The sequence below is a fragment of the Mirounga angustirostris genome, unplaced genomic scaffold (genome assembly GCF_029215605.1).
Source record: "Mirounga angustirostris isolate CCGP_5_RB_7025 unplaced genomic scaffold, mMirAng1.0.hap1 SCAF_6, whole genome shotgun sequence".
NCBI lineage: Eukaryota > Metazoa > Chordata > Mammalia > Carnivora > Phocidae > Mirounga > Mirounga angustirostris.
In genome coordinates this window covers 71,607,376-71,679,464 of record NW_026991714.1, presented here as the reverse complement: position 1 = coordinate 71,679,464, position 72,089 = coordinate 71,607,376, and positions in this window count along the sequence as shown.

Below are 72,089 nucleotides of genomic sequence, written 5' to 3'. Positions count from 1 at the left end.
TAAATTAAGTCCTTCAAAGCCAAGTCTCTCAGGGCATTCATGCATAAGCACTAGCTAGACAAGGAAATGAAGAGCGGGGTCAAGACTGAGGGAGCAGACGCCAACTATGTTTTGACATAATTGTATAAACCCTAGATGTGGCCTACCTCCCAGTGTTTCCAGCTGAATTTACTGAATGCATCTTGATCCCTGAAGACTACTAAGAAGCCATATTTAATTTACTGGAAAATTAAATTTGTGATTGCAGGTATAAGCTAAAAATAATTTGTTTTGTTTTGTTTTGCATTGCATGCCATTCTTGACCCTCTGTCTTTGCCTATTTTCCCTTTTGAGAGCTCATTCATTTAAATGACTGCTCACCTCTTTGCTGGTGATCTGAAATATTCTTTGTGTTGCTCTAACAGAGTTTGTCAGAACATTTTTCTGGGAAGCAGATTTTTTTTCATTTTTTGGGGGTGTGGGGGAACACAAGTAGAATTTCACATAGAAGTCAATATACATTCCTCAGTTTTACACCCAATTTCTTGCTCTTCCTTCATTAAAATTTTTTTTTTAATATTTATACAGGGTTTATATCTTGGAGTCATCTGTACTTTTTTTTTTTTTTTTTTTAATAGATGAGCTGCCAGATTCTATCTGGAAGCATTAATCTGTTTTCCAACTATCACTCTGTTTACTCAACAATCCCCCAAGGGTATCTTCTGCTTACAAGAAAACAAAACAAAAAAAAAACAAAACAAAACAAGAAGCCTCTTGCCTGAGTGCCTGGTCTAAGAATATCTGGATAGTTGCATACAGAGCTAGTTGCTTTGCAACCAAAGAATCAATAGCACTGTGGCGGGGTGGGGTGGTGGTGGTGAGGGGAGGTTAGACAGAAAAAACAGGTGGTAAAAGCTGGTATTGGAATGAGTTAGAAAGATACACATCAAAGAATGAAGGGTAAGGAAGAGCATCTTATGTGAAGAGCAGAGACAAGAGTGAAAGAAACACAAGAGTGTAGAACTTCCAATACCTAAGCCCTGTGGACCACACACTGTCCACCAGCCATGATACTCAAAGTCCCCAGAATAGTGTGGGGACTGAACACTGTGCCCCACGTGGGGATGAACACATGAAAGAGAATCCTGCCCCATAAGCCCGTTGGTAATGTCCAGAAGGATTTGACAGTCTCCCAAGAGCAACTGGGGAATACCACCACCGTTGAATATCAGGTTACCAGAAACACTGTGTTCTTCTTTCTGATGTCTGCAGTTTTGAACCTAACTAGTCTTTAACTTTTCTCGTCTGAAATTAGTGCATATTCTAATTGTTATGTTTCTTTGGACATTTTGCAATGATCTCCTATTATTAGATAGAAAACATACATACTGACGTTTGAGATCTTCCAAATTGCAACTCCACTTATTTTCTAGTATTTCTCAAAATTAGCTCATTTATTTAAATTTAGTAATTAGCTCAAAAACGTACTTACCTCCAACTTATTTTTTCCTATTATGTCAATTCATAGGAGTGTCTGCCTCCATTTTCTCTAGACTCTGTGCCACTCTAAAGGCTCCATTCCCATGACACCTGCACTCGAAGACCCCCTTCCCGATGTTGCACTGTTTGCTGTGGAACAGAATTCAGCACGGTGTAGTGCTCACTGTTCTTCACATACATAACTCTATGCTTAGATCCTTCCAACCAGAATTTTTGAATTGCTACTATAAATCTCCCTACATTTTATCCATTTCCTCACTGCAGAAATATTCCTTGAGGGCTTGCCAGGTGTCAAGGATTTTGGAGTGGTCTAGAAATACAAGGAATGGGGTGGTCATGGCGCCTTCCCTCCCTGGGCTCATCCTCCAGTGATAACCTTGGGTAGCTATTGCTCCTTCCTTCTCATTGGCATCAAGCTGCTGAACATGGCTAGAAAATCCACAAAATGATGAATTTTTCTCTTAGGAGATTCGCCTGCCCCATGTTACTTACAGATACTCATTCTTTAAACATATCTTTAGTGACACATTGTTACAAGATCTGTTCGGTAATCTCTCTGTTAGACACAATGCCGCTCAACTCCACAGCTGCATTCAACTCTGTCTTACCAAACTCTGATAAAATGGTTATTTTTATATATAGTTATTCCCCTCTCCATCTGGACTGTATTTCAAAGGCAGGGGCGGTGCCCTACTAATCCTCACATTTCCTCTGCAGCCAGCCTCATGTCCTACAGAACTTACGTAACTCAATACTATTTCACCACTGACCGTGCCCTTCATATATCCATTCCATTCAACAAGTATCTTTGTACATGTGAGTGTCAGGTGTTGAAAAATCTATCCTTCCTTGCTGTCTATATTCATATCATCTATAATAATAAATCCAATAATTTAATGTCCCCGGTACTATAATAAAGCCACAGAAATAATGTAAGAAGGAAGAGAAACCTTTAATTTGTTTAGAAGTCCATCAGATTCATCATCTTCTTGTGGGTAGGCATTTATAACCTATCCTTTTATTTCATTCCAAGAAATTCCTTGGGAGAATAAAACTGTGCCAACGTGGTTCATACAAATGAATGAGCACCAAAATTAATGTGTGTTAATATAAAAACAGTTCTCAGTTAATATAAAAGCGTTTTCAAACTTCAGGAAAAAGACCCATTAACTTCAGGGAACCACTGGCCATCATTCCCTTCTATCAGCCTTGAGCATACTGTCACTCACCATAAAATTAATGTGTTGGTTTTTTTTTCCTTTTTCTCAGAAAAAGTAGAAATACATGAGATTGCTGTAAAATATTGCACTCTGGGTAAGACTCATCAAAATATGTGTGCCACTTTCCCAGACAGGTGACTTTTGTATTGTTGCATCCAATGGTATCTTCATATTTGCGAAGTGCTTGTGTCTAATCTTTGTGCACAAATTCTACCACATTCTGTTTAATGTTACTAAGCACAGAGAGGGATTTGCACATTGCAGCTGCCTCAAATTAAGCAACAGGGTTTGTATTGTGCTCATGGAGGTGATCATTTGTTGTCATGCCTCGAGAGGCTTTACTAGAGGCAATCTGCCTCCCTTCAAAGAAGGCACCTGTTTGTGAGGAAAAGTCTGTCTAGTTGCCCAAAAACAAGAGCTTCAAAGCTGCTCAGATGCATGAAACATTAAAAAAGAAATTCTCAAAAATTTCAAGAAGCCCATGTGATGATATGTGAGTTATGTGCGCTAGTGGTGAAGAGAGAATAAACGAGTCCTAAAAATGCCTTTTAACTGGCCTCTAAAACTCTGGGTAATAGAAATTTCAACTTAATTATGTATTTTGTAAGTACTCACATTAGGCCTACCCTAAAGGAAGAAGTCAACCCAGATTCTGGCAAGCATTTAACAAAAAATAAGTTTATGAAAAGGCAGGAGATAATTTACATGAAATGGTCTATATCTGAGACATTCTCCTGTCCGCTGAGCACCCCGGTGTCGCAGACTCAGCAATACTCTGTAATAAGCACTCACACCAAATCACCTCACAAAAGGCAGATGAGGGATCTGAAACCACTTTGGATTTGACATTTTTGTTGAAATTTAATTGAAAAAGTTATGGAAGTGAAGATAATGTGAGGGAGCAGTGCAGAGAGTCATCTCTTTCTTACAGCTGGATCCCACAGCCTCCTCCCCTCGCTAAACATCCATCACTAATGGCCTGATGTCCTATGTGGCAAGGGTAACAGAGATTCCATCGCAATACGTTATTAACTCAAAGCAATGGGGTTGAAAGCACAGGGAGATGGCTCTTCTAAGATTATCATTTCATCTGTATCCGAGGGTGCTTTTGTTAGTAAAAACATGACACCTTGAAGGATTGTTCCCCTCCTTTACCTTTGAGACAGTCTCATGCTTCAGCTGAATATTTAAAATTAATTAGAATGGTTTAGCAAATTACATGAAGGAACACAATGTTATATGATAAATATTCATCAAAGATGTCAAGCTGCATTGTCTGTAAAGTTTAAGAGCTAGTATATTAGTACAGTTGAAATACTTAAAAACCTCTATTTTCGTACAAGTACATATCAAAGATTCGTTCACATACCGTAAAAGATAATAGATACCAAGTCCAAATAAATTTGATTACTTAACATTATTAAAATCATCTATGGGTTGAAGGGTCACAAGTATAGCAAAACATATATATTGCATTGATTGTTAATAAAAAATTTGTGAATGTTTTACAACTGTTACTTAAATGTAAAAACTTTAATCAGTCTGAATTAACCACATCAGATTGTATCTTAAATTTATATATTATTTCTGGTATTTCAGATATTTCCTTCTATGTGTGAGAATCATTCCTACCTTTGGTGAACTCACTGGCAAGTGGAGAAGGACAAGTAAACAGTGGATTAAAATGCAGTTAGAAAATATAACACTGTGCAAATCCAATGCCTTTTGAGAACAAAGGGGTTAAAGTGACCCCATGGGGTTTGAGACATGGTGGGACACTTTGGGAGGTGTGGTGAAGGAAGTTTTCATGGAGAACTAGACTGGGAAAAAATGAATCGTGAGTCATACTTTTTGCATATAACTCTCCTCGTCTTCAAGAAAGAAATGTCTTCCTTCTCATTTTGTCAGAGTCTATTCCAACTCTGTATTTTACTTCAGTTTTAGAATTTGCATTTTTACATTCAAAGTCCATCATAATGTCAATTAGAGAAATCTTAAAGGAAACGTGTTTTCCCTAATATCCAAAGCATGAGTTTGGGCAAGATTTTTTTTTTTTTTTAAGATTTTATTTATTTATTTGACAGAGAGAATGAGAGAGAGAGCACATGAGAGGGGGGAGGGTCAGAGGGAGAAGCAGACTCCCTGCCGAGCAGGGAGCCCGATGCAGGACTCGATCCAGGGACTCCAGGATCATGACCTGAGCCGAAGACAGTCGCTTAACCAACTGAGCCATCCAGGCGCCCTGGGCAAGATTTTAATTAGTAAATAATACATATATTGTGTTACCAAGTTGAAAACTGATAACCACTGGCAAAGTCTTTGTCTACAAAGAATGATTTGTCAGCATTATATGGCACTAGTGTAGAAATAAGAATACTTGACACATTATTGAAGAAAAGTTCCATAAAGCATATTTAAGAAAAAAAGGTGAGAATAATGAAAAACATAAACCACTGTTCCAAAAGAGAGCATCTGAAAACCATAAAACCTTTAAGATAAAGAAGTAAACTCATGGTCCAATGCATTAAACATTCAACCTAAGCTCTGCTCAATAGAATTAGTTATCCAGAGCAAAGAAATACTTTGAGGAAGAAGTAAACAGCAACAACAAAAATGTCTATCTATACAGTTATCTATAGATTAAATAGATAGATGGTAGACAGATGATAGGTAGATAGAAGAGAAAATGATTAATGGAGCAAATAATACTTTAGAGCAAACCTGTGCCTCTCATAATATTAATTTTACAAAAACTAGTTATGTAACATTATAACCTAGGGAAAAAAAGTGTCTAAATTGCACATCATGAACTCTTGATCAAGTGGTGTGACAATGCCATTCTTTTTTTTTTTTTCCTTAGATGTATCTATTTGAGAGACAGAGAGCACAAGCAGGGCAGGGGAGTAGAGCGAGAAGCAGACTCCCACTGAGCAGGGAGCCCGATGTGGGGCTAGATCCCAGGATCCCGGGATCATGACCTGAGCCAAAGGAGGCCCTCAACCGACTGAGCCCCAGGCACCCCTGACAATGCCATTCTTAATCAATAGCCAATTCTCTCCCTAATGTCTCCTATTTAAAATTCACACCCCCAGCCATTTCGATGAACTAAATCTTCCTAAGTGTGTTTATTTTAAATCAGTAAGTGTCATATATACTTTTTTTTCACAGTGTTCAAGATTCATTAAACCTCTTAAGAAATCCAAATTGAAATTTAAGTAACTAGTGATGTTTGAAAGTCATCATGTGCCACAAAGCAACAATCCTAATCAACCCCAGAATTTGTAATCTTATTAGTGTTTGTACATTTATTTGTATCATCTGCTCTGTTTCTGTGTTTCTTCTCTAAACTCTGAAGAAGTAATTGCTCACCACATTAAATAGAATTGGACATTGATGCTAAAAGAAGTTAATCACTGGCTTTAGGGTTGCAGACATGAAGCTTTAAAGTAAAAAATCCAAGCCAGATCTTTGGCTTGAAGCTTAGCGATCTCTTCTTCCCAAGAAATCCAGGAAAATAAAGAGTACACTTTGTAAGGAAACTTAATATATCTTTTTAAATATAAATATCTGATCTTTGGGGAGGATCGTTTGCAAAGATATCAATCATACTTAAGTAGGACTCCTCTTTAGCAAAATAAATATACATGAGTCAAAGTCTGTATTGAGTGAGGGGTTAAAAAACAGAGAGAGTTAAGTAACTAATTGTTCAAAATTTGTTCTGATAGAAGAAGCATCAGAAATATCTGCTTTCCTTCCCCTCGGGAGGGGTGTACATCCCAGCCCAGGGAAGGTAGGGCTTGCCTTGTGGGGACTGTGATGCCTCTGAGCCCTACAGGACAATTATATGTTTCTACCAGTTTCATCAAGGCAGGCCATAAGTAAGACTTGCTTTGACCCATAAAATGTGTCACTTTGGAGTAAATTAAGAGCCAGTCCATGGTTTCAATGATGTCTTTCCCTTTTGCCCCAAGACATACATTGTCGTAAATAGGGGCTATTCCTTCAGGCAATACCAAAAAACTTTTGCTTCCATTTTCAAGAAGGAGTCATGCTATTGTGCTTACTTTAAAATATCTACTATTAAAAAAAATAAATAAATAAAATAAAATATCTACTATTACCCAATTCTAAGAGGGAAACAGCCACCCTCTTCACACAGAAAACTGCAAGAGAAAAGGGGAAATTTGTTCTTAGGGGGAAAAATTACACACATGCACACACACACACACACACACCACATTTACAGCATATGTATTTGAAATAACATGAACACTTGAAGAGTCAAAATTATCTAAATTAGCATTGATCAATATCAAACTGGCATGATTATCATCCATAGACCACTGGTGAGAAATGCAAACAGATGTGGTGTCTGTATTTCTAAAATGTACAGTTCAGTAAACCAATGAACAGTGTTGCCATAATTTAAAATATTACTTGTAATACATTTTTAAAAGATACTTGAAGGGATATTGAATAAAGAGAATGTTAATAACTTTTTTGTATCTTAAATAATTAACAATATCGGTTGTGAAATTCTTTTCCATCTAGTAGGAAATCTGTTGACACACTGAAATCCTCCAGCACAACGCAGGTAAGACTATTTTTCACTGAAACACTTAAAATAAAAAAACCTCTCTCCACTCATTTTTAATTGGAACTTTCGGTGACCTTCTGAACGCATGCCAGGTAATGGTTGACCTACTTCCCAACACGACTTCAGATGTAATTATTAAACCACCACATTTATATAACATGTGGATTTGAAATAATGTGAACATCTGCAGAGTCAAAATTATCTAAATTAGCATCGTTCAAGATCTTGTCTTCACACTGACCTGATTATCATTCACGGAGAGCTCATACGAAAGGCAAACTCTCATCCCTGCCTCAAACCCACTGCTGTGGAATCTGGGGGTGGAGGTAGGACTCTGTCCCAGCAAGCTGCCCAAGTAATCCTGATGCTAAAGTTTGAGAAACATTGATCAAAAGCCTATAGATCTCGAAACACTCCACTATATAAAATATGTACAAGCCCACTCAAGAAATCACCCTCTTCATGCTGCAATACACCATGGTTCATCAGTATAACTTCTAACACTGTATTGGTTTATGATACTGTCTCATTTTCATTGAGGGGTCGTTAAACTTACTGGTGGTAAGTATTTCACGTCCCAGCACTTTTATGAATTCAGTTCTGACACAGCTTAGTCTTTATTCAGCTCAGCAGAGAGACTTTCCTTTCATATTTCAGGTTAAAAAAAAAAAGGTATTGGAGATTATAAAGAGAAATTTTCATTCTGTTGTCTTCATTCATCGTGATTCTGTTGCCTTTTTCAATAGTCTATGTAACAGATACCTCTGAAGACCCACTACACGTGAAGGCAAGATGCCCTGGGTGCTGAAAAGCACTGTAAGGCCAAGCCCTTCCCTCCATCTACCCCCTCCTCCCTCAATCTTAAGAGTTACTTCTCAGGGCAAGTACAAATGATCAGAATGAATTTTCAAATGAAACTCTTAGTCCTGTGGTCACAAAGTCTACATCTTTATGCTGTTTATATCTTCAAAGGACCCAAGCTGTTGTTCTGCCTGTGAGTTGCAAAATCAATTCTAACAGAACGCTAAGAATCATGGCTTTTGTATGCAAGAGGACCACTGAGGTATTGGATTTCTTTGTGTATTTCACTTCTCGAACACGGCATAGGAAGTACTCATTTGTCACCTAGGCTGTACCTTTGGAAAACATACAAGCTTAAACATTTCCTTCCCAAAGATACAGAGGGAAAAACAAAAAACAACAAAACAAAACAAAAAAACCCTGCCAAGCAATATTTCTTTTTCAGGATAAAAAAACATCATAATTATCTCACAATTATTCAAGTTGTGGTCATGATAAAATTAATGTAAGATTATGGTTCTTCCTCATATAATTTATATTTTCATAAAGGAAAATAAAGAGTCGGGGCAAATATGAACAAAGGATTATTTCATTCGCTCATGGATCCAGTCACTGAACATGACTATAGAGCATCTACTATGTGGCAGGTACTATGTTGGTAAAGAGATGGTAACTTGAGAAAGACAGACAGACAGACGTGGTGCCTGTATTCTGAAAGCTTACAGTTCAGTAAACCTACAGTGTTGTCATAATTTAAAATATTACTTGCAATAAAATTTTTAAAAGATACTTGAAGGAATATTGAAGAAAGAGAATGTTAACATTTTGGGTATCTTAGATAATTAACAATATGTGTTGTAAAACTCTTTTCCATCTAGCAGGGAATCTGTTAACACGCTGACATCTTTCTCCCTTCTGCACAACGCAACTAAGAGTATTTTTCATCGAAACGCTCAAAAACTCGCTCTCCCCCAACATTTTTAATTGGAACTTTCAGTGACATTTTGAATGCATGCCAGATAATTGTTGACCTACTTCCCAACATGGCTTCAGATGTAACTATTTACCTAAAGGTTTAAGAAACGAAATCTTTGGATAGACTTTATTTAGTCTGGTCAGTGAGGCAAAATTGAAGGGGAATACTCGATGGTCATTAAGAATATGTATCAGTGGGCACCTGGGTGGCTCAGTCAGTTAAGCTTCTGCCTTCGGCTCAGGTCATGATCTCAGGGTCCTGGGATTGAGCCCTGAGTTGGGCTCCCTGCTCAGCGGGGAGTCTACTTCTCCCTCTCCCTCTGCTCCTCCTCCCTGCTCATGCTTTCTTTCTCTCTCTCTCAAATGAATAAAATAAATAAATTTAAAAGAAGAATATATATCAAAACCATCCTCCAGTGCATGGGCATATACAGTTTAACACTAACAGAGACAATATGGCATTGAGGGGATTAGTGAGATCTCAGGGTCAGACGTTCCAGGTTTGATTCTCAGCTTAGTCACTTACAAGATGTGTGATGACTTTGGCCAACCTTCTTAAATGTTCTGGGTTTTACTTAAGTATAAAATGAGAGTAATAATTTCATCTAATTAGATGTTCTAATATGATAATCCAGGTAAAGAACATAGAAAAGTACCCTGCATATAAATTGTGCAATACATTTTAGTAATTATTATTAGCATTCCTTATGATAAGTTCATGTAAAAGTTCATCTATCCTAAGTGTTTCAATTTCCCTCTATTTCTCTCAAAGCTGCACTGTCAAATCCTCTATATTTAGCCTGATTTCTGCCTTATTTATTTTTCTTTCAAATCCCTTATTATTTCTTTGAAATACTGCCAAAAGGAATGGCAGTCCTTATGAAGGCACAGTAAAAATCCTACAGGATCCAAAGCAAATCCAAGTTTTCAAGAATTTTCCATATTGTAAATTCATGATGGGGAAGGGGTTATTCAGTGTACTGTGGTAGCTGTTAATATTTTATTATTGCCAATATATAATGCTTAATTACAAGCAATGTTTCCAATGATGATAAGAGATGTTTTGTTCGGTAATTTTTTTTCAGTAATTTCCATTCAAAGAAAGGCAGCAGTACTAGAACTTCTTGTCAAGGAACTCTTCATTACCAATTGTATGCAATATTCCTTAATTTATAATGATAATACATCCCAGTTTGCTTGAAATCATATGTGTTTGCAACTATTAAGACTGATATAATCTGGGGCGCCTGGGTGGCTCAGTCTGTTAAGGGTCTGCCTTAGGCTCAGGTCATGATCCCAGGGTTCTGGGATCAAGTCCTGCATCGGGCTCCCTACTCAGCAGGGAGTCTGCTTCTCCCTCTGCCCCTCATCCCACTTGTGTTCCGGCTCTCGCTGTGTCTCTCTCTGTAAAATAAATAAATAAAATCTTAAAAAAAAAAGACTGATATAATCTACTTACCTACCAAAAAAAATTGTTATTTGGACAATGAATATATGCTCATCTTACATATATTAAATAATGAAGCATTCATAACATTAAATAATACAAAGAAAAATATTTAAGAATAATGATCTTCCCTAAAGTTCAAGTACATTACTGAGGCAAGTAATTTTAAGTGGAAAAGTTAATTTTTAAAGAAGCAACAGAATAGATACACTATTTAATGTAGACACATTTAGACACGTCAGAGAATCTGATTCACGAGAACTTTGTCATGACTGCATTGATAGTTTTTGAACGGTAAAGTGTAGTAATACCATTTTTTTTCTATCAGTTTGTGTTCAAATCCTTATTATTTAAATAATCTAATCCATTTACTTGGACAAGTTACAGAATAATACTAAAGTACTTATTTAAAAGTTCATCTCTCCTCCTTATGCCTGAGTCCCAAGTATAGAGTTTCCCTCTCCAGACCTAGCCAGTGTTACAAGTTTTTACTTCTTTCATTTCAAAGGTGTGGGGTTATTATCTGACTTCAAATGACAATAAACTCATAGAACTTTAGAGCATATAGAAACTAACAATCACTGACTTCAACCCCTCATTCTGACAGAGGACAAATACGTGTTCTAGAAATCTGTTAAATGGTCTGCCCAGGGTTGTCCTGTAGATCTGTTCAGTTATTTCTTACACTTGGGTGTGATCATTTTGTTAAGAGTAAGAGGGACTTAAGCACAGGAACACACATCCAGCATACTCGGATTCTAGTGCTCATTTGGTTTCTTATTATCTTTCTGGCCTTGGGGAAATAGCCTATTGCTTTGCTCAGCCTGCTTTAGAGATTTATATTGATAGGAAGGATCAAAATGGGGGAAAAATGTGAGGATACCCTACAGTGTAAGAGGGAAAAAAAATTAAAAAAGAAAAAATGTTAAGTCTCTATAGAAATGAGCAGTGGCTTTATCCAAATAACAAATTGAGCTTAAGAAATATATTGAGAAAACATCAAAGTATCCAAGATAATGTTCTTAGTGTCTCATCTTAAATAACATTTAGTCTGTTTAATGATAGTAATTTCACAAATCCCAGAAAATAGTACAATTCTTTTAATGTCAAAATCACCAGTGACTACAGGATCATTTGCTTTAACAGAAAGAGCATAAGTGTTCTCAGACTAGTTGCAACTGATAAATGATACAATCTAATATGCCGTAGTGAAGATTTAAGTTGAATATTTTAGGGAGGGGTTGAATATAAATTTTGACATCGTTTAAATGTAAACTACCAAGCTGGTGCAAGATACAAAGAGCCTCATCTCTAATGGTACATGATGAGAATCTAACATTCAAACAGCACTCACCAAAGGGCATTATAATCCTATTATAAATGGCTGACAATTCCAAACCTTTCTAAGCCATGTAAACTACAGGATAAAAAGGAAAAAGAAATACGTGCAATATGATTTTTTTTATTCAGGAGTTCACACTTGACTGCCAGCTTAATTAGGTACCTCTCTAGAAGTTCATCTGATAGCTATCCTAGTACAAAGCAGTGCGCTGAAGTTCTAGGAGGAGTGCAAGCCTCAATTTCATAGCATTTCATTTTCAATTCCTCTAGTATAAAAGCACGCTAACCCAGCACTGACAGAAGTAGGGCTACATCAATACAGTGCATGAGTAGGATTCAAATAAACCCTCCGACAGGAGAAATCACCACCTGGTTCAAAGTGTTTGTGGAAGGCATTTGACTTTGACATTAGCATAAGGCAAGGGGCAAAACAGTGTTTGTCAAGAAAGAGAAGGCTGCAATCGTGTGTGTATTAACAAAAACGACTTTGTAAATACTCAAAGTGCTCAGTCCTCACAGGAAGCACAGTAGGCTCCTTTCCATTGGCTCTGGAGTATATGCGTTTGAATTTTGATTGTTTTATTAGCTTTTTGATCAACTGACAGGTTTCTAGTCACTCATGGCCTCAGTCTCTTGATGTGCACAGAGCACATGGTAATGGTACAGACAGCTCCAAGTTAACGAGGGCTCAACAAGAAAACACATGCAAAGTGCTCGGCAGAAGGGTGGTGCTCAGTACGGGCTAACTGTTGAGATGAAGGTGTCCAACCATTTCGACAAGGGGAAGAACCACTGTTTCTATTCAGAAGTTCTTTGTTGATTTACCTAGGCTGATTGATTGATCGATTGATTTAGTCTTCCTGGTTTTTGGAGAAATGGGAAGAAGACTCCATAGTAGGAACAGTGAGGGGAAAAATAAAGCTTCTACTGGTGGATGAGCGCTAGTCCAGTTGACTGGAGATGTAGGTAGGAGGTAGGAAGCCAGCTGGGCTTCCTTGGGCTTCCTTGGGCTTCCTTGGGCTTCCTTGTGCTTCCCACTGGTTGGGCACGCTTGGAGGCCCACCACTGGATAGCCTTAGTCACCAGATCTCCCAGTGGGCTGACACAAGAGTGACCCCTCTTGTTTGGGGACAAAAGTACACTAGCTTTCTGTATAGTCACCTGCTTACACAATTGGACAGGACATACTGTGCAGTCTTTTTCTTACATGAAAAGAAGGCGGCTCAGAATTAAAATAGAGGCTGGTAAATATATGTTTCGTATGAAACATGCCACTGTCGAGAAAACTGTTTCTAACTCATTGGCTTTCAAAGCCCTGTGTGTCCATCCCTTCCTGTTTGGCAAATCTCATCTCATCCCATTCTCCTCCTACTTTATTATAATCCATTATAATCATTATAATTAACTTCCATCCCCCCAATTCCATTATTGACTCTAACCATCACTTACCAGTTGAAGTAGCTGCTCCTCAGAGAAACGTTTCCTGACTCCACCATCTGACTTTCCCTCTCTGTCCAGCCCGACTAGATTCTGCCTTCTTTTCTTTTTTGTTTTTTCCCCTCAATATGTGAAATGATCATGTTTATACAGGAACTTGTTTATCACATTCCATTGTGTTGTTGACCACATTATCCCCCTGTACCTGATCAGGGTTGCTCAGTGAAGCTCAATTAGTATTGTGTTAAATGAAGGAACAAATCAATGGGTCTGAAGAAAATGAGCAAAAGATATCTAGTTGCTATATCATTATCCATTCTCTGTTATCATCAGATGCAGGCCTACATTCTAGAGCATTCTGGCTCTGGTCCCACAGTCCCAGATCATTCTTCTTCTTTCCTCTTTTAATTCACCATGTGGTCTCTAATCTTTGAATTGTTTCTTTTCTTTAGTGATTGTAATTCCCTTTCTGTTATTTCTGTATTCTGGTATTCCACGAAACTGTTATGCAAGATAGAGAGAGAGATAGGGAGAGAGGAAGGAAGGAAGGAAGGAAGGAAGGAAGGAAGGAAGGAAGGAAGGAAGGAAGGAAGGAAAGGAAAGGAAAAAGAAAAAAGAAAGAATGGAGGGAGGGAGGGAAGGAAGGAAGGAAGGAAAGAAGGAAGGGAAGGAAAGGAAGGAAAAAGAAAGAAAAGAAAGAAAAGAAAAGAAAAAAGAAAAAGAAAAAGAAAGAAAAAGAAAGAAAAGAAAGAAAGAGAAAGAAGGCAGGAGAGAAGGAAGGGAAGGAGGGAGGAAGGAAAAAAATAGAAAGAAAGAAAGAAAGAAAGAAAGAAAGAAAGAAAGAAAGAAAGAAAGAAAGAAAGAAAGAAAGAAAGAAGAAAGAAAGAAAGAAAGAAAGAGAAAGAAAGAAAAAAGAAAAAAAGAAAGAAAGAAAGAAAGAAAAAAGAAAAAAAGAAAGAAAGAAAGAAAGAGAAAGGAAGGAAGGAAGGGAAAGGGAGAAAAGAAAGAAAACAAAAACCACCACCAAACACTGGTATTTTTGTGCTATACTACTACTACTTGGATATAAATCTGAATTGTCATTATTTGTCTTCCCATTTTTCAAGTTACTAATAAGGCTGAGCAATTTTTCTCATGTGAGCCAGGAATTTGTTTTCACCAAGAGCTGATCTGAGCCCTGTTGTTCTTCAACAGTCCCCTGACAGCATGTCTTACAAGTAGCTGTGGGACCCTGGAGGACCTAATATGGAGATGGTGGCAGACAGGCTCAGCGCTTTCTCTTGCCAAACACTTCCCCTCCCCAAATGTAGATTTTCCTTCTTGTCCCCACTCTCCTCCAAGCATAGATTGAGAGCCTTCCCTAATCTCCCTAGGCTAACGGAATTATCCCTTTTCCAATTCTCCCCCCGGAGAGACTCAGCCCAAAAGAACTAAAATTGCATTCACTAGGTTGTATTTATTTTCCCTTACCTTGTTTTTAATCCCATTTTATTATTTTTATTGCATTTTTAAATGATCTTTAACTTTTTTAACATTTATGCATTTTTGTATCTCATTATATATAAATTATTGCCCTTTATCCTTTCATTATATTATCAAGTTCTAAAAGTTTTTGTTGTTGTTGTGAGCTTGGATCTTATATCTCTTTTATCTTAATTATATCTTTTTTACCTCTTATGCTTTATAAATCTTAATATGTTATTCATTCAAATGTGTTAATATTTATAAAAAGCCTTTGCAATGACATCAGATATCTACGGATAGATATCTCTACCTGTGTATAGACAGTAGCTGTATATATATATCAAATGTGCATGGATGTAATCTTGTTTAACAATAATTTTACTTTCATCCTATTTTATTCTATTTAGTTATTTTAAACTTCAACCATCCATTTATCATCTCCCCTTCTTTGTTCTAATGTATCCCATCTAGTATATTCCAACATAAACATACAAACAAAACTCAAATCCGTGTTCTTGCACACATAGTACGTATGTGTATGTCCTCTTGTTGTGTACATATATATATTCCAAACAAATTGTTACTAGTTGTATCACGTTGAGGAGGTTTTAAAACCGAGAGATTGCTTCCTATACCTCCTATACAGTGTATTGTTTCATATATGTGTTCTAGAAAGGTTACCTATGTGGAAGCTCATATTCATTTTGGGCATCAGGAGATGAATATTCTTTAGACCCCTTATTGGATGAATTCAACTTCACAAAATCCTTGGTCTTGAGCCACTTTATGAATTTTCCTCTGGTCATATACAAGATTAATTTTGTGATGAATGCCTGACTCCGACTCCTAGAAGAACTGTCTGTGAGAACATTTGATTTGGGGGACATGAATTAAATACCGAATCTGTACTTAAGTCTCATAAATCCGCAGAGTAGCGTTTCCGGAGCGTAGTTAAATCTTGCCCTGCAAGATCGGCGCCAATTATACCACTTTCTGTGGCAGCTGTTGTGACATGGCCACTGGAGTATAGGAAGGGAGTCAGCACGGTTTTTACCCAAAGTTAAAATTAGGCTTTTAACAGTTAATGTGGGGGGGTTCCTGAGAGGTGCCGCTGGAGGCAATGTGGCCAACTCATAAAAGGAGACAATTTGGAAATCTCCCTCCCTACCCCTGGAACTGTGAAGAGACATTATGTATTTTTAACCACTTTTAACCATTTTTAAGCCACTTTTAACATATGTATCGTATCTCCACTTTAATATCCAAAGTTCCTCAAAAAATGGCATTTACACATTTCTTTTTTGTATCCGCCACTGAACTAACTCTATGCATAAAATATAATAGATCCTAAATTATCATCTGACAAAAGAATGAATCATAGTACACTGTTATTTGAAATTGAACCCACTATAGTTGCTTACTTAGTGCCAACTATACTAAATGAGGTACATTTGAGAAAGGAAGGAGTGACAGGTACAAGAGATGAATCAGTTAAAATATAAATATCCAAAGTTACGTAGAAGGTTGAGGTGAAGGCATGTCTCTGATCAGCCTGGGGACTTCTACGTAACCTGCTGGAGTCTTGAATTTTCTCGCTTATAATTCTACTAGTTCTGACACTAATCTATATCTAAGAGGGCTCTAATGATGATTAAGAAGATAAGGCATGTGGGCGCCTGGGTGGCTCAGTCGTTAGGCGTCTGCCTTTGGCTCAGTTCATGATCCCAGGGTCCTGGGATCGAGTCCCACATCGGGCTCCCTGCTTGGCAGGAAGCCTGCTTCTCCCTCTCCCACTCCCCCTGCTTGTGTTCCTGCTCTCGCTGTCTCTCTCTCTGTCAAATAAATAAATAAAATCTTAAAAAAAAAAAAAAGAAGATAAGGCATGTAAAATGCCTAGCTATTCACATATTAGCACCTAATAAATGCTATTTAATGTTTTGTTGCATATAAATTTAAGGTAATTTTGCATTTTGAAATGATCCCTATAATAAAAGATAAAATAATAGAAAAATAATATTCATCATGAAACTGTTGCTCAAATTTCATTCCGTAAAGCAAATGCTTTTTGAATTTAGTGGCATGTAATAAAGTGAAAAGGAATTAGGTAAATTAGAACAATTTAATCCTTGATTCCATATTTCCAGTTTTCAACTCTATTGCACATTGTATCACCACAGAGTTTAATGTAATAATAAAAATAATAGAATCCACATAAAGTGACACATTAATAGTCCTCTCTGATGACTAGAGATAGCAAGCTTTTTGGAAATTTCCTTTTCAATTTTCTCCACCATTACTGCAGTACACAGTCTCAGTTAATCAATCTGCACAAGGAGAGGTAACACTAGCAGGGATGTGTATGAATCATTTCTCTGTTCAAGGTGCATGCAAGTGTTTATTGACATCATTACTCAAATAGCATTTTTCCCATACTGACTTGGTTCATAATGCTAGAGGGGCCTTAGATTTGAGATCTGAAGGCCCGCCCCTATTACCGCACACTTACTTTCTGCATAATCCTAAGGCAATGCTTTGTTTTCACATCTGTACAATAAGATGGAAATCAAAACACAGTTCAGATTTATATGCAAAGTCAAATGAGGTAATGCTATAAAAGGCCAGCTGCTAGTCACATATTCATTATCTGTATGCATTCATACATACAGTATAGATTATAAAAGTCTAAAAATATGAATAGTTCCTACTTCTCTGGAGTCCACATATAATTGCATAAAATACTAATAAAAATGGGTTTAATGAAAAAATTTGACAAGAAAAAAGGGAAAGAAAGGGAAATAGAATAATAAGAGAATCATGGGCTAAAACTGTTTTCAAAAACAAGATTTTCGAAACCAAGAGCATTCTGATGGACTAAGAGTATTTAATAGCTTGTTTTCTTTAATAAAAATAAAAATAGCTGGTATTTGTGGACACTGTAAGAGATATATGTGCATAATTTAATTAATCCTCAAAACAATCCAATGAAATGTATTGCATCATGAACCCCACAGTTGTGAGCCCCATACCAAGCCTATAACAATGAAGGTTCAGAGGGTTTCTTGAAAGTGCCCAAGAGCACACTTAAATTTTCAGTTCAGAAGCTGGGGTGTTTGACTAAAAAATCCATGCTTTTAGCTATTATGATTTGCCACACCAGTGTGTATATCCTGTTAAGTGAAAAGGCCTATCATCAGGTAATCCTAACAACCTCCTGAGTAATACTTCCTATAACTCGGTCAGGACATCTAAGTGTGTTACAAACACAGCTCTTTCTCTGGGCTAGTGAGCTCCTTATGCTAAATGGCACCCTACTAAGTCTGGACATCCTTAATTCTTCTGTCTTCCCCTTTCACATTCCAACTCTGAAGCAACATGCCACTTGCCATGTTGGTAGTGAGAATGTAATTTCATAACAACATTGAGACCTCTACCCAATCTTATCATGCCATTGTTTTCCTTGTACTAGTCATAAGGCACCAAAGAAAGAGAGAGAGAGGAAATTATTATTTTTTCTGTAAAATGTGTGTGTTTCTTTTGAAGAAGGCATATTTCTTGTATTAGGAAAATTAATTGGCAGGTTTACTGAAAAGCAGAACCAACAGATGTGTGTAAACATTATAAATCACATTAAAAGTGTTCAAATCAACCTGTTTATTTCATGTTATAACATTACAAGTCAAGCTCCCCATAAAGCTGTCCAAATTATTTCGACATTCACGCATACATCATAATCTGACATCCAAAGAGAAAGAGTCATGATGTTGGGACGTCAAAGATATTACAAGGTAAACAACTGATAGAAAAATATGCTCTTTGTCACAACAGGCCATTGGCTTGAATATTTTGTGTTTGCTGGGACAAGTCAGGATATTAAATATTCTAAGTTTTGTGCATTTTGGATGATGCAGTCCAGAATCAGGTGACACAGCATGTGATCGACCATGTGCAAGGAACAATTTCTATCTTACACAGTTGTGAGGTCCCAGTAGAAGGACACTTTGAGAAAGTCCCGAGAAAACACCAGGCACCCCAAACATATACAGTAGGGATATTATCATAGAGAGACTCTTGAAAGCAAGGATCCATCAGACATTCTTTTTGACTCTTTCTAGGACAAGACACACAGGTAACCATGTAGGAATTATTAAAAAAAAAAAAATCTTTAGGTGATTGGATTTATTCTTTAAAAGAATTAATGGATAGTTATGTTTCTTTTTACAGAGTTAACAGATTACCTAGTATTCTGTAGACAAATGCACTGTCTGCTGGTACTTTTCAGCCCTGATGGTGATGCACAGATACCATGTTTGGAAGAACATGAACTGAAAATCAGCCATATGTGTGCACGTGCACACACACACATGCACACACACACACACACACGGCTGAAGCACACAATCTCTACCAGGCAGTGGAGAAAAAATCAAGGTCAGTGCCATTTGGTTCAAAAGTGCTTAGTTTCTCGGTGTCTGTTTCCTAAAATAGAGCCTTTTCCACTGAGTGGGTATCTAGTAATACTACAGTAAAATCTAACACTATTAGGAGCATAGTTTTCTCCAAAAGATACTATGATCCAAAAGACTCAGGTGTCAAAAGCAAATCAAGCGTAATGTAGCAATGAGTTTTCATCTACTTCTGGTTGTCTTCATCAACAAAGCTTTATGATCATATTCATAGTACCAATTTATACCCACGAAGCAAAGAAAAACAAAGAAGTTTTAAATGTGAGTGAAAATAACAAAGGTGCTAAATCATTCTCATCAGAGATATCACAAGCATGGTGCTTATATTTGGATGACTTTTTAACAGGCTCCGGAATCATTCTTACAGTAAGCACAAGTTTTAAAAATATCTCAAGGAGATGCATCTTCCTTTATCTTTGGTCCTAGCCTTGCACGCCAACAGGAAAGCATCTGGATGGAAGCAAAAACAATCAGCAAGCTGACTGGAAGGAGTGTCCATAGGAAACCTGGCAGCAGGAAACATACCTATAGGTACAACTGTGCGACATCCAACCATCATAACTTTAACATGTAAGTCAAATCATGTCACTGCCCTTGTTTCTTGCTGTATTTCAATGAATTCAAATTCCTCACCTAGTCCTGAGCTGCCCTGCCCATCACTCTGACCTGGTGTCCACCACCCAGCGTCTTCTCTGGCTCACCAGCACCAGCCCCGTGGCCTGGCCTGTCCCTCCAACATGTCCAGGTCCTTCCCCTCTTCCTCGGTGCAGAAGACGCGACCATTGCTCCCAGGCATCCCACCAGCGGGACGTGGCCCCCCAGGCAGGCCTGCCTGCAGGTGCAGCATTAAGGGGGACCTGCTTTCCTGCATGGTCGCACCTCTACAGTTTTTCTTCCTTCCAAAGCCCACCCGGATGTCTGATGGGTGCATGGGTTTAGTTCCTAATTGTGCGGCAGCGTGCATCACCAACCCTGCGCGCAGGGCCCAGCGTCCTCACCCACCTCCGTGCCCTGCACCTGCTGCTCTGGGGTATTTGCTACACAAGTGACATGAAAACTAGCAAATTCTCAGCCCGTTGCTAATAATGATTCCAGCCCGGTCAAGACATTGAATCAGCTTCTTTAGAGTGGATGCTCTTTACTCAGTGTTGGAGTCATTCTTCAGCTTCCCCGGCTCATTCTTGATCTTGAAAATTCTCTGGACTGCTCTGGAGCAGATATTATTTCAGATCAACTAAGAAGAACTTGATCAAATCGAGGTTAAAAATCATCTTATGGTGACTACTATTCAATTTCTGTTTCTATTACTGGTCAATGGGGGGGTCACTTTATAAATGTGAATCTTTTATCCAAAAACAGTATTTTATATGATTTATCAGTTTTCACTTGCATTTCTCAGGAAAGGTTTTTGTTTACTTATATGCAATTTGCTTATAAAGCCACCAATTTATTATATTTAATTCACACATAGTACATTTCCTTTTTTAGAGATTTTCTTCTTAATAATAAATCATCTTCTCTTTTATCTTTTAATGTCCCTTTCTTTGATATGACTGGGGGCGTGCAATTTTAATTTTTAACTAAAGTATCAATTCTTGAATTAATCAGTTCTGTTTTTTCCCATTCTAATTAACTGGCATCTATTATTATTTTTCACTAATTTTTGACTGTTCTGTTTTATTTTCTAAGTCTTTTATGTGAATACAAATATATTTTAACTATTCTTTTAAAATAGAGATGTTTCTGGTTAGAGATTGCATTATACATAAATTTGATCCCATTCTCTGTATCCCATTTTATAAATAGTTTGGCATCCTTCTTTTGATTTTCTTTTTTTTCTCAAAGCTAAATTTCACTTATTTTTATATATTATCTGAGTTTTTTGTTTGTAATTATACATTTATTTTTCATTATATGATTTTTTGTGATAAATATTTCAAGCATCTGATGGTGGATAAGAATGTACAATCACTATAGAATAAAAAGCTGTGTTTTGGGGGGGGTGGGTACATATAAGATGTTAAATGGCACATTTCCCATTGTCTTAGAATTTGAGGACAAACCTGAGGACAAATGATAAGTACCAATATCCAGAGAGATGCTAAACAAAGGTATGTAGGACACATTAAAGGAGAGGAAACCAGTCCAGCAACTTTTATACCATTCAGATCAACTGAAAAGATGTTCCCAATAAAACTTCTCATAGAGACCAGGTGCATTAGTTTTTCACTCTTGCCAAAATAAATTATCATTAGCATAGACGCTTAAGACAACCAAATTTCCTTCTCTTGCAGTCCTGTAGGTCCATCGTCTGGCACAGTTCTCAACGTGCTAAAATCAAGGTCCTGGTAGGGCTTCCTAGAGGCTCTGGAAGAGTACAGAAATGCCCTCGCAGTTCTCAGGTTCTATATTGGCTCCTGGCCTCCTCTCGCCTCCTTCGAAATCAGCAGGAACAGATCAAGATCATTCTGTGTTTCAGCTGTCTCCTTCCTCGTCTCTGATGGCAGCCAAGAGAAGCTCTCTGCTTTTGTGGGGCCCACCAGATAGATTCTCCAAAATCAATTCCTCATCTCTATATCTTTCCCTTTAGTCATATCTACAAAGTCCCATTGGCCATGTAAGGTAACACAGTCAATGTTTTTAGACATGAATGTCTTTAGGAGCCATCATCCTGCCTTCCATATGGGGTGTGGTAGAAGAGCAGGAGATGTTTTTCACACTCCAAGGTAACTCATTAATCCAGGTGATCCATTTCATATTCTCACTGGAGTAAAAAGCATCAACTCTTAGGAAAATCAAAATTATGACCTTCATAGCTTTTGGGCAACGTAGACATAGAAATCTGTTTATGCCTTTCACTTGGAGAAAGCTAAAGTAGGGAAGGTTGCTGACGTAGCCGATGACAGCACGGAAAGGTGGAGGCAGCTACTGGGAAGATGCATTTCAACTTGTGAAGGTTTAAGAATATGTTTCCTTTGCTCTTTTGGATGCTGCAAATGTAGGCAGATATCAAACACATTGCTAGGGGTCTCCCTCAATGTCGTTGGCAGGAGTCAGGGCCCTCGTATCAGGTGGATCTGGGGACATAATGCAAGTGGATGGGATGTCGAGGCTATCACAAAGATCAGCTAGCTGGTGAAGAATCCAGATAAAATGCAGAATTGGAGGTGCCTGGGTGGCTCAGTCATTAAGTGTCTGCCTTTGGCTCTGGTCATGGTCCCAGGGTCCTGGGATCGAGCCCTGCATTAGGCTCCCTGCTTGGCAGGAAGCCTGTTTCTCCCTCTCCCACTCCCCCTGCTTGTGTTCCTGCTCTCGCTGTCTTTCTCTCTCTGTCAAGTAAATAAATAAAATCTTTAAAAAAATGCAAAATCGATGTCCCCTAGGGAATAGTCAAATAACCTAAATTGTGTGGCATGCAATTGTCAGCGTATGGACACCTGCCAGAGAAGAGGCACCAGGAGCCAAATATTAGCAGGACCTAGTTCTTCCTCCTTTCCTCCCATTCTGATGGCCATAACATGGAGGTTCAGAAACAAACTAGTAATGATTACACGCACACACACACACACAGAAAGAAAAAAGGAAAGAAGAGGTCATGACCAGATTTCCAGTACTGGCTTCTGGGCCATGGATGAGGTCTGTGGGGCAGGAAGAAGAGAATCAATAATAAGTGCAGGATTGAACTTTTAAATAAGACTGCATTGGACTCATGAGTGCCCAAAAGGTAGTTTTAATCATCAAAAGTGAAACTGTGAAAATTTTCAGAAATCTATGGGATCTCCCATACATTTTGTCAAATTATGCAGAAGAAAAATCGGTCAGAGCAAGTTTGGAAGCAGTTATGAATAAAAGGTCTATCGTTTTCCTGTTGATATACAGCACTGAATTCAATTAGTTCATCATCCGGTTACCATTACATCAAACATATTAATTAAAATCAGATTATTCCAATCTTTCTGTAATGTATGCTATGTGTGGCATATATGTACAAATTAATGGATACATGTATGTACGTGAATATCCATTCTTACATTATCTGTTAAGAAACTGATTAGTTAGCTTTGTCTATTAATACTCAAACATTCTTATATGCAAAGCCATCAAATATGCAGTCCATCAAAAATGTAATTTTGAGGAGACAGGTTCAAAATGCTATTCTTCTTAACAAAGAAGCTAGAAGATGTTGTCCACAAGCATCGCTAAAGATCATAAAGCTCTGATTTAATTTGCTTGTCTAGGATTGTATCAGGGCTAAAATTCTCTCAGGAATAATTATCCCACTGTACTTCGTTCACTGTAATCACTGTCGTATTTTGAAGTATAATTTAACACATTCTTGGATGAAAACAATTTCAAAAATTTGTTCTCTAAATATCTGTACAACATATATGAAGATGGACAGGACCATCCCTAACAGGACTGACATTCAATTTCCTGACATCCTTAAAGGAGGCAAGATGAGGTCACATTATAAAGAAAATAAATAAATAAAAATTTAAAAAATTTAAAAATTTAAAAAAAGACTAAGTTACATTTAATTTAGAAAAATAAATATATATTATATATCTTATAATAAAAGCTTGATTTTTGGATAATTGTAATGTATCAATATCCATTTCTTGATTTTGGTAGTGTTTTGGTGGTTAGGCATAAGAATGTGCTTGTTCATAGGAAATACCTTTTAAAGTATCCTAGGGTGAAGGCACATTCTGTTATGACTTCTCGAATGGTTGAGAAATAAAAATGCTCTTTTTACTGTTCTAGTTTTAGATCATTTACAAAATTGAAAATTTTACCAAACAAAAAGAAAGTTATTTTCTCAAGTGGCTAAAACATTTCTTGGGGTCCCATGTGATATACATAAGTTATTTGCATGCTAATCCCCATTAAAATATACTTATGAAAAGAATGTAAATTATTTTAGATGGTATGCATAAGATTTTAGATTTTATTTCTCTTCTCAGAGTTTTAGTGTCCTCCTTTATAAAATAGTAGAACACTCAGTCAGTAATTTGTTTGCATAAAAAATCATATACTCCTTTCATATCCTGAATCCACAGGCAAAGACAGGATTTCCAAAGATAATTAACTGATCTACGCCTTTAAAGATTCCTTGACAGAAAAAAATGAATAAACGCGCACATAAAAGGACAGAAGTAGGAAATGTCATATGCTTGGCTGACAAGTCTGATGAGTTAGTCAGAGACATACCAAGTTGTTAGGGGCTATTTTTAGTGAGAGGCAACTGGAGAAATATGGACAGGCGCTGTTGATGCAGAGTTTGGAGACCACTCACAGGAACCTGTTTTAGTCAGGGAATGACATTTTTATCCTGCTGGGTATAGGCTTGTTTGGATCACTGCTGACATAATAAGGCAGAGAGCAGTTAGAGTCTGTTATGGTAAGCAGGTATTCCGGAGATGAAAGCAGATGGTAATGGCTCTCAAAGGGAAAAGAAAGAGTGAATTTTCAATCCTGCAATGGCAGACCTATATGGTATTGATGATCATGCTGGAAATGTAAGAAGATCACAACAGAGTATCGGAAGCCCTAGAAAGCAGAACACAGAATCTAGCAGTCCAGAAATACTTTATAGTTGTAAAAAAAAAATTGACAAATTCAATGAGTAATTTCACTTATGTCTAATTTTTAAAATCCAATAAAGTACATGAGTTAATTAGATTAAATTTAGGAAATGCACGTATATGAGCTATTTTAGCTCCCTATAATGCACATTTCATTATTATTATACAAATATTAAATGATTTGACATTCACTGATAAACCTGCTACAGAAGATACACTTAAGATGATTTTGTATAGATGGGGAGAAAGGAAGAAAATTGCCACAAAACCAGAGTAATGTAAATTTGGAATTTATACACATATATGTATAAATATATATGCATACAGGTGTGCATTTACATATCCACTATATTATTTGCTTAAGATTTTGGGTCTATTTATAAGTGTTTAATATCACTACATCAAAAACTAATGATGTACTATATGCTGGCTAATTGAACATAACAATAAAAAATAAAATAAATAAAAATAAAAAATAAATAAAATCTTTTAAAAATTTAAAAAACACACAATTTAAAGAATATACCCATAAATGTTGAATATATTGACCAAAAGAAGTCTAATGGTTTTTATGTCCAACTTCTCAAAAGGGATCACTTTCCATTTAGAAGTCAACTCATTAATATTCATATCAATTTGAATTTTAAATATTTAGAACCCTAAAACAAGCATTTTTAAATTTGTATGCAAACCTTGGAGCATTAATTCAGTTTGTGTTAGAGAAATATACATTTAAGGGAATTCCGAACTCTTCAGTGGGGGAAAAAATAGAGATTACTCTGATTAGATATTTATCCTGGGGAAATTTGAATGAAGAGGTTAAGAAACTTGAATAAGATTATGACTGAAATTTCAATTCCCCTCCAGTCTTTTTATGTTGTCCACTAACCTAGTGCTTCACAAAGACAAAGACTCTCTTTATTTCATAAGACTGGAATGTTCAAGTATTAAAGTATATTATTTTACAACTAGAATCAATAGAATAGAAACTTGAACCTAGTTCAAAATATAATTTATGGAAGAGAAACAGATGCAGTCCTAAGAGTTAAAATCAACTTGTCACTTTATAATATTAACAAGCTAAATGACATTAATTGCCCTAATAAATAAAACTAAAAGGGAGAAAACAATATTACTTTTTCTTCTTAGTATCTGCCTGAAGTAACATTACCACACTGATTTTCTTCCAAATGTCCATCAAAAGTTCCAATTAAAATAAAAAGTAAAAACACAATTATAATCTGAAATCTGAAAGGAATCCTGCAGCTCTGGAATCTTATTTTTCATTTCCCCAGGTTGGAGAATTTTCATTCAAATAAACAAATCCTATCCCTTACATATAATCAGAAGAATTTATGTCATTCCAAATTAAACGGAACTGGGACTTCACTTTCCTGGATGCTTTTTTAGGAAAATAATAGTTATAGAAAACCTTTAGCAAACAACGTTATTTTATTATAGAGTGGGCAGAACACAATTACGAGCTGAGCTCTGGTCAGTACCTCCATGGGAACACCTTCAGCTCACACCTTTCCAAGAGGTCAATTCCTTGAAAGGACATTTCTTCAGAAAGATTGTTATCTTTTATCTTTCTGGTTATCTAACAATAAACATCTCTCTCTCTCTCTCTCTCTCTTTTTTTTACAACTCTTGAAGTAACTGTTCAAACTTTCAATGAACTCTTATCAATGGGGGAGGGGGAGGAAATCCCACATTTAATAATTTAGGTCATTAACTTTATTAGAGGGATAATTCTTTTTTTTTTTTAAAGATTTTATTTATTTGACAGAGAGAGAGAGCACAGGTAGGCAGAGCAGCAGGCAGAGGGAGAGTGAGAAGCAGACTCCCCACTGAGCAAGGAGCCCGATGTGAGGCTAGATCCCAGCATCCTGGGATCATGACCTGAGCCAAAGGCAGACGCTTAATGACTGAGCCACCCAGGCGCCCCTAGAGGGAGAATTCTAATGATACATTTCATTACTGTTAAAGGCATAAAAATCATCGAATATTTTTAAGAAAAATAACTAATAATTTCTGGAAGTAGGTTATACAAGTCATGCTGAGGTCTACAATATTCTAAATAATTATTTTGATTTAATTAAATTGAAAAATATTTCCAATATGAAAAATAAATGTTATAGAAAAGATGAACCTTTCATTAGTTGCCACAGAGAAGCATCAAGCTTTTAAATTTTCTACCAGTTACTGGAGTCCAACTTAAAAAAAAAAATACAAGAACAAGACATAAAAGATTCACTTCAGCAGAGAGTGGAGGTTTGGGGAAAACTTGTGCAATAATAAAGTCATATTTTTTTGATTGTCCTTTAAACAAAAAAGGTGCTGTCTTCTGTTCAAACCTGCCCGTGATCCAGCAGAGAAGAGGGCTAGGATCACACCCCCTCAGATCTTGCCCTGGACCTAAATCTGTAACACCAGAGAAGTGACTGTAGGCAGCAGCTTTCAGGGGCACATTTAAGCGACATAGATGTCCTTCCATGAGCTGCCAGACTTGGGAAGGACTCACCATCAAGGAGAGATCCTTGTTTCATGCACTTACGCCATTACCACACGCAGCTCTTTGACCTTGCCTCTCGTGCACATACATATCAGCAAAAACACAGTGTAGAACTCAGAGAGAGTAACACATTTGGAGAACTTGAAGAAACACAGAGGTCAACATTGTCTAAATTATTTTTAGTGTATAGGGCGTGCAGAAGTGCCATATTAGATTAACTTGGAAAACACTGCATTCCATACCCTTGTCAGAGGCAGACATTGGCATATTCAAGGTGCTAAGACATCTAGAGTGAAGAAGACTTCCAACCATTTTTAAATCTACTATCTCTCTTATTTTCTTTAACTATGGTACTCCTTTATAGTGGAAACACCTAATAGCATTTCACTAAACTGCTCTCCATGGAATAACGCCTGAGATCATCATAGATAGTATTTTCTTTATAAAGTATGGTATTAATTCTTTCCACTATAATTCTATCCATTTACTACTATTCTTTCTCATCACTTGTAAAGGCAATGGATAGTTTTTAAAAATGAAATAGTATTACAATACTCCTTAAAAAAGGGTCCTAGCATGCTAGGATTTTGTGATAAAAATTATTCAAACATAATGACTCTCAGCGTTGTTGGAGTGGGGGGTGGGGGTGGGAGGGATGGGGTGGCTGGGTGATGGACATTGGGGAGGGTATGTGCTATGGTAAGCACTGTGAATTGTGTAAGACTGTTGAATCACAGACCTGTACCCCTGAAACAAATAATACATCATATGTTTTAAAAAAAAGAAGATAGCAGGAGGGGAAAAATGCAGGGGGGGAATCGGAGGGGGAGATGAACCATGAGAGACTATGGACTCTGAAAAACAAACTGAGGGTTCTAGAGGGGAGGGGGGTGGGAGGATGGGTTAGCCTGGTGATGGGTATTAAAGAGGGCACGTTCTGCATGGAGCACTGGGTGTTATGCACAAACAATGAATCATGGAACACTTCATCTAAAATTAATGATGTAATGTATGGGGATTAACATAAGAATAAAAAAATATTAAAGAGAAAAAAAACTAATGATGTAATGTATGGTGATTAACGTAACATAATAAAATTTTAAAAATTCAATAAAAACAAAAAAACAATGACTCTCAATTATAGTTCAGGTGGAAAGAGCAGCTAATGATTCTATGCTTTATTTACGTGACTACCCTTAATCGCACTGAATATTGAAAAACCTCATTTGTTATGCAAAATTCCAAAGAAACAATCTGGAGTCCCATTAAAGTAAAAAGAGAAAGGGAAAACCAACCAACCAACCACCACAACAAAGAAGTAAACTACACCTAGTTCTTCATCCTACATTGTTTGTTAATAACATTTGACATCATTTCCTATAGTGCTCCCACACTGAGAGTCTTGCAATGTATTTTTTAAAAATGCTAATGCTATGGTAGCTGTCTAAAGTGAATTAATCCTTATGGGTAATGACTTAAACAGATTACGCACTCAGCGGTGCATATCTGAGAGAGTTCAACTACAAAGGGTGTAATTACTAAAACAAATATAACTTCATTTCAAATGACAGCTTCAAGTGCTGAACTTTCTATTTCCCTACTTCTCTGAAAAGTAACCATAACTTAAATAGGAGGAGTAGTCACACTATTCGTTGTATTTGCTATGCCGATGAACCGACTCACTCACTCAGGATTTTGGCCAATTACTTTTACTACATGTTTCCGTGGGATACTAACAACACAAACAAAATTTAATTCTTAAAATTCTTGTTTCGCTCTCTCACCTAGTTCTCTGATTTGGTGATGATTCGTGTAATTGTGACTCAAGCCCTTACTTTATCTAAGAAGAACACAGCAGAGCGAGAGAAACGCATTATGGCAATTCAGCTCGCCCGCTAGGGGGCGGTGTCAGTACCTGCGGGACAGCAGCCGCCCAAGACTGCAGCTTGGATAGCAATGTATGAAAATAATTTTATGTCATTCTGCCTCTCTCCATCTTTCAGAGCATGATGTCTTAAAATGACTCATCAGAGTATATAGATAAACACAATTTTTCATTGTATATTATCTCTGGAGAAGCACAGATATTGGAATTTGAATGTATGCCACAAGTATAGAATAATTTTGTCTTAAATTTCTTTGCATTAATACTAACTCCAAAGGAAATGGTGCAAACAAGTCAAAATAGCCTTCCCTCCATATAAATGCACCCCTCACATATGATCACGATGCCTTTAATAAACCATCAAAAATAACACAGCTTCATAACCAGGGATGGTAAACTGTTACCCTGGGGGTCTATAGGAACCCTATACCACTTTTTTTTTTTTTTTTTGAAGAGCTTGTGAGAATTGGTATTAAACACATTCCAATGTTCACAAAAACATTAAAAATATAATACTGCATAAAGTAAAAAAGAAAAAAGAAGAGCTTGTGAGAATTAACTTTCATAGAAACTGGAAGAAAACGTGCTATTCTTGAGAGAATTATAATGTGCTAATATCAGAGATCTCTTAAACAAATCTAAATCTAAACTGGTCTGTATATGAAAAATTTCTGTCATATTTAGACAGGCATATTAGCAGTACTGGTATTTGTAAGACTAGAAATGTGAAGAAAGTTATATTATCATTTGGGAATTACCTGCCTACTTCAGCACAGAAGAAAATGGTTCAGGGCGCCTGGGTGGCTCAGTCGGTTAAGCCACTGCCTTCAGCTCGGGTCGTGATCCCAGGGTCCTGGGATCGAGCCCCACATCGGGCTCCCCCTTCTCTGTGGGGAGCCTGCTTCTCTCTCTGCCTCTGCCTGCCACTTCCCCTGCTTGTGCTCATTCTCTCTCTCTGTCAAATAAATAAATAAAATCTTAAAAAAAAAAAAAAAAGAAAATGGTTCAATGTGGGCTTAAGTGACTTGAGGAGAAATCAATGGTAAAACACAGAATGCACCAATAAAAAATCTCAACAAAGATATATTTTATAAAACATGCTTACTGGGCTGTGTATTTCCACATACCCATAGTCTACGTTTTGAAAATATGTTTCTATAACAAAATGAATAAATAAATACATAAAATAAATACATAAAGTCAAGAGTCACATATTAAAACAACAACAACAGCACACACACACACAAGCTAGGTACTGGGAATGCCTTCTCTTCTCCAATGCAGATGTTACCCACTGATAATATACACATATTACAGATAAATACACATTTAAAAGTAATAACAAAGCATTTTTGGATAAGAGATGCCATTAGTAAATGTGATCCTACAGTTAGATTGAGGATAAACTGTGGTACCAAACACAATCTTGCCAAACAAAGTTTATTTTACGTATTATGCAAAGGTAAATGTGATGCAGTCAACCATCTTCAAAATCAAAGGAATTGTGTATGGTGTATGTTATAGTTAGGACAGGCAGATTTAGCACATATAAATCTCAATTAACACCCGAGACATATTTATACTAAAAAAGATCTCATCTGTCTAATTTTTTTTAAGATTTTATTTATTTATTTGACAGAGAGAGACACAGCGAGAGAGGGAACACAAGCAGGGCGAGTGGGAGAGGGAGAAGCAGGCTTCCCGCAGAGCAGGGAGCCCGATGTGGGGCTCGATCCCAGGACCTGGGATCATGACCTGAGCCGAAGGCAGTCGCTTAACTGACTGAGCCACCCAGGCGCCCTCGTTTGTCTAAAATTTAAATTAAACTGGGCACCTTGTATTTTCTCTGACAACCCTGGTAAGTATAATGTACGGCAAGTTACAGTCATGGATTATTCTCTTTCATTTTACATTTTGCCTAATAATCAAATCAAAAAGTTTGTCAAGATGCCAGAAAACAGTGACAAAATTAGGTAGTATGGACAAGAGGGGGATAAGTATGTTTTATATTCCAGTTAACAGTACTATGTCTTAATGGTGGCTGACATATACCGGCTATAATCACAGCGGTGTTTTAGGATCTGTGAGAGTCTTAGCGCTGGTCATTTTCCTAGTGCGAGAGTCATGTGACTCTGATTTTTTTCTTTGAAATCTAGGATTTGATTTTAGAATCCAACCAGGTTCTACTCATACCAGTGGTAACCTAATAGAAATCTCCATCCTGACTGAATATTAATAGTGACAAGAAACCTCCATCACATGGAGAAAGTGAGCTGTTTTCCAACATCTCTTATACTTGGGAGTATTTTAACTAAAATCAATCTTTCTGAATTCCAGTCATCGGTGTCAGTTGACCTCTTTGGCTATATACTTGTTATACTCAACGAATACAGTTTTAAAACATACTTGTTTTTAATCTCTCACCTTTTCTGTCTAGTACTTTTATATATATATATATATATATATATATATATATATATATATAAATTGTAGAATATCAGCAAACTTTCAATATCTGTTTAATTTATACAGGGAAATACAATGAATATTGTACAAATACAATGAATATTGTAACTGACAGCCCATATATCCTAAGTGGATGTTGGAGGTAAATTTGCTAGTAGTAGTCGCTCACAAGATAATACACATCTCATTACTATTTCCCTCACACAGCCATTAGTTAGTTGATCTAAGAGATAAGTAAACTATCCATTACCATTTTGTCTCTTAGAAAAATTAAGTCAACTAGTATTGTATAAAGTTTTATTATGTGCTCAATAAAATGAACCACTAAATTAGTCTATATGCATAGTCTAGAAATAGGATGTGCCAACACTAAATATAAACATGTAAACCATATGTATTTTGATTCCAAAATAATAACATAAATTATTTTGTTTTTGTTATATATATCACTATGCTAAGTATTATATCCAATTTAGTCCAAATAATAACAATATGAGGTGGGTGTTTTCTGAATCGCGATGCCTGATAAGAAAGCTTAAGAGATAAGTAACTTGCCCAGAGCAACACAAATGGGATGCAGGGAGGCTGGGAAGTCAAAGAGAGTCCTCAGAATCCATGGTGCCCAACACTGCAACCATCTCTTTGTAAGTGCAAGCTCATGCTGAGATCAAGCCCTGCCACAGCCTCTGAGATTTTAGTCCCCTCCAGTGGGGATTTTGTAGTGAGAAAAGGTAATATTCTATAAATTAAGGGGTACTTAACAAAAGACATATTTTGTACAGTACTCAGTAATGTGAAATCCAGAGCCCATTTAAGATCCTACCTTCCAGAAAAGATGGGGGTGGGTCACAAAAAAGAAATAAGGTATGCAAAAGTCACATCTGAAATGTTTCTGCTGGACATGTTCCTAAATAGGAAATAGTGGTTGTTGAACTCTTTGTAGTTGAGATAAGGATGCCCTTACTTTACAAATCGACCTTCATTATTTACAGAGAAATGGAGTTCTTGGTAATATGTGTTCTTGCAATATCGTAGATATGATTCGAATAATCAACATTACTCTCAGAAGCAGAACAAAATGATAAAAGAAAAGAAAGTACTTAGAAAAGAGCAGAGGCACTGCCCGGTCATTCACAACAAAGGATTTTACAGAGAGGAAGAACCAGAAGGAAAACCATTATACAGTTTTTATTTATGGATTACACTCACATGATGTCTGTATATTATTTAACACAAAATTGGATTAATTACGTACTAAGAATAGCTTGAGTAACTCACTTAAAGCTCACCGAAACCTGAGGAAGATAGTATTGTAATCCTCATTTCCAGAGGAAAAGAAGAGATACATATAGTTCAAGTAATTTGCTGAAGGCCATATGCTATAAACCGTAGAATAAGGATTCAACCTCAAGAATATTCAACAACTATGTTATGCTGCCTTCCTGTGCGTAGAAGACTTGCCATAAAGGGCCATTCATTAATTGTGAAGTAAATCTATGTATGGTTTCCTCCTATTCCAAATCTATGACTGTAGAACATAACACAAGTGGAAAATGTTTTGGACAACTGTAGGAATGTGAGGAAACACGATACAAACTGGAGAAACTGGGCTTATCATAAGCAGACAAATACTAAAAAAAAAATCTGAATAAGTATGTCATGGAAAACAATGAAGAATTTTCATTGTACAGTAGGTCTCATCCTTTGGCGAATTATTACTACAATATATTAATCATCTGATACAATATGCGTCAATGACAATAGGCACCAACTTTTGAAGGACATATTGGGGTATTCTGTTCATTATATACATTAGGTAAAAATTAGAATACTTCCTACTTATATTCCCTGGTAATATTAATTCTGGGTAACAGAACCATATCCTCAGTATCCATAATATTTGCTTGTTTATCGGGAAAAATTTTGCCTAGGAGAAAAGTTGCTTTTCCAACTGATAAAGTGGGAAGCAAGAACAAGGAAAATAAACTTGACTGCTAAAAGAAACAAATGATTATTACCTTTCTCATTATCAAATTTCTTCCATTACTCATAGCAGTAGATACATGCAAATCCCTTAAGGAGTAAATCCTATATGGAATATAAACCAAATACCAAAAATAATCATTTTCCTCAAATATTCTGCAATAACTTGTCCGGTAAAATTCACAATCCTCAATTTACAACCTTTTTTTGCTGTCCTTAATGACTTACAACAGGCAAGAAACACAGATTCCACATGATTTACTCAAAATTAATTTGCTACATGCCTAATGAATACTTACTAAAAGCATTTACATAGAAACTACAATGATAGATACTGTACTTATTTATAAGGAGCTTTTGTCTCGCTAGGATCTATATTACACATGGTTTTCATACGTTATTTCATGGACTAGGACATTCTGAATGACTTTAAGTACTTATTAAATGTATTTTCACCATCTTTGGAGTAGAACTACATTTTCCTTAGAACTATTTATGTAGTTACTTATATCTCCAGATTTATCAATATTAAAGACCATTTACATTTTTAGTATGTAAATACTGTAAAATGGTTTATATCCATTTTCACATATTCAATTTATTGATGAAGTCTATTATTCAATTGCTTTTATATTCTTTAAATTTTAGTTGTATTTTGTTTTTTAATATAATTTAATAGAGTATGAAATTTTATGATGTTCATTATAGAGTAAATTTTATCACTATAAATCATTTGTTCTTAAGATTTTATTTATTTATTTGAGAGAGAGAAGGAAAGAATGAGTCAGAGAGCACAAGCAGGGGGAGTGGCAGAGAGAAAGGAAGAAGCAGCCTTCCCACCAAGCAGGGAGCTTAATGCGGGGCTCCATCCCAGGACCCTGAGATCATGACCTTAGCTGAAGGCAGATGCTTCACCGCCTGAGCCACCAGGTGCCCCTATAAACCATTTAAACCTATATATTTTTCTAATTTTTCTCAATAGTTTGGATTGTCAAATCAATGATTGTTTTTTCAATAGTTTTTTTCTTCACAGTAAAATTGATATGTTTTTATTTTTAATCTTCTAACTTTAAAAGGAAAAAAAGGGGCACCTGGGTGGCTCAGTCGTTAAGCGTCTGCCTTTGGCTCAGGTCATGATCCCAGGGTCCTGGAATCGAACCTCACGTCTGGCTCCCTGCTCAGCGGGAAGCCTGCTTCTCCCTCTCCCACTCCCCTTACTTGTGTTCCCTCTCTCACTGTGTCTCTCTCTGTCAGATAAATAAATAAAATCTACAAAAAAATAAAAATAAAAGGAAAAAAAAATTCCTTGGATATTCACTTAAAAATGATCTCTGTCTCAACTGTGAATAGCTTAACTGTTGACTCTGCATTTTAATTTTGTTCCCTTATTTTAGAGACCCTTTATTTCTAGACTTCTTATATCAAAAGCCAGGCATCTATTTTCTCCTATAAGAAATGCTACTAAAAATTATGATGTTTTGCATTATGGGTAAAACGTCAACATTTGCTTTTGTTGTAGGGTATTTTTAAAGGACCTATTATGAGTGGTTAGTATTAGTATCAATCTGCTATATTTCATACATAAGAGATAGATTCTCTTCAATCCATCTGGCTGTTTGGGAAAATGTAATTTAAGTTTTAAGTAGGAGTCATTTTTATTTTTCAAAGCTTATAACCAAATGACCATTGCCTGCTAATGTTTTCTCTAGTATGGCTCTTCTAAACAGAATAGGGGTCTCTTTCTGTTGTGTGTTTATCTGCATATGTAACAGGAAATTTAATATTGGGTAATGTGAAAGAGTTTGTCATTTTCTCCTTGAAATACAATCAACCCATGAAATGATCTGTGTGTGTGTGTGTGTGTGTGTGTGAAATGGACACTCTCAAAAAGAAGAAGAAGAAGATAACAGAAGGGGAAGAATGAAGGGGGGGAAATCGGAGGGGTGGACGAACCACGAGAGACGATGGACTCTGAGAAACAAACTGAGGGTTCTAGAGGGGAGGGGGGTGGGAGGATGGGTTAGCCTGGTGGTGGGTATTAAAGAGGGCACGTTCTGCATGGAGCACTGGGTGTTACACGCAAACAAGAATCATGGAACACTACATCAAAAACTAATGATGTAATGTATGGTGATTAACATAACATAAAAAATAAAAATAAATAAAAATAAATAAATTGAAATGGACACCCTCAGAGGATATAAAAAGAGGAAGTCCTAGGGGCCCTGGATGAGCGCTGATTCACAAGAGCTAACTGGCAAGTTGTCAGGAATTTTGCAAGCTGGTTATTAAAACCCTGGTGACTTGAAACCAACCACAGTTGGAGCATATACACCATGGATGCCGGTAAATGCCACACGTCAGAGCCAATCCTCATTAACATGTCCATGCACAAAGCCAGAATAGGTAAGGGTTTTGTGGTCAGACAAAATTAAACTATAAGGAAACTACAGACATAATTAAATAAAAAGAACTGCAGACATAATTAAATGTTCAAACATGAACATACATCCCACAAATATCTTTAAAAAGACTTCTCAACTAGAATGAAACTGTCCAAAGTATAACAGAAACATACTAATTCTTTCAACAAAAAGAAAACATTCCAGAGTTTTATCTTATTATTAAGCCTATCTCCAAATCTACTATTTATTTGTGAGTTCATTTGGTGAAGTATGGATTTAACTTATCATGGTTAACTGATCAATTTAACTGACCCCAACAAATGATGGAGGGAAAACAGAAAATGTTAGTACATTTGGTAGAATAGAACAATTTCCAGTCCGTAAGATAGACTGACTCCTTTTAAACATAGGAAGTGCCTACTCTCTGTATTTGCAATGAATGTTAACAGTCTCAGCTCAAGTTCAAACCCTAGAAAGATATCCTTTATCAGATATATTCCTGGGCCACCTCTCAGTGGTGACTCCAAAAGAATTTTCTTAGAGGCTGTAGCCCACTGGCAGCATACTTTCCCTTTATAGGAATTTAAAGGAATGGAGATTACCTTTGATTGTTGATTAAACACAGACTAATTACCAATGTTGGTTTCTCTAAGAGTATAAGTGTCAAGCTTCAGTCTGCTCATGGTTGATTAGATAAAAGTGAACCCATGAGTTGAAAGACAGATTGAAACATTGATAATAGGCTTATCAGGAGATTCATTAGATCATACATGAGAAAATTTCACATTATTTAAGTATAAGCCAGATCAACTACAGATTTTTACCACAAATACCCATGAGGTAGAAAGGCAAATGTTTCACAGTAATGTGAAAAACATGAATTTGCTTTCTGTTGATAGTCTTCCTGTCTGTTCAGTAAATGCCACATACTTCTAGGTAAATTATCCAAGATCAAGACCATAAGCATGTATATGCTCACGTTGGTATCATTTACATTCAAATGGCAATAATTAAATATAACTACTGGTTATGGATTTATTAAATTTTCTAGCCAAATAGGTAATTATAAAGACTATGTAGCAAATAGAACATATAAGGGAAAGCATGCAATAAAAAAGCAGAACACAAGTCAGTAATCATGGCATAGTCCCAGCTATGTAAAATGCATGTAGAGTTATGGTGTCACTTAAGTGAGGTTTTTCTTCTTCTAAAAATATGCTTTACTGTTGTACATTGTATTTTTTTTTAACAAAAGACCTGGGAGTCAAACTTTATAACTATAGCTAAAGTTTAATTTTCAGTAGTTTTAAAATTATTATACCAATAAATGTAAAGCATTTTAGTTGGCTAAGTTTCCTATTGAAAAAACAATTACATTTTAGGTAATGAGAAATCATGGGCAGTCCATAGGTACATGACTATAATACTACTTCCTTTCACATTCCAATGAAAAGAACCTAGTCACATAGTCATGTGTATGTTCAGGGAATGTCTGGAAATACCGCAATGTGCCCAGCTATAATTGCATCATTAGGAAAGAAGAGGGAATGAATTTTAGAGGATAGACTGCAGTCCCTACTATGATAATGTCCCCATGTTCAAGTGCTGCATGGAAGCAGCAGAATCCTTGAGTTGAACAGACTGTGATGGCTGGTGTGTTAATCAATAACCGACAGAGACCAATGACCAATGGCTGGACATCTGACACTTTGGTGCGAATACTCCAGAACCCTCACTCAATACCATGTGGAATGAGTGAGGCTGAATTTTCCATGAACTCAAGATCACAGTGAACTCTACTTTGAGTTCCACAGATTAAATTAAATTAAAAAAAATATGTGTGTTATTTATCAAATACCTGTGTTTATGGGCTAAGACTCATAGCTACTTCATAGACTTTATCAGAGAATTTGTAATTTGCACAAATAGTTTTATCTTCAGAAGACTTGCTTTGTAAATTTCTTAAATGTTTAAACATTTGGCTATTAATAGCTTACCTTTCTAATTTCTTCACAGAAACCATACCTTATTACCCTGAACTGACTCCTATCTAATTCTACTAAAATAATATGACCAAAGCATCATAAATGATTATGATTGAAAACCATTCACATTATTTTTTCAACTCCTTTGCTTGAATATCTAGAGATATGTTTTTAGTCATATGAGGTAACAGAAAGAAGGAAAATCAGTATTTACAAAAATATCTCACTGGAGGGGCGCCTGGGTGGCTCAGTCGTTAAGTGTCTGCCTTTAGCTCAGGTCATGATCCCAGGGTCCTGGGATCAAGCCCACATCAGGCTCCCTGCTCTGCGGGAAGCCTGCTTCTCCCTCTCCCACTCCCCCTGCTTGTGTTCCCTCTCTGGTTGTCTCTCTCTCTCTCTGTCAAATAAATTAAAAAAAAAAAAAAAATACCTCACTGGAATGAATAGAAAATTTATCACCCCCCCTTCTACTACAAAAATAATTGCATTCTATTCGAAACACTGTGACATTATAAGGTTGATGAAGAAAGTCTTCAAATACTTCTCACAGTCTAGTAAATACACGCCATCCCTGTTCTTCAGTTTTCCAGGTTAAATTTAGTGTTCAAAAGTGTAGAATTCTTAAAGTGACTCCCATCCTTAACCCATTCAATAATAAACACATTTGGGGCAAATGTTATTTCCAAATATACATTCATAAGAGTAAAAAAAAAAATAGCAACAATTGGTGTTTCATTTATTTTTTATATTTATGATACTTTCTTTTCCAACTTTACAAATTTATATACTTAATGGAAAGGATGGAAATTTCACCAAAATCAAATAAGCAGGAAAAAAAATAAGCACTTTCAAGTCAGTGATCAAGACATAAGTGCTATAACATTTAATGTAGTTTTTTCATGAGTTAAAGCTATGTGTATACATATATGTATTTTATTTAATATAATAATTGTATAATAGGGATCACTGCTTCTTCATGAACATTATAGTATAAATTTACTGTTATTACATACTTTAAATAAAAATTTCAGTGACTGTACATTACATTGCAAGATATTTCCAAAAATGACTTAATTCCTTATGAAATCAGGAGGGTCCAGGGGATAAGGACTTTATGTTTTCCCTGTCCCGGCTCTACCTCCTTCGGTAATTGTTAATTACAATTTTTTTTAAAGATTTTATTTATTTATTTGACAGAGAGAGACACAGCGAGAGAGGGAACACAAGCAGGGGGAGTGAGAGAGGGAGAAGCAGGCATCCCGCAGAGCAGGGAGCCCGATGTGAGGCTCGATCCCAGGACCCTGGGATCATGACCTGAGCCGAAGGCAGACGCTTAACGACTGAGCCACCCAGGCGTCCCGTTAATTACAATTTTTAATGGTCCAGAAATCACAATAATAATATTGGGACCTACTTCCTAGGGGTTTGTGAAAGCTTTAATGAGATATGTGGCACATTGTGAACATTGAATAAATGGCCGCTATTAAGAACCAACAGAGAATAACCAAGCCGTCTTAGCCCATGCACTGGTAGGAAGAGCTGGTTGCTTTATTGCATGTTTCTCCATCTACGTCCCCACATAACTTGATTCTAAGGCCTCCAGGCTTGCTTGCAACCAGTTCTAATTCTATGACAATTAGATTTATCTCTTTTCCCAGGCTTTGTGTGGTCAGGTTAATTAGTCTTCCGTGAGGTCTAGAATATTTGTGTCTATCAAGACACCCTCCATTAAATAAGATAACTTAAAAGGGTTTCTGTCCCTTCAAAGCAAAAACCAGCCTAAACAAAATATAACCCTTACCTAAGGAGTTTAGTAAGGATTTAATGCCATTCATTTGAAGAAAATGCATGCCCTTATTAGCTCCATGAATCGAGAATGAAATAGAAAAGAAAATGAACTGCATGGAGAGAATACACAAGTTATTGTTAGAAATTCCGCTCATCTAATTGTGATCCAGCAGGTGATGGCTTCTTATTTAATTAACGCAACCCACTCCATACTGTCTTGATCTCACAACATATAGTTTCCTTTTTTTATGGCAATTAGACCATAAATTTAAATGGGCTCAACTTTTTTTTAATCTTAAGTGTGGTAATGAAACTGTCAAACATAGTCCTTTCATTACTAAAACGGTTTCATGAAATAAAAATCTCTTGTTTCTAAGAAGCAACATTTGAAATTTCACTTGTTTTACTGGAACAAGAAAATAGTCATGCACATTGGTGATTTTTTGTCTTCACTAGCAATTTTATCTTCAAGTATGTGTCTGAAGACTCAGGAAAGGAGCATGGATGGATTAATAGCTTATGAAAGCAATCTGAAAGTCTTCTTAAAACAAAAATAAGAATAGGATATTTTATTTTAGTCTAATGGAGAAAGTATATTTTAACCATATAACTTTTAAATAAAGACAGGCTTTTTTTTTTTATTAACACAAAGGAGCAAAATAAATTCTCACTTTAGCACAAGGAAGCTGATTTGAAGGGGAAACTTAGGGTAATGATTAATTGGTATTTCATCATTATATGAAATCTTCATTTCAGTTATCCTTTGCTATTTTATACCTGACTCAATTTGGAATCCAGGAATATTATCTGAAATGACTTCTTTCTCAATTTGCTGTTTCACTGTTCCCTGAGTTTCGCATCATGTTTATGTCCTGCATTTAATAAGGTCTGCAAATAGTCACTTAAGATTCAGTAATGTACATTTACTTTTATTAACTTTCTTATTTTAAAGCATTTTTAGATTTAAAGAAAGATAGTACAGAGGTTGACTGTATTACCCCACGCTCTGTTTACCCGATTAGTGACACCCCACGTTAGTACCGTGCGTTTGTCACAGTGAATGAACTACTATTGTGCACTATTATTTACTGAAGTCCATACCTGATTCATATTTTCTGTTCTTCTGGAACATGCCCTTTCTTCTCCCAGGTGGCATTCAAGACACTATGTTATTACGTCGAGTCATCACGTCTCCTTAGGCTCCTTTTAGGTGCAATACACATTTATGCACACAGCCCTACATGTCACATGTGAGTACTATGCTGAAAATGTGAAGATTCTTCTCTGTTATGCAAGGTAACCCAAAGACATGGAAGGAGGCAGCCCCTGAGCCCCCAAATACCAAGCTGGTACAGTCTAAAGGAAGGAAAGCAATTGTGTGGGTGTGGCAGAGGCCAATAGCACCTCTGCTGTACCCTCTCCTCCTGCGTCCTGAAGCAAGCCCCTGGACTCCCAGCAAGTGCACGTTCACCAGCCCCCACACCCAATTCACACCCAAACACATGGGAGCTCTCAGAGAGTCCTCCAAGCAACAGCATCCCTCTGACTCAGAAAGCATCCAGAGCAGACACAGCACCCCAACCTCTGCCCTGTTTAAACATAATTCCAGGATGTTGCAATCAAAGTTTTCATTGGTCAGGACCAGTGACTTTAACCAAAGGGTAGGCAGAGCAGATATGATGGGCGCAGGAAGCGACCAAAGATCTGCCAGTGAGCCCAGACATGATCGGGGAGGTAAGATGTGTGGGTAAACACGTAAGGGCTTACATATCATTATTACATTTTACAAAACCAGAACCTTTAGTATTCCTAGATCCAGTAGCTAAAATCTATTAAGATTCTTCACAATAAGTATGTTATTTGCCTGTTTATTTATTAAGTTCAACTCTATTTAAATGTCATTTCTGAATGTCAAAATATTCTTTTTTTTTTAAGATTTTATTTATTTATTTGACACAGAGAGAGAGACAGCGAGAGAGGGAACACAGCAGGGGGAGTGGAAGAGGAAGAAGCAGGCTCCCCACAGAGCAGGGAGCCCGACACAGGGCTCGATCCCAGGACCCTGGGATCATGACCTGAGCCAAAGGCAGACACTTAACGACTGAGCCACCCAGGCTCAAATACCAGGAACTTCATAGGGTTCAATCTAATACAGAAGCAAAACTTCCTTTATCTTCTGATCCCTAAGTTTGTTCTCATGCTTCTACTAATCTCTGGGCACACTGCAAACATTCTGAGCAGGGAAGACGGAGATGAATGTGTCAAGACAAGGTAAGAGGCACAGTGATAATGATGACAGGTGGACAGAGACGCAGGGCAGGCCAAATGCACTCTGTATTCATTCTGCTGCTGGAATATCATGTACAGTGACTGCCCTGCCTCACTGTCACCAAAGAACATGGAAGAGGGAAATTCAGGCTCCTCTTCATTTAATATAAAACTGTTATTGTCATTGTGGTTAATCTGCAGAGAAAACAGCCTTCTTTTGTATTCAACAGAACCCGCAGCGAGTCCTACAAACCGTCTACAGTATCCAAAGTATTCGTCAACAGGCAAAGAGCTGTTAGTCTCTATTTGTCAACAGAAATGCCCAATGTTATGCCCTGAAGGCTAAATGAAAACAAGGGTCCTTGCAGTCATAGACCAATTACTGTGGCCTACAGGTATCACTTCCCAGGCTCAAAAAAAAAAAGGCAAAATGCTCTCATTTCCTAGGAGGTTTGAACGGTCTGTCCAATTGCATTCTGGCAGTGTCCTCATTTGAACCTTGATGTCCTAAGGGAAACAAAACAGTCTTCCCCACTATTCAGAGTCAAGAATCAATTTGGAACAAACATCAGTACCTGACACCAGAAAGGGCTTCTAGGGAGATAAAGGAGCTAATTTGCAAAGGTCTGTTAGGAAACAGAACCTAGCAAATAGAGGAAAACGAATGAACACAGAGCAGGTATCAACGGACGGAGAAGTCATAAAACACCATAGCAGGTGTCATCAACGGGCTGCCCTGCAGAGGTCAGTTTTTATCTTTTGTCTCATCTGGTAGGAAAAGTGTTCAGCTGAATCTAGGCCTAAACAGGAACCCAAAATCACCTCGCAGATTTCTCCAGTGTTTCCTAAGGCTGAAGAACGCCTTGAGGAATTTTCCTTCAGTTATGTAAATAGAGGGCTTGTCAAGCCCATTTTCCTGAGAAAAGGCTGTAACATCAGATTCTGGTGTTGAAGTGGCTTTCCTCCAAAGAGACAGTGATAGAAGAGCCCAGGGATATTATAACCAAGAAAGGAAGGGACTAATTGTCCGGCTCCCATCTTCTGAGACTAGCAGCTGGGGCACACTGTCAGATGGACCAGTGTTGTCTGAACTAAGACCACAGTGCAGAGAAACCAGACTGAGATTAGCTACAGGACTGACTCTGGGATGGACTTCTAAATAGAAAGAGGTTAAATGAAAGATCTGTGTTCTTTAGAAAGATGATGCCGCGTCAGTCCCCGGTCTCCTCATCCTACCTTACATTCCATGAGGCAAATGGAAGATGAGAAAGGTGATCTCTGAGGCTTGGATACTGGGGTTCAGCTCTCTGGTGCATTGCGAGTCCTTGCTCCAAAGGGGGACAGGTGCTCAACTTCCCTTAAAGTGATTCTCAATCTCTACTGTAAATTAAACTCACCTGCTGCAGGGGGGTTGCATTCTAAAACCCCAATGCCCAGGCTAGATAGACCCAGACTAGTGCTGTGGTTACAGGACTCAGCAACCAATATTTTTAAAAGCTTTTTAAGTGATTTTGATGAAAGACAAGGTTGAAAATTACCTCCTGTGTAATAAAAAAATGACTATGTGAAGATGGCAAGTTGGATACAGGAGTCTAGAATCCCAAGGAGATGAGAAGACTAGATATAAATTTAATAACTTGGGGCTAGATAAGGTGATCTAAAGAGATCATGTAAATAGAGTAAACAGGGGACCAACAGCTGAGATCTGGAGCATTCCAACTTTTGGAGAATGAACACAGGAGGAGAGGTTGGAATGGTGATTGAAAGCGTATACAGCGACTTGTACGGGAGTTGAAAGGGTCTAGAAACACAGATACCAAGAGAAGAGTCTGTTTTGAGAGAGAGAGGAAATATGAGTGTCAAACATAAGATCAAGTAAAATGAGAAGAGAGAAGTGATTGCTATATCTGGCAACGCAGACATCACTGGAGACCTTAACAGAAGCAACCCCAAGGAGAGCTGGCTACGGAAGACCAAACAGAGCATGAGAAGGGCATGCGGGATGAACACAAGAAGACTAGGAAAGGGAACCGTATTTTGTGAACTCAGTGCAAGTTGTGTTATTAGAAAAGATTTACCGGAGCTTGCATGAACATAGATGCGAATGACTCATCAAGCAAGGAAGAGACACGATTGAGGAGGATGTGGGAAAGATGCATGTAACAAAGAAATGGGAAATTCATATCTAGAAAATGTACCAGTCATCCTTTACAATACCAGGGACATGTGATCAATTTGTGTTTAAGTATAGATATTCCTTGGTCTTTACTTTTCAAGATTGCAAATGAGGGAGTCTGAGGACTTTCCTTTTCTCAGTGAAGTGTAAGATAAGACCATCACCCAAGGAATGGGAGAGAGGGGTTTGTGAAAAAGTAAGGGAAGGCATAAGAACTTAAATTGTCATTCTTGAGGACAGTAAAGCATATTATAAAGGTGTATGAAAGTGCTAGGCCCTACTGATTGCCATTTTGTGTGTGTGTGTGACCTTAAATTTAAGTGGAAATTGGCTGGTGTGGTGGTGGTTTTTCTCTCCAAATGTGCTCAGATGCAACACACAGATATTTGGATATAACTAGGTAAAAAAAAAATTTTCCAGAGGTATGTTATAGAGAAATGAGTGTGAACAAGTTCAGATGTTTCCAAAGCAGAGGTTTTAATTATGGGATAGAAATCTTAAATTGCATAAGGACAGATGTGCAGACATGATGGGAATTATTAAGACTAAAAATACAATTGGGTAAATTATTTTGAGTTCCCAAACACGCTGGGCTTCAATACTAAAATAAGCATAGAATTGAGAGTTGAAGGGCATGAAATAGGACTGAATAGGTGAGATAGGGATGAGAATAAATTCTATCTGAATTAATAGGATCAGTTTATGGATGTATCATCTACAGGAATGTTGAAATAAAAAAGTCAATGAAAGGAAAACATGGTGAAAATGAAGGGAGAGTGTTGTGCTAAACTTGTCCATGAATAAGTGGAATCACAGGAGTTTGGGAAATGATAACCATGAGGATATTGGTAGTGGAACAGATCTTAAGGCAGGCAAATAGAAAATGGTGTTTGGAAGAGAACAGGTGAGAAATGGACATACATACACAAGTAAAGACTCTCAGACATTGGCAGAGTAATTATCATATGAAAATATCCAGAAAAGTATCCTAAGAAAATATCCAGAAAATCATATAAAGATGAATAAATTCTCATCAAGAGTAAAAATAATGAAACAAACATTGATGAAGTCACACAGTCAAATGACTTATTGCCATAAAAAATGTTATTTTTCTAGACTATTCTACAAAAGGAGAAAACTGGCTTTGAATGTGGAAAAAGGCAGGATAACTTTGTGCACAAACATATATAGTTCTATTTTTGTAAAACATTTAGTTTAAAATATAAACGTAAAACCACATTATCTTGTCAAAACTAGAAATAATTTTCCCTGCCTTATGTTTCATATTATCCAAGTTATCCATAAACATGTATTGCATTTATAATAATTTTTAAAATACAGATTTTAAATTATGAAGTCCCACTAAAGGAATATTAGAAATTAATACATACTCTTATCATTTCATTTTTTTCTTTTTCTTTTTAGAGACTTTCCTTTTTTCTGGATTTGAATTTTACAATCTAATACCTGTAAAAAATACTACATAGTGAAACAATAGTTTCAATTAAGGGTCAAAATTATTCTTATGAAAAATGTTTCCCTGTCAACTGAACTTCTATTGTAAATATATGTATTTGACCCTGTTTTATATCACTACAATATAATGAAAAGAAGAGGCACTACCTATGGACAACTTCAAAACCCCCTGCCCTAGAACCTGAGGCGACAGCTGAATGACTAATATTTTATTTTGGGGAGTAGGAGTCTGAGAGGATAAGCAGAGAGGGAGGGAAGAAGATCAAAGAGGTATGACTGAGCTGGACATCAACAGGAATGACTGCTGGCTCAATCCCACAGATATACACACAGAGCCACATGAAATATCTCTGAACCTTCTTTCTGGGGACATTATAGGAGGAATAGCTTCTGATCTCCATTGGTCAAGATCTCATTCAACAGATTGGTAGCACATCTGAACCTCTAGGTACGGACTTGGAAAAGCATCTCAAATGTTAGTTTCTCTTTGGAATCAACAGTTCTGGGGCAAGAGGAAAGAGACAGGGAGCCAGAAGCAGGGTGGGGACCACAGAACATGCGACCATAGCAATGTCTAAGGGAAGAGACAGAGATGACAGGTGTACTTCCTAAATAATGGAGTCATGGTGGACTTTCCTTTAATCCCTGATGATGCTGATACAAATCCTAACTGGGGACTGTCATTGGCTACCATTTCTGAAGACAAATCCAAATATGCAAATGATAGATACATACCAAAACAGAAATTTTATGAAAAATGTAATACACTTGGAAATGGCTACTTCATATTCTTTTTCCCACAAGAACATTTTTTTAAAGATTTTATTTATTTATTTGTCAGAGAGAGAGAGCACACAAGCAGGGGGAGGGGCAGGCAGAGGGAGAAGCAGGCTCTCCACTGAGCAAGGAGCTTGATGCAGGACTTGATCCCAGGATCCTGGGATCATAACTTGAGCCAAAGGCAGACACTTAACTGACTGAGCCACTCAGGCCCCTAGAACAGTTTTAATAAAGGTATAGGATGACAGTATCTCTGTTGGTCACAGATTACTTGACATTCAGGAGCCCATTAAGCTAGGGTAGATATGTTAGCAATTCACACAGGTTATTTGAAGATAGAGTTTTAAAGATCTATAAAAATCTACATCTATAAAAATCTACAAAGTAAAGTGATTCATTATTTTGAATTATAGAGAAATACACACAACGTCTGTATTAAAGTTGGTTTATTTAATACAGTAAAACTAAACTTATGGCACTTACTAACATTGTGACCTAAAAGGGACCCTTGACACTCATTTTCTCTTTCATCTGTGATCCTTTCCCTATGTTGCCTGAACTTTGAATAAACCTAAGCTATTTTCAACAGAACATTGCCTTCTTTTTCGTCAGGAGCCTCCCCTAACATTTAGGGTGAAAATGTATTAAATACAACAAGTAACTGGCTGGACCTCAAATACTATTTGAAGAAAGAGGTTAAAGAATTAAAAGAAATTTCAGTACATTTTATCTGCTCTAAAATGAGTAAGATGGTAAATCATTCCTAAAGCTCTACACACCCTTGGATGGGATATACTTCAATTGCATCGATTTGCAGATGAAGAAACTGCGGTTTACAGAGATTGAATGGCAGGTCAAGGGTAAGAGAGCCTAATAGAAACTGAATTCCAAAAATAATTCAGATTTTTTCATTAAAAGTTTCTTCAATTAGGACTCCAGGGTTGCATGTGATATAAAAACTTTTTATTTATTTATTTATTTATTTAAGATTTTATTTATTTATTTGAGAGACAGAGAGACAGCGAGAAAGAGCATGAACGGAGGGGACGGGCAGACCCCTGGATGAGCAGGTAGTCTGACGTAAGGCTCAATCCCAGGACCCCAAGATCATGATCTGAGCCAAAGGCAGATGCTTAAGTGACTGAGCCACCCAGGAGCCCCTACAAAAGCCTATTTAAAATGCGTTAGATAAGAAAGGGAATTATTGGCTCATGTGATCTCAAACTAGAAGTGAGAGAGATGGCACTAACTTTAGGCAGAGGTAGAACAGCTATTCATAGTATCAGCCAATTTCTCAGTAGGAAACAGATGCCAAAATCAGATTAGTATATGTTACAAATATTTTAATGGGGTGATGTCTTTTTTTCAAATATGTATTAGGCAATGTAGGAATCCACAAGAACTAATGTAGTACCGAAAGCAACATTCCTGCACCTAAAGTTATGAAAGGTAATAGTTACTGGACTCCCAGACCAGGGGAACATAGAAAGTTAGGGAGGAACACACAGAGAGAAAGCTGGACACACACCAGCCTTCCCCAGGGAGGTGCTCAATTCAAAATACCCAGTCAGATGTACCCTCTTCCTCCCATCACCTGCAGTCTTCTTCCCATTTAGAGGGTGCACAGATCAGCCTCCTGAGCAGGGCAGAGAAGGTTGTGAAGTGTACCTGGAGGAACACACAGAAGCTGTCCAGTGTTGACCACTGCCCTTTTTTCTGGGTGAAAAATCTGTGTCCCCCACAAAGAAGATGAACAAAATCCACCAGCTACCATGTCATCATAGTGTCAATTTGATCATACCTCCTTCTCAACCCTGAAAACTAAAACATCATCATTTTTTAATAGAATAGCAGGGAGGGGATGGAAGATTAGAGTCACCATACCTAATGAAGCATAACTGCTACAATCTCTGTTTCTGCAGCTTGTTACAAGGCTTAGATTGATAGGCGTTTTCCAAATCCCAGCATGCATTTCCTGTTCCTCTTTACTTAGACCAGTATCTTGGCTAGAAGGGGTTCTTTACCTAGCAGGGTGAGCCAAGGCTCAATTCACACAATATGCTTGGGGGCTCTGTCTTTATTTGTTTCTCCATTGACCCCGACTTGAGCAAAGGCAGATATGTCCTAATGAAGACCCTATATTCTAAACATAGTCATCTTTACCTCAGTATAAGAAAGCCTAATCCCTCTTTCCCTTTCCTGACAGAGCTCTGGATTGACTTCCATTCTGGTCTCCCATATCTTGACCCCCTCTTTTCTCCTAATCTGCCCTTCTACTCTTGCACCTTCACAAGACCCTCTTCCTGTTCCTCCTTCCACTCCTTCTTAAGCACATCCTTCTTACTGGACAAAATCCCCTCCTAATGTCTATAAAATAGGCAGAGTTGATGAACAGCTGATGGTCTTGTTAGCTACAAACTTTGGCCAAGATAAGATTTGCATAATGAAAGAGTGTAAAAGTAGGACAATTTTCCTTAGTAGCTATCCTGAAGACTTTTCTTGACCCCTGATTGGTGAAGAATCAGTGGCCTTAATGTGGAGTGGCAGATTTAGTTACAAAGTAGAATGTAGGATAGCCAACTGATCACTCTGAATTACAAAACCTTGCTGACGAAGTAGATGATATTTTGACTCAGAAATAAGAAAAAAATATAGGTGAAATTATAGCTCTTTAGATTAAACAAATAGATAAGTTTAAGACAAAGAATAACAATATGCCTAAACAAAGATACCTGCTGGAATTTGAAATAAAAAGAGCATTAGAAGAACAATTGTCTTGTTTTGGTTAGAAAAGATATAATTTAAAACACAAAAGACAAAATTTATATAACATAGCATTCTTCTGAATAAACCTGTTCACTGTAGTTTCCCTATAATTGCCCTAAACAAAAAAGGGAGAAATATTCAGGGGCGCCTGGGTGGCTCAGTTGGTTAGGTGTCTGATATTTGGTTTTGGCTTGGGTCATGATCTCAGGGTCCTGAGATCGAGTGCTGTGTCAGGCTCCACACTGGGCATGGAATCTGCTTGAGATTCTCTCACTCCCTCTGCCCCTTTTCCCCCACCTCCCCATATCTCTCTCAAAAAAAAAAAAAAAATGGTGGGGGGAGAAATACTCATGCAATTGCAAAAACAAAATTTCCATTTCTAGTTGATAATGGGGCCACATTCTCCACTATAAAACCTAACATTTGTCCACCATACCTTCTTCCTTTGGATATCAAAATGAACTAAGTGGCAGGCATTTCAAATACTGCTCTGACTATGCCTGTGTCAGCTGTTTTCTGTTTCATTGTCACTAGTCGACACTCTCCCTATTCACACACTCTTCTGCTGGGTTATTCTATTCCAGGAAATTAACTGAGACAAGATCTACCCGGAAATGGGATGCCACCATTAAATGTAGCCAGAATGTCCTGTTTCTGGAACTCCCAGAAGGGAATCACTGGTCTATAATTTGATGATGGCACAGATTAATTAACCACTACTTGATGCTTCCCTTCTCAGCATTTTATATCTTGAATTTGCTTCCTCAGTAACTCTGGGCCAAATGTATTTCAGATTTTAGACACATACTGGAGATTGAGCCAATTGAGCAGGATATGCCCTTACTGAAACTATCTCAAAACCGAAGAAAAATGAGTCTCTTAAAGGGCTGAGGCCACCATGTCCAATTTTCAAAATGGATTCATTATACCCTGTTGACTGAAATACCCCTGTTCTACCCACCAAAAAGACAAACTATCACTGCTACCATTTTGTGCAAGATTTAAGGCCCATTGGAAAAACTGCTCTTCCTCATCTCCCTGTAATCCCCCACCTAATACTATCCTATCTTCATTCCCATTGAGAGCTGCTTACTGGATACTGGCAGATCTATCTGCTCTACATTCTCTCGCATACAGACTACAGTATCTATTTGTATTTGGTTGAGAAAATCAATTGGACAATTATGCCCCTAGGTTTTACACAAATACCCTCTTACTTCTTGAAATTATTTAACCATAACCTTAGAAACATTAATTTGTTTAGGGCTCCAATCTTACTCAATATGTAGGTGATTATTTTATGCTGGTCTCAGTCTATCCATAATCAATGTTGTTACTAGACCGGCCCTTGTGGTTCTTACTATGATTGCAAGACCTCCTCAGCAATAACCATTCAGAAAATTTAGGGGGGGAAAGTTTATTACTTACAAGCCTTGGACATTACATATACTTGCAGCCACACAGGCAGATGCACAGAGGGGACATGGAGCTGGGATTTTTGCCTCTGTTGTTTATTTAAAACATAGCAGTGGGAATTTAAAGCCCAAGAAGAGAAAAAATAAAGAGCCCAAACGGTAATTTACTGAAATTAACCAAGGTCTCTAGAACAAAAGTGGTGGGGGCACCTGAGGCATGGAAAACCTGGCTACTTATCCAGTCAGAGGGCTGGCCTTGTGTTCATTTGAGGCAGCAATCCACAAATCAGATGCCTCTCTGAAGTAAATGTGTCAGCAATCAAAGCTTAAGCCAGGCACTTGTATTACAAAAAGAAAGGCCAAACTCTCCGGGTTTATACTACAGTGATCTTCCAGACTGAGGAACTTGTAGACTTGATTCCCTCTATTTGCTGACAGCATTAACATCCAAGGGATGCTGAATCTCTATAGATAAATTTCAATGATCAGGCCCATGGACATTTTCCAACCATGATATCACATAAAATGAAAAGTCTCTTTCTCCTCAAAGATTGGAGACTATTTTTCATGACTTTCCCCAGCCAATGACCACAGGACAACTTAGTGGATTTCTCTGTCCCATAGGATTCTGGATTCCTAACTTCTCCAAACTGGGTGACACTCTTATGATCTGACTAAAGTTATCATACTTATACCTTCGCGAATATACTAAAATTGTCTTCTGAAGCTTAAAGCTGTCCCTTTCAGCCCTCCCCCAGCCCCATATATACTTGGACTCCCTAACAACCACCCACCATTCTTTCTGTTTATATATTAAAGATTGGGCTAAGCTTTTGGGATTCTAGCTCAGCAGCCCAGTGGACATCACAGACCCAATGCTTGTGGGGCTCAGTTTGTCCCTTATCCCACAACGAACCTATCCTCCATGTTTGCTGTAATGGCAGATGCCATGGCAACTGCGGAGCTAGTTGAGATCTCTGTGTACTTAATCCTCAAACAATTTAACCTCAAAGTCCCTCATGTCCATTAGACGTTACTTTTGACGGAAAATGTCTACCATGTTATGCCTCTAACATGGCCTCCTACGAAGTACCTGTCTTTTACTCACACATATTTCTGTCTCTCATTGCAATACCTTCAACTGTTATTTTCTTCCTCTTCTGAAAGAGGGAAACCTCGTGAGTGCTCTACACTCTTTTGGGAATTCCCCTTGCCTTACTCAAATCTCCTTTAACCTCGGTGTTCCCTACAGAATATTAAATGGGTGTATATGCAGCTTCTCACTTGACAAACGACTTAAAATCAATTACAAAGTCAAAATCCACAGGAAGCTGTGATGGTCGCCATCACTAAGGAGTCCAAGTTTACAGCCAACACTTTCCAAAATGTTGAAGGGTATGAGACTTCACACTTCTTGCCAGCTTACAAATTAGCCTGTCACAGTGTCATGAATGATGGCTGAGAACACAGAAAGCACTCCTGCGTCAGGAAGAAAGGACAATTCATCACTCAAACCAGCAGTAGTCTGCTTGTCAGCATATTTGAGTTACTTCCTCTTGCCCCAAGTCCTGTGGGACCAAGGCAGATGGGATCAGATGGACACTTGCATAGTTAACAGTTCCATTACAAAGGAAGAAACTGGAGATTAGGGCATCCCAGCTTTTTATAAGCAGACAGTAAGCATGCTTGCTCTCTGCTCCACAGGACACACTATCTCTCTCTCTCTCTCTTCTTTGGCTATCTTTATACAAACATCCTTGAAAAGACAGTCTAGAACAAAGGCATTCAATGTCTCACTTGTAAGATGTGCAGAAGCAACAGACTCAAGAAGAGTGGTCTCTTTAAAAACCATGAGAGGTATAGATCTAGAGAACTGAACTAATGAAGGTGGAGGTCACATTATGAGACTCAGTTTCCCCAATGACCAAGAAGAGGGGCTGTGAGAGACAGTGGAGGGCTAAGACCTTTCCATGGTGACCTCCACATACCCATGTCATCTCAGCTCTTTCCCTAAACCCAAACCCTCTTGCACATGCCTAGCTTCTAACGCTTCCTCCCATCACTCCTAACAAAATCCAAATGCACCACTCAAAGGCCACAAATCTGCACAGTCAATTCTTCCCTCTTCTGAGAATAATCCTTGCTATTTGTTGTCTTTTTCCCCAAATGGCCTGATTTTAATGGTCTCCTTCCTATTAAAGCCCCACAGAAGATTTTACCTCTTTCCCCAAGCTAGAATGTTCTTTTGCATTATTGTCAAGTCTGACATTTTTGAAGGAAGACTTACGCTAATGGTGGTGCTCTGGTTGATTCTCTTGCACACCAAGTTTGCTTATTTAGACAATAAATATTTATTTATTCACTCATTTAACAGATATTTATGTACCAGTTTGGATCCAGGTACTGGTAATACAAACGTGAGTGATCTCATATGCCTGAAGTCCATAAGCTAGTTGAGTAAATAGATGGTCTCCAAATAAATGCATCGTGTTATATAATCACACAAATGCGAGGTATATCCCTGGCTGTACATGACTCTGGGTAAGTGTGTCATTTTAAGTAGCTGCTCAGGGGATTCTGGTGCAGGTGAGGATTGTTGTAATAAGTGTTATGGAGAAAACCCAAGCAGTATGAGAAAAGTGGACAGTGATGGGGTGGATGTGCACACCAGTGTGTGCTCTTTCAGGTGGGCAGTCAAGGGATTAGGGAAGCTGACCATTCTGAAAGGATATGGATGAGCAAGGCATGCTCATACCTGCAGAGGAATAGTCAAGGCCTCAGGAAGAGCGGGCTCTAACACCAAGTTGCTAGAAATATTGGAGAAAGAGCAAGACTGACTGCAGCAGCAGGTGAGAGGGTGAGTAAGGCATGTGAACTAGTGTTACTTAGTCACTAAGAGCATAGCCTCTGCAGGTGGACCACCTGGAATGAAAGCCCAGCTTCTTTACCTAGTGCAGCAAAATTCTGGGAAAACAACTACCTCTTTGTGGCTAATACCCTCATGCACAAGGTGGCGATAATAAAAGTACCTAATCCTTAGGCTACTGTGAGGATGAAACCAGTTCATTCACATCTCACACATTAAACGAGGCTATGGTAAAGATGCCCTTGATGAGAATTATCATAATTAATATGCAAGAGACTGATTCTGAATATCCTTCTAAAACTTGGCAAAGACACCCCTTCACAGAAGTACCTTCACAGGGGAGCCTGGGTGGCTCATTTGTTCAGCTTCTGCCTTCTGCTCGGGTCATGATCCCAGGGTCCTGGGATTGAGCCCCACATCAGGCTCCCTGCCCAGTGGGGAGTCTGCTTCTCCCTCTCCCTCTGCCCCTGCTTGTGTTCCCTCTCTTGCTGTGTCTCTATCAAATAACTAAAAAATCTTAAAAAAAAAAAAAAAAGAAGTACCTTTACAGATCAAACGAAAATCCAATAATAGGAAGATTCCTCTATGTTTGGTGGGTTTATAGTATTCACCTTTAAAAACCTTTAAGGAAGCAATATTTAGAAGGAAAAAAATAATTTTGAAAAACAATTGTCAAATGGATTTCATTCATTTGGTTAATTTTCTAATTAGTAGGTGGGTCTAAGTGTAGTGTCTGTTCTTACCAGATATTTTAGAAATTAAAGTCAAGTGTATCATTCTTTGGAAATGTACAAATTTAAAAACTGTCATTTTTAATATTATTTAATGCCATTATTGTATTGCTCTGGCATGAAGTATTTAGAAATCAAGATAAACTCTATTAGCTAAAGTTCACAATGGATAGGTTCAAAGGTTTAAAAATTATATTAAATTATCCTTAAATATATGGTATTTGTAATAACATGTGTCACAGTAAAAAAAAAAAATAGCCAATAACAACTATTTTGAAAAGACAACTAACATCTTAAACTACCCCTGAGTTTCATCCTCTGTAGCCGACTATCTTACTTCTAAATTTGGTATTGCATTATTAAGACAGGCATTATTTAAATATTATTATATCATCTTAACGACTGAAACACCAGTACTGTGATAATTAGTAATTATAAAGAATATAATCAGAGGTATAGTAAAGGCCATGAGTTTATTTTCAATGTGTCAGTGAGACCAGGTTCCAGCCTCACCCCTCTACCTTTCTGCCCTGTATCTGGGCAAGGAGATAAGCAAGCAAGGGGCCTCCTTCCTCTGCAGCTGGTGGTGAGTTCAAGCCACAGAGCCTGGGCCCACATGCAGGTGGGGACCCTCACCACCCCTCTACTCTAAGCACAACGAAGGCAAAGTCCCTCTTGCGTCCCTGACTTCTCAGACCATCTTTGCATCTTCCTGGGAGCCTGCCCTGTTCTCCCCAGCAAGCTTTTACATGTTATAAATAAATCATGCTTTGTGGGGGGGAATGTGGGTCATCTCAATATCTGAACACAATTTTGGATAGGGGAGCCCATCCCTTCTTCACAGCATGACCATATCAGGAGGCAAAAATGCATAATAATGAAGTACAAGGAAAATGCTCTTAATAAATTTCACGTCTGGGCCTTGAGGTTTGTAACAACCATGGAGCAAAAATACATAAATAAATAGATTAATAAATAAATAAATAACAGCCATATAAAAATAATAAATCTAACTTGATTTAAAAAAAGAAGTACATTTACGTACATATAATAAATTGGCATCATTCTGATGTGGTCTTTCTACCAAGCCTGCTACTAAGCAGCCATGTGACTTTGGCAAGGTACTGCATTTGCTAGATAATGTTTTGTTTTTCTGTTCAAGGGACTGAACTAACACCAAGTTTCCTTCCAGTCTTATGATTTAAAAATGCGCTTTTATTTTCAAGGAGAATTTTTAAAAGCCCCAAACTTCTTGCCGTATTGACAATAAAGACACTCCTGACCGTGGATATTGAGAAATGAGTTTCTGGAGAATGAGGAAGGCATTTCCTGTCCCAAGGAAAGAGAATATTGTAGAAGATGCTCTATCCAGCATACAAGATAGGTAGTTTAGTATGTGACTGAACAAGTTGAGTTGGATATATGACAAATTAAGGTGTAAAGGTGACATTCAGACTTAAAATTTTAAGAGGAATTTAACTTATAACTAGTGTTTCAGTTAATCCTGTGAGCCAAATTTTATGAAAAACTCTAACACCCAAAAGAAATTACAAAAATTTCAATCAAAAGACAAGACACTGGAAGAAAACTATAATATTTCAAGCAAAATTATAACCAATTCAGCCAGTCACATCTCCTTTCCTTATGGGAAGTCTTACACTAGCTAAAATGAACACGTAAGTTTTTAATATAAAAACTGGAGAAGGTGGTCAGAGACTGACTTCCCTCATGGAATTCTGCAAAGCCTTTCACATCTTCAGAAAAATGTCATCAGGATTTAAAACATAAAATTCATCATCTTGAAGCTTTGGACATATTTGCAAGAAGTAATACATGACTTTGGCTTATTTAACCCTGGTAATTGTTGCATTAAATTCTCCAAAGTTGGGCGCCTGGGTGGCTCAGTTGGTTAAGCAACTGCCTTCGGCTCAGGTCATGATCCTGGAGTCCCGGGATTGAGTCCCGCATCGGGCTCCCTGCTCAGCTAGGAGCCTGCTTCTCCCTCTGACCCCCCCCCCATGTACTCTCTCTCATTCTTGCTCTCTCAAATAAATAAATAAAATCTTAAAAAAAAAATTCTCCAAAGTCTTCTGAAAAATCTGAAAATTAACAAATAAAACTAAATAAAACTTGGCTTCTTATTAAAAAATACTCCCAAATACCCAAAGACATTTTTATTTTTTATTTTATTTTTTTAAAAGATTTTATTTATTTATTTGACAGAGAAAGACACAGCAAGAGAGGGAACACAAATGGGGAGTGGGAGAGGGAGAAGCAGACTCCCTGCCGAGCAGGGAGCCCGATGCGGGACTCGATCCCGGGACTCCAGGATCATGACCTGAGCCGAAGGCAGTCGCTTAACCAACTGAGCCACCCAGGCACCCCCCAAAGACATTTTTAAATTAAATTTTACAATGAATGGGTTGAGTGATCCTCAGGATAGCTAAGTCATTAATGAGAAATGATTTCTAAGGAATATGAATGGAGAATGGATTCATTCATTCAATCAACAAGCATTCATTGATTAGCTTATACAAGTCAATATGGTTTTAGGTGCTGGGGATTAGGAAATAATGCAGGTTACACCCACTTAGAGGCTACTAAGCACATAAACTCTGAGTGAGAATCAAGCTTTCTAAGTTCAAAGAAAGAGGCAAGGACAATGGGCTTGCTAGAGGAGTGAACTCCAGTGGGGTTGTAGTAAATCCAGTGACCAAGAGAGTCTGCATACTGCATCAACCTTCAGGCTGTGAGAGTTTGGGGTTTTATTCTAAGGGAGGAGAAGCTGCTGGGGTGGGGGCGGGGCATAGTAGTTGCTTAATCACCCTCAGCACTCATCCTAACCTACTTGTATTATGCCCTGCTATAATGCAAAGCCGGGAAAACCATCATTTATATCTTACCCTTATCCTCCCTTGCAGCTAAGGCTGTCCATGCAAATAAGGTTCTACCAGTTAGATGCACCCACCTGAGATCTGATGTTTGTAAATAAAGACAGGACATAATGTTGCTTGTAGATAGTGCAAGCCTGGCCTGGGAGCAGGGTGAGCAAATTTAGCAAATAAACATATAGAAAACTCAGTTATACTTGAATCAGATAAATAACGTTCTTTTTCAGGATAAGTACCTCCATAGCAGAAGTACTTGGTAAATATTTATCCTTAAAAAAAGTATTCACTGTTTATATTAAATTCAAATGTTACTAGGTCTCTTACATTTTTACCTGTCTATCCCATACTCGGAGACTGTGTTTTCTACCATATGCAACCAGAACCCTGGTGGGTGTTGAGAAGTAATTGTCAAGCACAGGGGCAGCCTTGTCTTCCCTGGCTTGCAACTAGGAAGTGTATAATCGCACTAAATGAGTCCAGAGACATCCTTCTGATTGTGACCAGTGTAGCCACGACTTCTAGGGAAATTTGTATTTCCCTGATGACAAATGATACAACTCTCTTGACCAGCCAGTTTAGCAGATTTGATCTGGAAGTTAATATGAGAGGGCCGGTCTAGAATGATCCCTTCCAGAACTTCCGAACTCTTGAAAATAAGTTTCATGGTGGGTGCCTGGGGAGCTCCATCGTTTAAGCGTCTGATGTTGGCTCTGATCATGATCTTGGGGTCCTGGGATTGAGCCCTGTTAGCGGGGAGTCTGCTTGTCCCTCTGCCTCTCCCCCTCTCCCCACTCCTGAGTGAGTGCACACTCTCTCAAATAAATAAATAAAATCTGTTAAAAAATAAGTTTCATGGAAGCATTGAAGTGGTGGAGTAAAATATACTACACTCATTTAAGGTGTGAAATTTGATGAATTCTGACATATCTATGTACACTTGGAAAATTGGTGCCAACATTAAGATATAGAGTACTTACATTATCCCAAAAGTTTTCCTGTGTCCTCCCTACACCTTCAACCTGCAGGGGACCATGTATCCAATTTCTGTCATTATAGATAATTTGTATTTTCTAGAATTGTATATAAATGCAATCCCACAGAATGTACTTTTCTGTATTGTCTTTTTTAACCTAGCATAATGTTGTCAAGATCCACCCATAGTGTTGTGTGTATTGGTAATTTGTTTTCTTTGTACTGTATAATAATATTCTGTTGTTATAAATGCCACATTTTGTGTATTTATTCACCTATTGTAGGGCATTTGGGTTGCCTAAATTTTGAAATTATTATGAACAAAGCAGGTATGAAAATGTACATACAAATCTTGGTGTATGTGTAAACATATATATTATTACAATTACTGAAGTATAGTTGACACACAATATTACATTAGTTCCAGGTGTATAACATAGTGATTTGACAAGTCTATATGAAAAGTTCACCTGATAAAGAAATTTTCAACTTTCAGTGTTCATGGGCTCTTCTCCAAGGAGCCCAGGGAGGCCAACACTGTAACATTTACCAAGGTCAGAATGACTCAGCAAAATTTCAAACCATGGGCTCGATTTCTGACCTGAGCATATACACTGTATGTCTGCTTTGTTAAAATACATAAATACTTTTAAAAAATAAAAAATAATAATAAAATAACCAAAAAAGGAGCATTCTGAACACGAGAAAAAGAAACTTCCTGGTTCCCATAAGATTAAAGTGATAGAGCCCTACATCTACTGAAAACATAAGTCTGTAACTTTCTGGAATGTCCTTTGTCATGATGTTTTGTAACTTTTTATAGAAAAACATATATAACACTGCACCAAATGTCCCTGCCATGGATCACTCTCTTCTTTGTGAAGATTGTGTATCCTGGGCAGCTGTCCTAACTTGGGCTCAAATAAAATGTTCTTCTTCCTTTTTTTTTTTTTTAGAAATTCTAAAAGGTGTGTTCATTAGCTACTGTCTGTTACGATATACCACCGTCCTATCACTGACTATTCACTGTGCTCTACCTTTTATCCCTTTGACTTATTTATTCCATAACTGGAAGCCTATATTAATATGTTTTTAATCTCTTGGGTAAATTCACAGAAATTATAATTTCTAGGTCACATCAGAGTGGTATATTTAAATATTAAAAAAAAAACCCTGCCAAATAATTTTCTAAACTGGTTGTTTAGAACTTTTTATATATTCATCAGAGTGAATGTGGATTCTAGTTCACAAACCACTCACCTTTGGCATTGCCAGTCTTTTAAACTTTGGCCATTTTATGTATGTTCCAGTAACATTCCTTTTTTTCTTTCGTAAAACAAAAGAAAATATATTTATCATAACCAGACGTCAGATGTAGGATAGAGACAGGACTGATTAGAAGGTTGGCTCAGTTCAGTGGCTCATCTTACTGTTCTACCAGCCTAAGCATCTTGGCTTTGTCCTTTGACTTTTCCCTCTGATGTGTATAAGCTGCAACAATCTTGGCATTATATCAAAACATGACTTGTCCATAAGAAGATCGAGAACAATAATTTTATTATTAATTTTATTATTCTATTTTCCTGTTAAAGTTTTTGATCTGAGAGATAAAATGACATTTATAGTTAAATCTGAGGTACACATTCATTCAATTGTAAGAAATAATAGAGGGGGGGCAGACCAAGATGGCGGAGGAAGAGGAGACCTGGATTTCATCTGGTCTCAGGAATTCAGCTGGATAGGGATCAAACCATTCTGAACACCTACAAACTCAACAGGAGATCGAAGAAAAGAAGAGCAACAACTCTCTCATCAGAAAAGCGACCACTTTCAGGAAGGTAGGACGTGCGGAGAAGTGAATCCGAGGCGATATTCGGGAGGATAGACGGCGGGGAAGGGGCCTCCATTGGCTGCTTCTGGCAAGTGATAGAGCCTTGGAGCACAAAAATTGGAACTTTTAGAAGTCTGCTCTGCTGAGGGACGTCACTCCGGTGGCTAAGCGGAGGGTGGAACCCTCACGGGACAGTGTGGTCTCAGGATCCTCGGGGTCACAGAAAGACCAGGGGTGCCTGAGTGTGGCAGAGCTCCCAGGTATCAGAGCAGGGAAGCTGGCTGCAGAGACGGAGCCGAGGCGCGGGCTCTCAGCTAGGGGTTGTCATAAACCGTGATCCGTGACACCGTCAGGCCACTGCTCCTCCAGCAGGGACCCAACAAGCAGCAGATCCGGGGAGACTCACCTTCCTCCCCCGGGAGGAGCCGCGCGGGAGTGCACCGCAGGAATCTGCTGGGTTTGGAGACCCCACACCAAGTCGTGTGCCAGAGATAGAAAAGCTCGGTCACAGGCCGGGTGAACACGGAGTGCAGCGGGAGACCAGGGAGACGGGAGTGACTGACTGCTTTTCTCTGGGGGCTCACTGAGGAGCAGGGCCCCGAGTTCTTGGCTCCTCCGGGGTGGAGAGTGGGAGGCCGCCATTTTCACTCTCGTCCTCCAAAGCCGTAGGGTAAGCTTGCAGGGAACAAAAGCTCCCAAGAGCAAACCCGAGCAGATTACTTAGCCCAGACCCCGCAAGGGCGGGGCAATTCTGCCTCCGGCAAAGACATTTAGGAACCACGGCAACAGGCCCCTCCCCCAGAAGATCAGAGAGAACAGCCAGCCAAGACCAAGTTTACCCATCAATGAGAACAGCAGAACTCCAGCGCTAGGGGAACAATGCACATAGAATCCATGGCTTTTTAACCATCATTCTTTAGTCTTTCAAAGTTAATTTTTTTTTACCTTTTTTTTGAATTTTTCTTTTTCCCTTTTTCAACCAACATCTCATCAATCTCTTCTTAAAAAGCATTTTTATTTTTCATTTTTAGAGTCATAGTCTATCCCTTCATAGTAGTTACCTGTATTTTTGGCTTATATATATAAGTTGTTCTCTCTTTAAAATTTTGAGATAGTTTCTTCTAACAGATCAAAATATACCCTAAATCGCTAGCGTATGTTTTTTTCTACTCTCCCACGTGATCACATTCTCTCCCTTTTTTTATCCTCTCCTTTCTTTTTTCAAAAAACTGCTTATCAATTCCTTTTATAAAACTTTTTATACTTTTCATCTTTACAGTCATATTCCATCCGTCCATCATATCAGCCCTTATTTTTGTACATATATAAGTTTTTCTTTCTTTAAAACTTTAGGAGGCACTTTCTTCTAACAGACCAAAATACACCCAAAATCTAGTGTGTGGCACTGATCTATGTACCAGTCTGAACATATTTGATCATATTCTGTTTTTTTTTTGTTGTTCTGTTTTTGTTTGTTTTTATCTTTATCTTTTTCTTTTTTTCTTTTTCTTTTTTCTCTCTTTCCCTTTCTTTTCCCCCTGCTTCACGTCTTTTCTGATTTGTTTAGAGTATATTTTCTGGGGATGTTGTTACCCTGTTAGCATTTTGTATTCTCATTAATCTATTTTCCAATGGACAAAATGACAAGATGGAAGAAATCACCTCAACAAAAAGAACAAGAGGTAGTACCAACTGCCAGGGACCTACTCAATATGGAAATTAGTATGATGTCGGATCTAGAGTTCAGAATCATCACTTTAAAGATACTAGCTGGGCTTGAAAAAAATATGGAAGTTATTAGAGAAACCCTTTCTGGAGAAGTAAAAGAACTAAAATCTAACCAAGTCGAAATCAAAAGGCTATTAATGAGGTGCAATCAAAAATGGGGGCGCTAACTGCTAGGATAAATGAGGCAGAAGAGAGAATAAGTGATATAGAAGACCAAATGATGGAAAATAAAGAAGCTGAGAAAAAGAGAGATAAACAACTACTGGATCACGAGGGCAGACTTCGAGGGATGACCAATACCATAAGATGAAACAACATTAGAATAATTGGGATCCGAGAAGAGGAAGAAAGAGAGGAGGGCAGAAGGTATATTGGAGCAAATTATAGCACAGAACTTCCCTAATTTGGGGAACGAAACAGGCATCAAAATCCAGGAAGCACAAAGAACCCCTCTCAAAATCAATAAAAATAGGTCAACATCCTGACATCTAATAGTAAAACTTACGAGTCTCAGAGACAAAGAGAAAATCCTGAAAGCAGCTCAGGAGAAAGGATATTAACCTACAAGGGTAGAAACATTAGATTGGCAACAGAACTGTCCACAGAGAACTGGCAGGCCAGAAAGGACTGGCAGGATATATTCAGATCACTAAACGAGAAAAATATGCAGCCAAGAATACTATATCCAGCTAGGCTGTCATTGAAAATAGAAGGAGAGGGCACCTGGGTGGCTCAGTTAGTTAAGTGACTGCCTTCAGTTCAGATCATGATCCTGGAGTCCGGGGATCGAGTCCCGCATCGGGCTCCCTGCTCAGCAGGGAGTCTGCGTCTCCCTCTGATCCTCCACCCTCTCATGCTATCTCTATCTCATTCTCTCTCTCAAATAAATAAATAAAATCTTTAAAAGAACAGAAAAGAAAAGAAAATAGAAGGAGAGATAAAATCTTACAGGACAAACAAAAACTAAAGGAATTTGCAAACACAAAACCAGCCCTACAAGAAATCTTGAAAGGAGTCCTCTAAGCAAAGAGAGAGCCTAAAAGCAACATAGACCAGAAAGGAACACAGACAATATACAGTAACAGTCACCTTACAGGCAACACAATGGCAATAAATTCCTATCTTTCAATAGTTACCCTGAATATAAATGGGCTAAATGCCCCAATCAAAACACACAGGCTATCAGACTGGATTAAAAAAACAAGACCCATCAATATCCTGTCTGCAAGAGACTCATTTTAGACCCAAAGACACCCCCAGATTGAAAGTGAGGGGGTGGAAAAACATGCTATGCTAATGGACACCAAAAGAAAGCTGGGGTGGCAATCCTTACATCAGACAAATTAGACTTTAAACCAAAGACTGTAATAAGAGATGAGGAAGGACACTATATCCTACTTAAAGCGTCTATCCAACAAGAAGATTTAACAACTGTAAATATCTATGCCCCTAACATGGGAGCAGCCAATTATATAAGGCAATTGATAACAAAAGTAAAGAAACACATCAACAACAATACAATAATAGAGGGGGGCTTTAACACCCCCCTCACTGAAATGGGCAGATCCTCTAAGCAAAAGATCAACAAGGAAATAAAGACTTTAAATGACACACTGGACCAAATGGACTTCACAGACATATTCAGAACATTCCATCCCAAAGCAACGGAATACACATTCTTCTCTAGTGCTCATGGTACATTCTCCAGAATCGATCACATCCTAGGTCATAAATCAGGTCTCAACCAGTACCAAAAGATTGGGATCATTCCCTGCCTATTTTCAGACCACAATACTTTGAAACTAGAACTCAATCACAAGAGGAAAGTCGGAAAGAACTCAAATTCATGGAGGCTAAAGAGCATCCTACTAAAGAATGAATGGGTCAACCAGGAAATTAAAGAAGAATTAAAAAAAATTCATGGAAACCAATGGAAATGAAAACACAACTATTCAAAATCTTTGGGATGCAGCAAAGGCAGTCCTAAGAGGAAAGTATATAGCAATACGGGCACCTGGGTGGCTCAGTTGGTTAAGCGACTGCCTTTGGCTCAGGTCATGATCCTGGAGTCCCAGGATCGAGTCCTGCATCGGGCTCCTTGCTCAGCGAGGAGTCTGCTTCTCCCTCTGACCCTCCCCCCTCTCATGCTCTCTCTATCTCATTCTCTCTCAAATGAATAAATAAAATCTTTAAAAAAAAAGTATATAGCAATACAAGCCTTTCTCAAGAAACAAGAAAGTCTCAAGCACACAACCTAACCCTACACCTAAAGGAGCTGGAGAAAGAACAGCAAATAAAGCCTAAACCCAGCAGGAGAAGAGAAATCATAAAGATCAGAGCACAAATCAATGAAATAGAAACTAAAAGTACAATAGAACACATCAAAGAAACTAGGAGCTGGCTCTTTGAAAGAATTAACAAGATTGATAAAACCCTGGCAGACTTGTCAAAAAGAAAAGAGAAATGACCGAAATCAACAAAATCTTGAATGAAAGAGAAGAGATCACAACCAACACCAAAGAAATACAAACAATTATAAGAACATATTATAAGCAACTCTATGCCAGCAAATTAGATAACCTGGAAGAAATGGATGCATTCCTAGAGATGTATCAACTACCAAAACTGAACCAGGAAGAAATAGAAAACCTGAACAGACCTATAACCACTAAGGAAATTGAAGCAGTCATCAAAAATCTCCCAAAAAACAAAAGCCCAGGGCCAGATGGCTTCCCAAGGGAATTCTATCAAACATTTCAAGAATAATTAATACCTATTCTTCTGAAACTGTTCCAAAAAATAGAAATAGAAGGAAAACTTCCAAAGTCATTTTATGAGGCCAGCATTACCTTGATCCCAAAACCAGACAAAGACCCCATCAAAAAGGAGAATTACAGACCAATATCCCTGATGAACATGGATGCAAAAATTCTCACCAAAACACTAGCCAATAGGATCCAACAGTACATTAAAAGGATTATTCACCGCGACCAAGTGGGATTTGTCCCTGGGCTGCAAGGTTGGTTCAACATCCGCAAATCAATCAATGTGATACAATACATTAACAAAAGAAAGAACAAGAATCATATGATCCTCTCAATAGATGCAGAAAATGCACGTGACAAAGTACAGCATCCTTTCTTGATCAAAACTCTTCAGAGTATAGGGATAGAGGGTACATACCTCAATATCATAAAAGCCATCTATGAAAAACCTACAGCGAATATCATTCTCAATGGGGAAAAACTGAGAGCTTTCCCCCTAAGGTGAGGAATGCAGCAGGGATGTCCACTATCACCAGTGCTATCCAACACAGTATTAGAAGTCCTAGCCACAGCAATCAGACAACAAAAAGAAATCAAAGGCATCCAAATCGGCAAAGAAGAAGTCAAACTCTCACTCTTTGCAGATGAGATGATAGTTTATGTGGAAAACCCAAAAGACTCCACCCCAAAATTGCTAGAACTCATACAGGAATTCAGTCAAGTGGCAGGATATAAAATCAATGCACAGAAATCTGTGGCATTCCTATACACCAACAATAAGACAGAAGAAAGGGAAATTAAGGAGTTGATCCCTTTTACAACTGCACCCAAAACCATAAGATACCTAGGAATAAATCTAACCAAAGAGACAAAGGATCTGTATTCAGAAAACTATAAACTACTCATGAAAGAAATTGAGGAAGACACAAAGAAATGGAAAAACGTTCCATGCTCATGGATTGGAAGAACAAATATTGGGAAGATGTCAATGCTACCTAGAGCAATCTACACATTCAATGCAATCCCCATCAAAATACCATCCACTTTTTTCAACGAAATGAAACAAATAATCCTAAAATTTGTATGGAACCAGAAAAGACCCCGCATAGCCAGAGGAATGCTGAAAAAGAAAAGCAAAGCTGACGGCATCACAATTCCGGACTTCCAGCTCTATTACAAAGCTATCATCATCAAGACAGTATGGTACTGGCACAAAAACAGACACACAGATCAATGGAACAGAAGAGAGAGCCCAGAAATGGACCCTCAACTCTATGGTCAACTCATCTTTGACAAAGCAGGAAAGAATGTCCAATGGAAAAAAGTCTCTCGAACAAATGGTATTGGGAAAATTGGACAACCACATGCAGAAGAATGAAACTGGACCATTTCCTTACACCACACACAAAAATAGACTCCAAATGGTTGAAAGACCTCAATGTGAGACAGGAGTTCATCAAAATCCTAAAGGAGAACACAGGCAGCAACCTCTTTGACTTCAGGCTCAGCAACTTCTTCCTAGAAACATTGCCTAAGGCAAGGGAAGCAAGGGCAAAAATGAACTATTGGGACTTCATCAAGATAAAAAGCTTTTGCACAGCAAAGAAACAGCCAACAAAACCAAAAGACAACCGACAGAATGGGAGAAGATATTTGAAAATGACATATCAGATAAAGGGCTAGTATCCAAATCTATAAAGAACTTATCAAACTCAACTCCCAAAGAACAAAGAATCCAATCAAGAAATGGGCAGAAGACATGAACAGACATTTTTCCAAAGAAGACATCCAAATGGCCAACAGACATATGAAAAATTGCACAACATCGCTCGGCAACAGGGAAATCCGAATCAAAACCTCAATGAGATACCACCTCACACCAGTCAGAATGGCTAAAATTAACAAGTCCGGAAACGGCAGATGTTGGCGGGGATGCGGAGAAAGGGTATCCCTCCTGCACTGTTGGTGGGAATGCAAGCTGGTGCAACCAATCTGGAAAACAGTATGGAGGTTCCTCAAAAAGTTGAAAATAGAGCTACCATATGATCCAGCAATTGCACTACTGGGTATTTACCCCAAAGATACAAATTAGGGATCTGAAGGGGTACGTGCACCCTGATGTTTATAGCAGGAATGTCCACAATAGCCAAACTGTAGAAAGAACCAAGATGTCCATCGACAAATGAATGGATAAAGAAGATGTGGTATATATATATATATACATACAATGGAATATTATGCAGCCATCAAAAGGAATACGATCTTGCCATTTGCAACAACATGGATGGAACTGGAGGGTATTATGCTAGCGAAATACGTCAAAAAGAGAAAGACATGTATCATATGACCTCAGTGATATGAGGAATTCTTAATCTCAGGAAATAAACTGAGAGTTGCTGGAGTGGGGGGTGGTGTGGGAGTGATGGGGTGACTGGGTGATAGACACTGGGGAGGGTATGTGCTCTGGTAAGCACTGTGAATTGTGCAAGACCGTTGAATCTCAGATCTGTACCTCTGAAACAAATAATGCAATATATGTTAAGAAAAAAAGAAGATAACAGGAGGGGAAGAATAAAGGGGTGGAAATCAGAGGGGGAGATGAACCATGAGAGAGGATAGACTCTGAAAAACAAACTGAGGGTTATAGAGGGGAGGGGATGGGAGAATGGGTTAGCCTGGTGATGGGTATTAAAGAGGGTACATTCTTCATGGAGCACTGGGTGTAATGCACAAACAATGAATCATGAAACACTACATCTAAAACTAATGATGTAATGTATGGTGATTAACATAACAATAAAAAAATTTAAAAAAGAAAGAAATAATATAGGGAGATCCCGTGTGCCTTTCCCAAGTTTCCTTAAATGGTAACTTCTTGCAAACTTCTAAATACAATAACAAAACAAAGATATTGACATTGATACAATCAAGGTATGGAATATTTCTGTCTCCATAGAGATCCTTCACTGTGTTCTTTTATAGCTTTATCTACTTTGATCTTGCTCCCATTCCCTACTTGCAAACACTGATCTTCTCTCAGTTGCTCCAATTTTATGATTTCAACATGTTTAAATGGAATCCTCCCATATCCAACCTTTAAGATTGTTTTTTTCACTCAGCATAATTCTCTGGAGATTCATCCAGGTTGTGCCTGTCAATAGTCCACTCCTTTTCACTGCAGAGTAGTATTCTCGGTATGGATATACCAGTTTGTGTAACTATTCAATTGTTGCAGAACATCTGTGTAATTTTTAGTTTTTACGTATTATGTGAATGTAAATTTTCATTTATCCAGAATAAATGTCCAAGAGTGAAATTACTGAGTCATAATATCATTGCAGGTTTAGTTAGTTTATTTATATTTATATTTATTTATTTAAGAAACTGCCAAACTAGGGGCACCTGGATGGCTCAGTCAGTTAAGTTGTTCAGCTCTTAATTTTGGCTCAGGTCATGATCTCAGGGTTGTGAGATCGAGCCCCACTTTGGCCCTGTTCTGAGTGTGGAGTCTGCTTAATATTCTTTCTTCTTCTCCCTCTGCCCCTCCCTACTTGTGCTCTCTCTCTCAAAAAATAAATAAAAATTTTAAAAATGAAAAGAAACAAAAAACTGCCTAACTATTACCCATAGTGGCTGTCCTGTTTGACATTCTTGTCAGGGGGGAGAAATACAGATAGATAGATGATAGATAGATAGATAGATAGATAGATAGACAGACAGAAAGACAGACAGACAGAAAGAAATACAGACAGGCAAATAGACAGACAGATAGATATTCTAATAGATACATAGTAACATTTCATTGTGATTTTAGTTTGCATTTCTCTAGTGGCTAATGATGTCAAACATTTTATGATCTTATTTGCCATCCATACATCCTTTCAACTGAAATGCCTATCTTACAATCTTTCATCATTAAGTATAATGCTGGCTGTAGGATTTTTGCAGATATTCTTCATCAATTTTCAGACAATCCCCTCTATTCCTATTTTTCTCACAAATTGATGTCAATTTTATCAATATATTAAATTTTTTTGATATAATCATGATGTTTCATTTTTAGTCTGTTTATGTAATAGATTATTTGGATTGATTTTTGAATGTTGAACCAGGCTTGCATCCATGATATAAAATATTATGAATTTTTGTGTCTGTATTTATGAGACATATGTGTGTAGTTTATCTGCTGTCTTTGGCTTTAGTATCAGAGTAATACTAGATTCATTAAATGAAATAAAGATTGTGTTTCTTCCTTTTCTATTTTCTAGATGACACTGTAGACAATTGGTATTAATTCTTCCTTAATCATTAGGTAGAATTCTCCAATGAAGCATTCCGGCCATGGAGATTTTTTGGAGAGTGGAGATCATTTTTATTTATGAATTTTATTTCCCCAAGAGTTATGGGGCTATTAAAATAATTTGTTTCCTATGGATAAATTATAGTAGTTTGCAGTAGTTCTTGGAGGAACTGGTCTATCTCATCTAGTTTGTCAAATTTATGTAGTCTGTTTTATTCCTTTAGTATCTTTTTGATGTTGGGAGGATCTGTAGTGATACATCCTTCTTCATGTCTGAAGTTACTAATTTATGTATTTTTTTCTTTATCAATCTTTCTAAAGACTTATCAATTCTATTGATATTTTCAAAGGACCTGTTATTTTTGTTGCTTTTCTGTTTTTAATTTTTAATTTTATTAACTTTTCTTCTGCTGCTTGCTTTGAGATATTCAGGGTTGGTTTGGGTTTTTTGGGGGGGTTATTGGATTTTCTTTTTATTTTTTAGATTCTTGAGGCAAGCACTGTGATTATTGGTTTGTGACTTTTCATATTTGTAATGTATGCATTTAGGGCTGCAGATGTTCCTCTCAAGACTTCTGTAGCTGTTCCCATAAACTTGGCAAAAGGGGGTAGGGGTGGTAGAAGAAATGGATAAAAAGAATGAAAGGCAGGAATAAAAAAAAAAAAAAAACAGGCAAATACTGTAGATATCTGCTAAATGTTGGTTCAGCTGCATTAAATCTGTATATATATATAAAAAAAAAAGAAATATACGCTTAGTGAGTATAGAAAAATAATGGAATAAGGTACTTAATTTAAAATATTTATGAACCTGTACTACTCATTATGCATGAGTACACGGATATCTCAAATGGAATATGTGAATAAAATTGGATAAAATCATTACTAGAGGGAATTCATTTTCTAAAGGGCATATAACAACAAGTGCTATGTCAGAAAATGTAAAGTCATCACACTGTACTTCCAATACCTTCTAACTACTGAAAAATAATTATTTACATAAAAGTAAATTCCTCATACCCAGAGCAGACTTCTGTCATGTTTGCTAATTAATAGCACATCATCTTGCAATATGCTATGAGGAAAATGAAGTCTAACAAAGGGTTCCCATATTCATAAAGTTGAAGACTAATCATATAGACTAGCCACACACAATGAGAAATTAAATAGTGATATGATTTTGAAATAAGAAAATATTTACCTTGGCAGTGGGTGGTGTATTATCAAATCTTTTTAAAAAAATCTGATAAACATTTATTGGAAGATTTAGGTACTGCAAGGAACTGTGCTGGGTCCTATGGTGGGTAGCTAGGAAAGTACAAGTGAGTTTTGGTTGTTAAGAAGCTTAGAAGTGGTAAAAGGTAATTATAAATAAAGATTAAAATTAGTGTATGATGATTCCTAGAGGGAAAAGGGCAAAGTACTTATACTAACCACATTATAAGTATAATGGTGTATATTTAGCACTTATTTTGAAATTGTATGGAAAGGCAAAAATCTCAACAGCATGAGATAAGGTAGTTGGCATTGGAAGTAGAAAAAAAAAAAAAAAGACATGGAGAGAACCAAGAGAATGATACTGTCAATAACCACCATCAGAATTTGGAAGAGAGAGGTCACTGAAGAAGTTAGGGAAATGCAAGATTTAGGCAAAATCGGTAATTGTGAGAGGTCATGATGATTTAGTGAGTGTTCTGTTTATGTGGGGTCAAATGTTAAGTAATGGGTGTGCCGATGATAGAATGCAAAATCAATAGCAGGCAGGGAGAGCAGGGGCTTTAAGTATAATAAGTATGTGGCTAAAAGTTAGAAAACAAGATTAGTGTCACATTAGGGGAATTTAATGGACAGCGTAAAAAATAGGGAATTTTAATTGGGAATTAGGAGCTTTCTGAATAAAATGGTACTTTCTATGTTGTGTTAAAAACAACAAAAAAACAAAAACAAAAATAAAGACAAAACTATGTAGATATATTGTATTTTCATGTTGATTGTCTAATTTTCAGACATTTGCCTAAAGTGTGTTTTGGTGTGGATTTCTTTGGGATTTGTCCTCTTGTAATATCATTAAGCTTACTGAATTTGTAAGTTTGTCCTCTGCCAAATTTGGGAATATTTTCAGCTATAATTTACTCAAATCTATTTTTTAAGACTGTCCTTTTCTTCTCCATCTGGGACTCCAATGACACAAAGCTAAATCTTTTGTTATAATCCTTCAGATCTTTGACAATCTGTTCACTGTATTGCTTTGTTCTGTTTCCAGTTATTTCTTATCTTTTGTTCAGGAATAATTTCTATTGTTTTAACTTCAAGTTCACTAATTCTTTCCACTGTCTCCATCATACTGTTGAATCTATCAATTTAGTTTTGTTGTTTGTTTCTCTTTCTTTTATTTGAATTTTGGTTACTATATTTTTCAGTTATAAAATGTCCACTTGGCTCAAGTTTATACTATTTCTTCACTGAGAACTTCTAATGTTTTCATTTGTTTCAAGCATGTTTATTATTGCTTGTGGGAGTATTTTTATGATGGAAAATCTATGTCAGATAATTCTATCATCTCTGTGATCTTGGTGTTGATATCTCTTTATTGTCTTCTTAATTAAAGATGAGATTTTTCTCATTCTTAATATGACAAGAGATTTTCAATCAAAACCTGGACATTGTAGGTATTAAGTTATGAGACTCTGGACCATTTTAAACTTTCTGCTGTAGCTGGCTTTCTTCGATACTACTCCAACAGGTAAAAGGCATTGCTTCATTATCACCAAGTAGAGTTTGCCATTCATGTTCCCCATTCAGTGTCCCTTGACCAAGGGAGCAGGGCTTTTTGTTAACGCTAGGTAAAGTTTGGAGTTCCATCTCCCTATTACATTTCTGCTTATCCCGCCTAGCTGAGAGGAGCAGAATATCTCATTATAGCTCACAATGTGGAATCCACTGACATGTGGGGACGGTGACATTGTTACTGCTGACTGTGGTGAAAGTCCTCATTCCCCACTAGTCTTCCTTTCACACTACCCAGCAATCATGGTGAAAGAGTGCCCTGTTACTACTGAGTGGGAGTAAAGTCCAGCTTCTTTCTCTACCTTCTCAGATAACACCCATGTGAGTGTGTGTGTGTGTGTGCGCGCGCGCACGCATGCACACCTGATTAGGGTAGTGGAGGTTTGCACTGCTTCATGACACTCTGGAGAATTTGGAATTCTAGGCTCCCTAGTCAGCACTTGCAGGCACTTATCAGTGGTTGATCACAGGTTTTTCTGTTATTCTGACTGAAGTAAAGTG